The sequence below is a fragment of the Thalia democratica genome, chromosome 4 (genome assembly GCF_965202585.1).
Source record: "Thalia democratica chromosome 4, ktThaDemo2.hap1.1, whole genome shotgun sequence".
NCBI lineage: Eukaryota > Metazoa > Chordata > Thaliacea > Salpida > Salpidae > Thalia > Thalia democratica.
The window spans coordinates 35,890,219-35,955,935 of record NC_139168.1 but is presented as its reverse complement, the minus strand read 5'-3'; the positions used below and the strand labels follow the sequence as shown (position 1 = coordinate 35,955,935).

The 65,717-nt window shown below is 24.4% G+C and overlaps 3 protein-coding genes across 4 annotated transcripts; 2 read left to right on the top strand and 1 right to left on the bottom strand.

Annotated features, from left to right (window-relative positions):
- Positions 1 to 6,270: 6,270 nt before the first annotated feature.
- On the bottom strand, positions 6,271 to 17,869 carry LOC145834539 (SPARC-like). Its single transcript, XM_082941986.1, has 8 exons — positions 17,753 to 17,869; positions 15,806 to 15,851; positions 14,845 to 14,962; positions 14,038 to 14,156; positions 11,345 to 11,502; positions 9,316 to 9,428; positions 7,774 to 7,871; positions 6,271 to 6,581 (listed from the first exon to the last, which is right to left on the bottom strand). Exons 1-8 carry the CDS (start codon positions 17,813 to 17,815, stop codon positions 6,550 to 6,552), a joined length of 747 nt encoding a protein of 248 aa, XP_082798112.1. The 5' UTR covers positions 17,816 to 17,869; the 3' UTR covers positions 6,271 to 6,549.
- A 14,090-nt stretch (positions 17,870 to 31,959) lies between these two features.
- Positions 31,960 to 33,875, top strand: LOC145833316 (uncharacterized). Its single transcript, XM_082940501.1, has 3 exons — positions 31,960 to 32,136; positions 33,176 to 33,348; positions 33,734 to 33,875. The coding sequence occupies exons 1-3, from the start codon at positions 31,960 to 31,962 to the stop codon at positions 33,873 to 33,875; spliced, it is 492 nt and encodes a 163-aa protein (XP_082796627.1).
- Positions 33,876 to 53,474: 19,599 nt separating this feature from the next.
- On the top strand, positions 53,475 to 60,237 carry LOC145834297 (phosphatidylinositol N-acetylglucosaminyltransferase subunit Q-like). 2 transcript variants are annotated; one of them, XM_082941694.1, is made up of 4 exons: positions 53,475 to 53,724; positions 57,306 to 57,912; positions 58,870 to 59,169; positions 59,441 to 60,237. In XM_082941694.1, the coding sequence occupies exons 2-4, from the start codon at positions 57,685 to 57,687 to the stop codon at positions 59,957 to 59,959; spliced, it is 1,047 nt and encodes a 348-aa protein (XP_082797820.1). In that variant the 5' UTR covers positions 53,475 to 53,724; positions 57,306 to 57,684; the 3' UTR covers positions 59,960 to 60,237. The 2 variants fall into 2 exon arrangements, with proteins under 2 accessions (XP_082797820.1, XP_082797819.1); XM_082941693.1 differs by lacking the exon at positions 53,475 to 53,724 and having other exon boundaries at positions 56,525 to 57,912.
- Positions 60,238 to 65,717: the final 5,480 nt, after the last annotated feature.

The window sequence follows — 65,717 nt, the reverse complement described above, 5'->3', positions numbered from 1 at the left end:
TGGTGAAATCAGGCTTGTATAGCTTTATTTTTTGAGTATGTTTTTTCACATACTCCATTGCACAATTTTTCAATTTCTATAATAAATTGTTACACAATTACTCGAGCAAGACGGTTTAGCTCAAACAATAAAAAGTTTATTCAGTCTTAAAGATTTTTTTTTCTGAAGTGTTGGCAACCGTGCAACAGTTAAAACTTTAGAGGGGAAATTTTTTTAAATACTAAATACAGTTAGGCGAAAGTTACTTATGCATTTAAAAAACTAAAACTTTTGACGAAAAACTAACTGTTTCGTATAATTGGCGATATCGATGCTCTAACCGTCAACTAGTTTTGTAACTACTACTTCTAAAATTAAGTTTTAGGTTTGTCATCTAAATTTGCTTTAAAACTTTACAATTTCTGATAAAAAAACGTCTTTGATGCCTTAAAGCAGATAAACTTACTTTTTATTTTTTTAAATTACAATACAATAGTGATCTACTGGATCCACTATTTAGAATCCGACCGTATCTGAATCTAGATCTTTTTTTTTTATTTAAGATCCGGATCTTAAGTTTTTTAAGTTTTATGTAGTTTCAATAGAGAACAAACTTATAAAATTTAATTTTTATAATATTGTTAATTAGTTAAAGTTGTTTGATACAATTATTTTGTTAATAAAATACAATGTTATTGTCTAACTGTTCAAAATTTAGGTTTAATTGTTTGCTAACAAAAGATCCTAGTGAAGTAACTTCACTGGAACATAAATAAAAACAAATTATACAGTAATCTTCCTTTATTCTACCAACATATGTTTCTGTGTGTCAACGAATCAACACACTTCAACTGGGTTCTGTAAAAAAATAATTACTGTAATGAGAGAATAGAAGAAGAATAAGGTAGGTGTATACATGTTTTCATTAAAATAAGATATTTTCTACAGATAATAGTTATTAATAGGTGAAATACTTAATATTAAATCCGACTGTTATAAAACTATATGATATTTGTGATTATTAAGTCTAAAATAAGTAAAGTAAGCTAAATTACACAAGAAAACATAATATAAACAAAAAACTCACGTTAATGGGAAAGATAACTAATTCAAAATTTACTGTTGTTAACTAACGAAAATATACATTCGTTACAACTAATAAGTACGTCACAATGTAAATGAGGTTATTTAAACTATTTAATTTGTATTGTAAAGAACATTAATTTAGTTTTTATGTTATCTATTTTGAAAAAAAATAAAACATTAACCATTAGTTAGTGAATCAATATTTTAATAAAACTTAACGACGCTGAAGGCAATAAAAGTCACAGAAACTCGATGTAACATGTATATTATATATTGAATGTTTGTAATGATTTAATCAAAGTTATATAGAATTAGGAAGCAGATTTAGTTCAAATGTAAAAATCAAAAATGAAAAAACTAATCTTTAAGGAAAAAAATTAAACTTTAAGGAAAAAACATAATTGTTACTGGGCTTACAATGTAGTGACCGATAATTAATTTACAGCGACATACATAAAATAATAAAGACCTAAATTAAATATATATTGTATTTTATAATTAATAAAATAATTAATTGGTAAAGTAGAAGTCGGCTGTTTAATTTAAATATCCCATACAGATATTTTATATATTTAATAAGTAAATTGTGTTATATATGAAAGTTAAAATTTAAAACAACAAGGTAGTCATATGCTAAGTATAAACCTGCAGTAAAAAACCTACTAGCTCTCTTGGGCGTAGTAGGTAAAAAAGCACGGTTTATCTGTGATTTGAATACAGGCTTCCAATTAAACTTGGAACTTAACATATAAAGGTGTGAAGAATTATAGTCGGAGGGTAAAGTGAATATATGAAATTTCAGAGAATAGAAAGTGACTTGTGTGAAATAGATATAAATAATAAATGAATAAAACTATATGTTACTTAGGATATATAATTATCTTAATATATGTTAAGTGAATGTGTGTGTGTATGTGGAAGGTGAATGAAAAGTATGAGAGGTGAGAAGGCGCCAAGGTGTTACTTGAAGAAGAACCGTCGGTTGTGTGCACAGTTGTTTGAAACATCACGTCTTTAATTTAGTAATTGATTACTATCTTCTGCTAAAATTGCCATTCGTTCAAGGTTGCATATTTGGCAGATCTTGCTCGCGCGACTGATGTTATTGTTGGCGTGGTGGAGGATGCTCCATTCCATTTCTGGTTTGGTTCCATACCTATCAAAATACTGCCAAACGAAATCTGACAATCTTGTACTATTCTTTTTATTTACATGCTTAAAAGTATACTTATGCCCGGTGTACCTATCTTTAAAGTGACCTCCTGTCGAACCAATATACACCTTATCCTTATTATTATCATTAACATTATTATTGCTTTTGTTTTTATCTTCACTAAGTTTACATTTAACACGCACCTTATACACAACATTTTTAATTAAGCAGTTACCATGTAACGGACAGTTTATTTTATTCGACTTACGACAGGTACAATTTTTACCTACATTGTTCTTGAATTTGAAACCACATTTAATTACTTCATTGTTATAAGTATAACAAATTTTGGTATTTTTCTGGTTACTACAGTTATTATTATTATTATTATTATTATTATTATTATTAATATTATTATTATTATTATTATTATTATCATAATTATTATTATTACCATATTTATTAATATTATTATTATTATTACTATTATTGGTTATGTCGTTATTATTAATACTATTACCATTGTTATTATTAATATGGTTATTACTACTACTCTTATTACCACTATCATTATTTGTATCATTATAATTATTATTATTATTATTATTATTATTATTATTATTATTATTATTATTATTATTATTATTATTATTATTATTATTATTATTATTATTATTATTATTATTATTGTTTTTTTTATTATTATTACTATTATAATTATTATTATTATCATTATTATTATTATTATTATTATTATTATATTATTATTATTATTATTATTGTTATTATTATAATTATTATAATTATTATAATTATTATTATTATTATTATTGTTATTATTATTACTACTATTATTAGAACATGATTCCTTATGTACAATTGAGTTTATATTTTTAGTTAGGTTTTTACTGATACTTCTAGTTATAGGCCTATTATAATTGTTTTTATTAAATAGATTAATGTTATCATTATTTTTTTTATTAACCTTGTTATTTTTACAATTGTTATCCTTTATGTCTAAACTAATATTAATTACGTTTGTGTTATCTGAATAGTTGCTATTATTTTTAATAGTGTTAGGTTTATTGTTATTATTAATTTGTGCTGTCAACTCATGTTATTGTCTAAATATTATATTTGAACACCAGGAAAAAGAACGTTGTAAAAAAAATAAAAAATCTACCTATACGAAATCTCAGTTAAAATGTTAAATTTTAAGCTAATTATACGACTAAACTTGAATTTTGTACGTTGTATGACACAAAATAAAAAGTAATTAAATATTACAATGCTTAAACTTAATTAAAATAGCAACTTTTTTTTTAATGATAAGCTTTACATTATACTTTTTTTTATAAAAGTTCGATCTTTAAGAACAATAACTTCTTGAAGAACTGTTTACATATATAAAAGTAAGTAATTGAGTAAACAACATTTAATCATATCAACGCCAATAAGCTACAAAGAAACCTATTCTTGTTTTTAAAGTTGTGATATAGAAATAAAAAAATTTTGCTGGTTTTTGGAATCAGTCGATTACGCTTTTGTTCGTACAAGCTACCAGCATCTGAAAATAACCTTTCAGAATAAACAAAACATGGTGGTGCCGAAAGAAACTTTCTTGCAAACTTGGCAAGATTTATGTATTTTTTCTTGTTTGAGTTCAACCAAGACTAGACTTCAGCTTCTTTAACTTCTTCAAAAGATAAATTTTCCTTAAACAAAAACAAGTTAAAAAAGCATCTAGAGTTATACTGAGTGTACTTAGTATACTGAGTTTGTGGCTGCCATTCTTGTTTAATATACAAAGAAAAAAAAACATAGAAATAAAATACTTTATATGTATATATATAGAGTTAAGTATTTAAAATACTAGGGTACTACAACTTTAAGAGGCAGCAGTTGTTCAACAGAATTATAAATTTTTCACTGAGATATCATATACTACTATATGCTATTTTTCGTCTAAACCAAGGCTAAAAAGAAACTTATTTTGTAAATTTAAAATTGAAAAACAAAAAATTAATTTAACGATTTTTGCCTCATAAAGTTATAGTAACCAAATATTACATGAGCTGTATTTGTAGAGTTTTTTACATTATTTAGTATATTTAAATGAGAAAAAAATAGTTAAATTAAAATTGTAAAGACTTTTAACATATTGAAATACATTATTAATTTGAAATATGATTTATATAAAAAATAAAATATTTTATGTTTATACGTAGAATTAAACTATAAATTCAGTAGAAGAATCTAATATTCAAGAAACTTTAAAAAACAGTTCACTATTTTTACTCTAATAGATGTATGTACCTGTATGTTTACAACAAACGATTGAATTAACTAAACTGTAATTAGTCTATTTCGCTTGAATAATTTTATATACATTAAAAGTCCATAACACAATAATCTAAGTATATAAAACTGAAAGAAGCTGATCGCGGAAAATTAGTTTTTCTACACAAACTGGATCCGGTAGATCACTAGTATAGAATTAGTTATATTTACCTAGCATACCTAAATCTAATATTCTATACACTAAGTAAAGATTTGTATTATCATTTATAAACATTAATGTTAGATTTATAACTAACTGAGTATTTTTGATATAAAAAACACGTTTACTTTATATTATCTTTTAAAACAAATTTCCTGGTTATGAAACTAATGATTTTTGTTTCGTTTAACCTATATAGTAAATCTTAAAACTTTAATAACCTGATTGAGAGACAAAAACTCTCATATATATTAAAATGCAAATAACTAGAATACAAAAAAATTTGATAAAGGAGTTTTATTGAAATTAGTTTTTTTTTTTGAATAACTATTTTGTAAATAACACTGAATTGAATTGTTTGGCTACTTGATTAAATAAGTTAAACGAGTTTTTATAAACTTTTTTAAGTTTATAGGCATAACTTTTTATAAACTTATTTGAAACTTACGAAAGTTAAGAGGTTCAAGTATAATAACAAGTTTAAAGAAAACTACATAAAGTTTTGGTAACATAACAAAAAAAAACAATGATTAAATACTTGTTTGTACTTTTTACGGTTTATAATTCAATGATAATATTCGGTAATTGATAATCATTTAAACATTGCTTTTTGTAGCGTTTCTTGAATAACTATAATCAAATTCTACTTGCTAGTCTTTTTTTTCTTAATTTAGTATGTTTTGAGCTATTTCTAACAGAAGCTATTTCGTACCTAAATATGTTAAATAAAAACAATATATTTACAAGTTATAAAACTGTTGCAAGCTAGATAAGTTCCCAGATAATTCATTTGAAAATATTAAAAACTAGCTTAAAACGCTGATTAATTCCTAATTTTTTTATAGTTTTTTTCTCTTTTAACTCAGCCAAATTTCATAAAACTTGTTTTTTATTTAATAAACTAATAGATTGTTTTTATTAAACTTATAGTTCAAATTTAACGTGTAAAGAAAAGCTTTTCTAGTGCAAATGTCAAAGTAAATAAATTATATTATTTTAAAATTTATCTATATTTATTTATCTAATAAAGCAAATTTATTTTTTCAAAAGATTAATAATTACTTACTAAATCAACTATTTATCGATTTAATTTTGGTTGAAACTGTGCAAGATTCGTAATTATGTTAAATCATTTATTTTAAGGTTCTTAAAATACACTTGAAATTAACCAGAGAGTCTTTTAGCGTATAATTTTAAATATAAAATATTTTTGATTTTGCTTCTTAGTACTTAAACAGAACGTATAAAACTAAGTTTTCTAACAAAACTTCTAAAAAAAAACTTTATTTTATAAAACAACTTTATACTTTTCAGTTTTGTGAATTTTCGATAAAAAAAGTTAATGGTATTTTGACTAAAAATCATTGTTTACTAATAAACTATTTTTTTAAATACAACTAAAAAACTTTACGTTCTTATTTTTTGTTTAACTTTAGTTTTTATTTTTCTTAATTATATTTTATTTTGTGTTTTATTTTTGCAACTTATATCTATTTCAACACATCAAAAGTATACGTATTTAGAACTTTTAGTTTATAACTTAATATAAGTATTTAAAAACAAAACTAGTTTTTTTTTGTTTTTTTTTCAGTTAAGAAATAAAACAGAATTAAAAAAGATCAAAGAAACATAAAAAATATTTTACTCTAAAGTAAAGACACCATCGACAGTATTTTAAGTTGAACGTTTTCGTGATAAAAAATGAAAAAAAACTGAGATTTCTAAAATGTTTAGCCATAACTTACAGAAGAAAATCGTCATAAAGCTCAAGAAGTAACAAATGTGTGGTTGTTTAAACTTTAAATGTTCTTTATCTGTCTTTGAAGATGATTTAGTGTAAATCTTTGTAGCCGTCAAATGTACCTGGGAAATGTAGACATGTAGTATTAGTGTTCAGACAAATTAATCGCTGTCACGTTTAACGAATAAAGAATACAATGATCACTATTTTAAGAATCTTTTACTTTTGCTTTAGTTTTTATTACAACAGTTTAAGTTTGCAACTTCAAAACTAAAACAGCTAAAATTAAGTTTTTATAAATTGTTTCAACTGTAATGAAGTTAAAAAAATAAGTCATAAATTTAAAAAAAGTACTGTAATTTAATTAATGTACCATAAATACTATAGTTTTAAAGTTATCAAGATACAAAACTTAAATATGAATTGTGCTATATTTAAATGATAAAGTATTAAAGAACTAAAATTACCTAGCATTTTGTTTTATTTTTATTTGTTCTAGATCTATATGACGACACTTATAAAAAGCAACTTATGATAGTCTATAAAATTAATTTTTCTTAGTTTTTAATTGGGTAGTTTAATATCATTATAAAACTATGTATAAGTTAATTGTAAAAACTAAAAGTAAAATAGGAATTAAAATTATTTATTTAACTTGTTCTGGTTTTTAAAAGCTAAGTTTTAAATATATAGACATATTAAAAACCGGGAAACAAAGTTCATTAAAAATTATCTTCGTAGTAAAACCACAGTAGGTAAAACTTCGCGTTTCAACCATAATTTCTAAATTAGGTTAAGTATATATGAGGTTATTAAAGCATGATCACGTTAAAAACACGTTATGTCATTTAAAAATAAACTGAAGCGGTAAAATAACCAAAGTTATTTGTAGTCATCCGGTTAGCAGAACGCAATTAGTATAGAAAAAGTCTATTTAGCAGCGTTTTTGTCTAAAATACTTGAACTACATCCTATTGCTATTTTTCCAATTTAGAAAAAAAAAGTTATAAGAAATAAATTCTATTCAACAAAATAGAAAAAAAATTATAAAGTGCTCATTTCTAATATTTTTAAAACAACTTAATTGCTGATTGTTTTGTCTAAAGTATAAAAGTTTTTCTAGTAATGATTTTTAATATTTTACAAATTTAATAGTATATTTTATTAAAGACCAAACTTTTTTTAATCCTACTAAGTGTAAAACTAATACAATAGTTACTAGCATAATATTTTACAGGTGTCATTCTGTTTTATTACTGAATACTGCAACAAATTTTACTAAAAAAATTTATGTTTGTTAACTACCAGACTTACTTTGATATTTGTTATCATACCATTGTATCGCTCTATCGACAAAGCAATTATTCCATTCAACCTTTTGAATTTTTCCATCTGAATTTTCATCGCATTTTCTGTTTATTTTATTATAAATAAATTAATATATACAAGTTCTAGTTATTAAGAGCTTTTAGTATTACACATTGAAATCCAGTATTTAATTAGTTTATGTTTAGATAAAAAGTTTGATAAAAAATATTATTTTAATTAATTTGGTGCAAATAAATTATAAGTGTCTTTTTTTTTCAAAGTTTGTATAAACTTTAAATTCAGTTCAATGTTTTTATTTTTATTTTAATAAATATAAACCTTTGTTTTTACAAATATATAAATCAAAAATCAATGTCTAGAAAATAATTATATATCTAATAAGGTTTTCTGGAGTTTTTTAGAACTTTTTTAAATCTTGAAATTAAATTATTTTTTTCTACTAATTATTAAATTTGAAAACCTTTTAATTATAACTGAATATATTATTATAATCTATTGAACAAATAATTTTTTTTGAAATAAGTAGTTTTGTTGACAAGTTTTTTAATAAGTTTTTTTTACCTTTGTTTTAGATTAATGAGATTTTTTACTTTAAAATTTTTTGTATATTTTTTTAATACACTAAGTTTAACTAGTTTTTTTTAATTATTGAAAGGTATAAAAATAAAGTACTTTTAAAGTAATTAAAGATAAAGTTCAAGCTTGAGGTATTTGGAATTTTTTATAACTGCTTATTTGTTTGTACTTTCGTACATTCATCGACAAAAACAGTTAGTTTTTCATTTACTTAAGTTGTTATAGCAAACATGTATGCTTATAATTCGTAAATGTCTACAAAAGAAACTTTTTTTATTCCTACTTAAGTATCAAAAACAAACTTTCAAAGTGCTAATAAACAGTAAGTTGAAAATATTTTGTTATCGTATTTAATAACATATTTAACTTCTTAAGTTTATTTTTTAAAGTTAAGTGGTATAAACATAAAATATTTTTTATAGCTATATATCATTTTAAACATAATCAAAAGTAAAGTTTTAAAACTTAGTTATAATCTTTAAACTTTATAAACATTTTGAATGTATTAATTGTATGTTAAACAAGTCAATAAGCTAATCAAAGTTTTCGGGATAATAAATATTATTTTAATGTATAAAAAGCTTTTTATCATCACTATAAAAAATAATGAAGCTCAGTTTGAAACAATTAAATAACATTTTGTGGTCATAATCTAACCAGTATTTGGTTTTTTTAGGTGCCATAAAGTATTTATGGTTAAAAATATTTCTAATTAGTAGATTGATTGTTATTATAAAAAGTATGTGTAGTAAGTACTGCAAATGCTAACTATGACGCAATAAATATTATTTTTTAACTGTTATCCTATATATTTTAATGAACGTATAGTTGTGTGTTACCTAATCATCTTATAAAGTTTTCTGGAGTTTTTTAGAAATTTTTTTTAATCTTAAAATTAAATTGTTTTTTCTACTAGTTATTAAATTTGAATACAATACCTAAAAAAATAACCTAAAAAAATCTTTAGAACAGTGCTCCAAAGGCATTAGCGCATATCTGAACCTTTTCAGTTCTCTTGCCGACAACTCGGAATTCTTGTTCTTGTCTAATTTCTCAAACTTCCACTAAAAAACAAGAATTTCATAAATAATTTTTAAAAACACAGTTTTAAACATATATAACAGTTATAAGTTAAAAATACTGTTTTTATGTATTTAAACTGTATGACAAACAAAATAGCAAAATAGTTCGACACTTTACAACTTATTAAGGCCTTTGCCCTAGTTCAAATTAGTGTTGGGAGTTTCTAATGATAAAAGTTTGTAATAAAACAAAAATTTAGTTAAAACTAAAATGTCTTTTTTGCCGTTAAAATGGTGGTTAATTAACTATATTTAGAATGAACTATAAAATAAACTAATAAAAAATAACAAGTTTGTTATTACGTAGCTAGTTAACAAAATTTTTTTTTTTTTAATTATTTCAAATTACTAATAATTAACTTGCTGTCAGAAACATTTCTTGCATACTTTAATAGAAAATATTTAAAAACTTGCGTGTCACTAGCGTCTGTTTACCTATACATAAAAAGTTAAGAGTACATGTGAATACAATTATAATTAATAACAATATTTTTTTAGAAGCTTTCCGTCAGTTAAATTAGTTTTAAAGAAAGCTTTGCAATACTAAATAAGTTCAAAACTGTATCAGTTATTGTGCACAAAGTATTGTCAAAACAAAAATTAACAATTTCTAGTTATTGTTTAAAATTACTTAAAAATATTTAAATATTCTAAATCAATAATTAAGAGTTTTTATTTAATTAGAAAAAAGTTATGGACTTATAAAGAAAAATCTAAATATCAAAAATCAATTTTTGATAAAATTACTTCTAAAGTATTGTTTCTCATTTATTAATGCTTATTTTAAATAAAATTTTAACTGCATTTAGATCTTACTTTTATTAATAAAAAGAAAATGAAACTAACTTTTTCAATATTAGTTTTTAGTTTATCTTAGTTAACTGTAAATACATTTTAACATAAAACAAAAATTAACAAATAATAAAACTAGTTATTTTTCCTTCTAAAAAAGATATAAATTTATCATGTTAATAGAAAATTTAACATTTCCTGTTTTATTATTTTTCTCATCGTCTAAGATTATAGTTTGTATTATTCTATTGTTACTGATTTAAACAATACTATTTGTTTTATTCCTTTTTTGGTAAAAAATATTACTTAGTTTGTTTAATTTATATTTTCGTTTTAGTGAAGCTTTAAAATTGCAGGTGTAACTTAATTGTTTTACGTAGCTTTAGCTATGATTTCTGTTTTCCGTAACAACTAAAACTTTTTAGAAAACCTGTAAAATTAGAGGTAATAAGAAATAAAAATTATTCAAATTTTATCGTTTACGTGGTTTTTGGAAAAGCATATTACGTCTGAAGTAACTTCTTTAAAGTAAAAAAAAATTAGACCTGGTCTAATATCTTTCTAAACATGCTTACAAGCTCTTCTTTTTTCAATAGCCTAACGAGCTTTTCAAGAAGTTTTTACGCGTGTTAAATAGTGTACTTTGCTTTTTCTTGGAACAAAAACTGTTATGAGCAATATTTAAAACACATATTCCAATCAGATAAAAAAAAATTACGTAAAATGATTTTCTGCCAAAACACAACAGAACTTTCTTTGATAAATTACGTTTAAAATTTATTAAATTTTTCAGCTGTTTATGTTTTTATAAGTTATAGCTCTACATAATTTATCTTAAGAATTTAAAAATAAATTGTAGTTCCAATTTTTTTTTACTGATCGTTGAAAGTAAAAATAGTTTAAATTAAACTACTGTAAGGAAGCAAATTGTCTTACAATAAACACCTTAACTATAAAATAAATTCAAATAACAATATTGATAATGGTACGGTACTATACTTAAATCTACGTCAAATTTTAAGAAACTTATTGTAAATTCAACTGTTTCTTAAATTATAATTTTCAGATTATGTGTTATTATATAATACAACAACTGTTTAACAAACATTAGATATGCTTTCCAATTCATTGTCATTCATTTTTCGTAAAGTCACAGTTGGATCTATAGTGCCGAACTCGTCGTTTTGCTTCAAGTGCACGAACCAAGCCAGAAGTCTGAACGGAAATTGTTTCAGTTCGTCAGCTGCACATCTTTCTTGGGACGCTAAAAATTTTCAAACTAACATCAAAACTTATAGAAAAATGCTTATCGCGACTAGGGTAAACAGTAGCTAATAGATGTACAAAAGTATAAAAATTAACAACAGAGTAAACGTTATGATCTGAGTTAATAGAAAAAAATTCTTAATACATTGAACGTTTAAATCTCATAACTTATAGTAAACAAAAACTTTTGTTAAAAACCTAAATTTCTTCAAAACTTTTTATTATTATCGTACTAAGGCAATATTCTTTTTTAACAGTTAACTTCTGGTTTGATATAATTTTATTCTTTAATAATATAATTTGAAGAACAAGAACATTACTAAACTTATTTATCTTCACATGTTTTCTAAAATTAAAAATATACTTTTAATTGTTTTAATTAAGTTTTGATAAAAAAAACTTTTACTATAAAATTTGAAAATTTTAGTAAATCATACAGCGGACCCCCAACTCCTAGTAAGAAATAAATTTTTAACTATTTTATTCGAAACTTAACCTTTAAAGAAATTCTTACATTTAAATATGTTTTATAACACTTCATAGATTAAAGTACTTTGCGGATAGGCGTGGGATATACATGTTTATATGTTTTTTTTTAAACCATAGATATATTAAATCGTTTTAAAGTTATGAAACCTTTCTGCACAATCCGCAAAATGTATGTTGTTTCTGTAATTAAAAAAAATATTTTGTCGTAACTGACATCATTAGTAAAACACACGGTGGACCCACAACTTGTATTAGAAAAAATATATATTTAACTATTCCAAGAGCAATTTTGGTGCATTTAGAGCTTCAAAACAAGTTCAAAAATTTCGCTAACAACAGAAGTTATACTAGTTGGCGCAAAGAGATTTAAAGGGCTTATGCAGAAATCAAACTTTGATTTATTTTATAATAAAAATATAACCGTCAAAATAAGTTCCTTAAAAAGTACTTTCACATAAAAGTGTTTTTAGTCAAAGATTAAGGTACATTGCGGATAGCAAATATACATATTTTTGTAAAACCATAGATCAAAAATTAAATTAAGTTAAAGAGTGAAAAACACTCTGCAATATCCGCAAAAAAATTTTTAGACAGTTACAGTATTTATTCTTTTAAAGTACCACACAGAACTTATTTCTTTAATTCATTGTTTTTTTTCGATAGAATTTTTTTTTTATTATTAAAAGTTATATTCATCATCTGCTAAAAATTAACAAACTGTTAGAACATAAAATTAAAAAAATATTAAATATTAAGTTTAACTTTCCTAATTTTTAAATTAAAATTAAAGTTATTTTTATTATAAAAAAATATAAAGCGAAAGCATTTCAGGAAATTACAACTTTATCTTAAATAACTTTTGTACTAAAATTAAATTTCTTTATAAACTCAAAATATTCAACTAATATAATCCTGGACTGCATTAAATTTGGATTTTTTTAAATATTTGCAAATACTTTTTAATATAAAACTTCTTATTACAGTTCAATACGATTTGATCCACTGCTAAACATATGTTTAGTTTAGATTAACTTTTATAAAAACTACAAATACTATAAATAGTTTGGGGCTTAATTGGCTAGTTTTAAATTCAATGCTAAATAAAATAACTATTTTAGCATGAATAAAGCTACTATTATACTTTATCAATAATTTTAATATACAGTTTTTAAAACTCTACTTAACAGTAATACTGTTTTTTAACTTTAGCAAAAGTAGTAATTTTTACGTTATTTAAACGAAATCATGTTTTGAAAAAAAAAAACTTCTGGACAAGTTAGATTAGCGTACACAAAGAACTCATGTAACCGATCATGTTTGTTACACATTACTAAAAAGGTCAGTCTAGAATAAAACTTTTTAAAACAGAATTATACCTAAAACATTGTAAATTCTTAATTGTTGTTTTAAACGTCAATTCATACAATAATTTTTCATATACTTTCATCTGTATAAAACAATTTTTTTTACGTAAGTTTTTGTCTTGTTTAAACACTAAATGTTTTGTGTTATAATAAAGTAAACATTTTTACTTTCAAAATAGACTGTCGACAACAAATTAAAAATGAAGAGCAAGAGATGCAATTAACCACTTAAAAAAAAATATTTTAAACTCAAAATTGCACGTTCGTTTACATAAGCATAAAATTGTTGTTTTAATTTAAACTTTAAAACTATAGTAAAAGATTACATTCAGTTTTTAATTAACTTCAACTGTTTGCAAGAAAAACATTAAAGTTATGATGATTTATGTTTTTTTTTTTTTGCTTTTGCTTTAAGCTTAACTTATTAAAATCAAAATAGTTTTCATTGTTAATTTCTTTTTTGCTTTTATAAGATTTAACATTTTTCTTTGTAAGCCGAAACTACTTCAAAGCTTATTTTATACTGTATCAAATTTTTTTTCTTTAGTTGTCGCTAATTCTGAAATTTGTAGGAAAAATGAGCTAAACAAAAACTTGATACTTTTAATAAAATTTAATCCCATACAAATTTAGAATACATTGTTAGTTTCAAAACAGATCAATTGTAAGATCAAACAAACCAACACATTCCCCTTGGTTAGCTATTCTAATGTATCTCTTTTTTCTACATGCCTCCATGTGTAGTAAACATTCGCTATTGTATGGCTTTCCGTAAATACTACACACTGGAGAGTTTATCCTTCAAAACGTAATTACTTGTTTATTTTTCATAAATTTATCTTGTTTAGTGTAAAGTAAACTAGTTTGAAATCTTCACTTTAAGTAAGAATTGAGTAAGTCACAAAGTTTATAATTATTAGGCATTACTTTAAAATTACAATCGTTTTGTGTAGTTTAGAATAAAAACAGTACAATATCTTCTAATTTAAAAAGTTAAGTCTAATAGCATAAACTTTGCAACTTATGTAAATTTTAGAATTATTGAAAGAAAAATTAGTTTAAAGAGCTTTAAAAAAGAGTTTAATTTTTAATTGTAAACTTTGGTGAACTTTTAAATTCTAAATAGTTCTAATTTGTTTAAGTATGTTTTTAGGTAACTTTTATATAAACTTTTAAAACATATAAAATTTATAAGGTAAAAATTAATTCAAAAAAAAGTTTTGCTGTAAATTGAAAATAAGTACAAAAGCTTTAAGTTACACTAAATATTATTTTATCTAGTTAGATAGTGGTTTTTATACCTATGTCTGTTATTTTAATAAAACAATTTTAATTTTTCATTGAAAATCTTTAAATAAAAAGAGTATTTTAAAGTTTTTATTTCAATTTTGTATACTTTTTGTAAAAGTTTTCGAAACATATTTTTTGTTTGTTTTTTTCAACGATTTGTTTAAAATAAAAAGCTTTCGTTTTAGTTTCAAACTTACTCAGGACAGATTTTAGGGCAAAAACAACTCGCTTCCCTAAATCCATCCTCACTCACAACAACCTTGCACATAGAACCTTTTGGTTTCACTCTACCGCATCTTTTCAAAGAGCATATTTCTAAAGGTTTGATATAAAAAATTATTCTTTGAAGACATCAAAAAAAGCATAAACGGTTTTAAATTATAAATAATGGCACAAAGATTGTTTAAATTTTTTTTTACGAAGCTGTTTTCAGATTTTTTCATCTACTGCAAACAAAGTGTCCCATAAAACAACTTAACAATGATTTTTTACATACATTTTAGTCTTTTTTTCTAAAAAAGTTGAAAACAGATTAACCACAACTTTATCTTACTTAAAAAGACATAATCAAACAAAACCATTTCAAGTTTTCAATAAATGGTTTCGTATGATTTGATACTGTTTTGTACTAATTACAGTATTTATAATACAAAGTCTTGTCTTTTTTATAGTAAATATACAAAAAGTATTAAATTTTAAATTGTTATGTATTCAAGTTTTTAATGTTAATAGTTTGTTTTTAAATAAAGATTTTATTAATGCCTAACACGTACACGAATACTTTCTAGCAGTTTTTCTAATATAAAATAGCAAAATGAAACATTACAAAATAGAAATTTAAAAGACTTCTTTTAAATAAATTGAAACAGTAGTTGGAAAATGAATAAACCGTATGATGATATCTTAAATATCTTAGCACAATAAAAATTGATTTTTTATTTCATTTACTTAAAGAAATGGTTTACAAATCTTATTGAAATATTTTTATTTAATTTACTTGTTAGAGCATGTAACATTTTTTTCTAATGAACATTTTTTTCTTTTCAAAAGCAAGATGTTATTTAAATCTTTAAACTATGTTACAAAATAGTTAGTTTATGTACAAACTTAAAATAAATTTATATCTTAATTATTTGTTTAAGTTAGATGTTTACTAACCATAATCAGACAGCTTATCGAGTATCGAACGTTTGATTTTTCTTGCCTAAAAATAGTTTAGTAGAATTTATTAAACTTAAAAATAGCCTTATACGTCAGATATTTTAAAAGGCTAATTACCTTAAAACTTCAAACTCGATATTTAGTTGTAAAAGAAAAATGTAATAAAGTAGTTAAATAAAAGTTAAAAAATGATATATGTTTTGAAAAATAATCGATAAGTTTTTAAAACAGTGAAAATTTATTTAGAGCTTATAAAAATAGGATTATTGAGGATTGACTATGTTTTTGATATTATTTTTAATACTTAAAAATAAAATACCATGTGCACTTAAGGCTGTTACATATTTTTAGTTTTTTTGTTTTTTTTTTTTTTTTTTTGTTTTCTAAAGGGTAAAATTAAAAACAAATGCACAAAATTTAAGCAAATATGCAAATAATTAATTTATTTTTCAAAAACTAAAGCTAGTCGTTTTTACTAAAATACTCATATAAAGTAGTTTTCATTTTTTCATCATGGTTTGTTATCTATAAATATTAATTTTCGTCATCAAATAAAAAATTATTTTTGAAGTTTTTCCTTCAAAGTGTTCTAATCTTTTAATTTTATTTGTTAATAATAACACTATTTTATGTGTTTTATATTTTTTGGCACGTACTTTTAAAAGGGACAAACAAAGGAAAAACAGTATAAGTTTAGAATCAGGAAAATATATAATTCACTGATATCTAGTAAATTATTTGAAAGTTTGCTTTAAAACTGCAATCACCTTTTTAAACGTTGAAAGATGTGCAACTTTTGTATGAGAAAGTTTTTCAAACGCTTATATATTTTTTTTTTCCAAACTTGAAGTCCTAAATTTAATTTGGTCTGTTTCATATAAATCAAATGCTGTCAATTAAATTTAACTTACTGAACGAAAATTTACGATGGCTTAAAGAACAAAAGCTTACGGTGAAGCAAGTATTAAAAAATTTTCAGTGTGAGTTTGGAAAGCTTATAATTATACTTATTATGTAATGTGTTTATACGTTATTTTAATTTGATAGCTCGTCTTAGTTTTCTGCGTCAAATGGAAGTACAACTTGTTTTGAACCGACGTACAGTTTAAGACACGTTCAAGTTTACATTACAATGAAAGTTACAAGCTTGCTCAAACATTTGTGTTTACTTTGTGTCGGACTAGCAAACAGTTTTTAACACACCCAAACTAAAAAAAAACAAAACAAAAAGTATTTTTGTCACAAAAACATTTTCTGACAGACGTTAAAGAATTGAAACAACAAATTGTAGAAGCAAATTAGTAAAGCTTTTTATAAATACATTTATAAAAACATGTTGTAGTTCAAGTGACAAAAAAAGTATTTTGCTTTTTGATTGCGATATAAATTGTATGTTTATATATTGTTATAAAATATTTTAAAAAAATTATAAATACTTTGAATAGTGGCAAACAATTTTTATTTTGTGTGTTCAAAAAAATTTAAATATTTTATTCAAAGAAATATTTCAAACAGTTTTTATTCGATTGCACTTGTAAGTTAACAGCTTTATATTTATTTAGACAAGTTTTAAATAAATACTGATTTTATTATTAAATTTTAACCAAAGCTAAATAGTTTACTGCAAAAAACATTTAAGTTTGTACAACAATTTTTGAACATTAATTTAAAAAAATGTTTTATAATGGTTCTTAATAATTTTTTTTTATCAAAACAAAAACAAATTAAAACAATACAAGTTCTCTAAATTTATAATCCAAAAACCACTAAAGACGTCATGTCTAAAGTAAAAACAGTTATGATATCACTACTAATTATACAAAACTAAATACACTGTTAGGCTAGATTTTAGGCTTAACGTTATATTACTTCGTACTAACTCATAAAATTTGAAACTTTTAAAGTTTAAGGTTTTTATCAAAAATAAAAACAAGCTCTTATAACCTGTGTATTGTTGATAAACAGAATGATTAGTGTCAAACATAAAAAAGTTCTTTTTGAAATCATCTTGGTGTTTTTTTAAAGTAAATATTTTAAAACTGGTTATGTTACTAAACTCCTGTGTTAAAAATACAAATACAAAAGTTACTTTCTTACATTTTTATACAAATTTATTAGTATCTGAACAAAAAAGTACTTAAAGTACTATCCATTATAGTTTTTGTAAAAATAAAAAAAAAGCGCATTTAACTTAAAATTCTTAGAATTTTATTTTAAATATCCAACTGAACAAATTAAGTGTTTCTGTAAGTCATGTAGACGAGAGCTGACTTTTTCTTATGTGAATGAAGAAAATTCCCGCCTTCTTCGCTCTCTTTTTTACATCTTGTGGATTTTAACATAACTTTGTCATAAAGCAATTAATTTTTGGAATCTTTTTGTTTAAGGCTCATTATAAATGCATTTTCTTCAGATCTGAATATTTTCTTGTGTTATAGTATTTAATCTACTTAAGAAAATCAATTTACTTACTACAATACATTTTTTATCCTTTTTAGTTAACTAACAGAACAGATAAAGAAAATGTTTAAATTAATTTTCTTAATATTGAAAAAAAAAACTACATTACAAACTATTTATTTAAGACAGTAAAATTTCTAAGAGTAGTAAAATAAAAAGTAAAATATTTTTCATTTAAATAAGTAAATTTTAGTTCCGAAATAACATATCTTAAAGGATCATGCATTATATTTCTTTTCTACTAACTAAGCTACACTACGTATTAGTATAGAATTTAGAATTACATAAATTGTACAAAACAAAATGAAAGCGAAAACCATGTAAAACAAAAAGTTTAATTAGCTCTTTAAAATAAAATTTAAAATTTATTTTTCACACATTCATGCTAATTTAATATTAAATTTTACTACTTTTAAAAACTAATAAAAAAATATGTTATTTAATGCTATTATATATTTTTTTTTAAGTTTAGCTTTTGCTAGTACTAAATGTCTTTCCAAATAACTACTTTTAAATTTAGAATTTCGTTAAAGGTTTTTAAAATTTTGTTGTTAAATATAAAAAATTTCTAATTTTGTTTTTGTTTATTTTTTGTTTTTGCTACATAAAAAACTATTTGATACAATATTTTTTTAACATTTATAGATATACAGATTCAATACTGTTGTGTAACTCTGAGTCATAGGAGAAATATTTCCTAAAATTGTTTCAATCTAAAAGATTTGTCTTTTGTTCGATTTAGAGACTTTTTTATATTCAATACTTTGTACGTCAGACTTCTATTTTGAAAAATTTTAAATTACAACAAACTACTACAGTATAACTAAAATAGTTTAAACTGTATAGAAAATCTTTAAAAGTTGTTAAAAGATTAAAAAATTTAAAAAATTCTAAACTGTATCTATCTAGCAATTAACTCAACTTTTATTCTTTAAATTACAATGCAAAGTAACTTATAGTAATAAAAATATTCATAGTAATGTAACTTTAATCATATGTCCAAAAAAAAAAAAGTTTGATTAATCTTTTATCTCTTCAGGCCTTATGAAAAAAGTATGATTCAATATAAAGTTTTCTAGTGTTCAATTTAAACGGATTCGATTTAACGCATATCACAGTTTAAAAAATTATGTCTTCTAGCCTAAATAAACTATTCTCAACTATTTTTAAAGTTTTTACTGTAACAGTTCAGATAATGTACTTATATTCTACTAATAAGTATATACATTATTTTTTGAACAAATTAAACTTATTTTGGTTGATAAATTCGATAAATAAATTTATAAACATTTTGTTTACTTTATTCCAAGAAAAATACATTTTTATAACTTGTCATTTTAACTACTTTAAATTTCGAAATAATTATTAATAATTTGTTTCAGAAAATTAGTAATTTTTTCAGAAATATTTATAAAGCAAAAAATTTATACACTATGTAAAACCTAAGTTAAACAGTGTAGCAAATTACTGTATTTTAATCTTAAACCACAAAAATATTCATTGTAATAGAAGCTGTTGACAAACTTCACCTGAATTTTAATTAGTTTTAAATTAATATCATATTTCCGTTAAATGCAAGGATTAATCTTTGATACAAGTATTTTTTCGTTCGATTTTTTTTTCGATTGAAAGTCTATGGTAGTTTGTGTAAGTCTTTTTTGTTTATTTTGCACGTAAACAATCTGTATTCTATAACGGACACAAACGTCAAACAAGTAATTATTGTTTTTTATATTTGTTTTTACAAATTTGTGACGAGAATTTTGTTGTAATCACAGATGCATAAGAAGGAAATTATATTGTAAATTTAATTGAGATAAACAAATTTAGCTAGTAATTGTTAGCAAAATTATAATAAAAAACATATGCAGTTTAAACAGTTTTTTAAACAGTTTTATTTTTCAAAAACACTTAGGTGCATAAAAAGTAATGATAATTTTTTGTTGCGAACTAATTAACTTTATTAACACATGTTTAAGCAAGATCTACTATAGGTATTATTAACAAAAGATAAAGTATACTAGTCTTAATATTAAAAGCTTTTTTTTTACTACTCTTTGTATCTTTCAGATTAGTTCTTAGATAAAAATAAGAAAAAGTGTTCTATCTGGTGATAATCATCAAGCTTTAATAAAAACGTTCATACTTTTTTTTTTATAACTAGAATTATTAGACAGATAAGTAGCTTTTTCAGTAAAATAACGATTTACAATAAAACTGAAATGTAAAACTATATTTTTACATTATAAAAACAAAGTTTAAATGTCTAGTATCAGTTAATCGAAATTTAAAGATAACTAAAGCTTTTTAATTAACAAATTTTCTGTCCATACAATAAGTTGTTTTTTATTATCAATAAATTCTTACAGTGATTTTTTTTTCTTACATTCAAAACTTCTATTATAGGTAAAAAGTTTTTTCATCTTTCTTGATCATATTTTTATTTTCTAAACTTTTTAGATGTGTGAACGACAAAAAAAACAACAAATAGGTTAATAATTTATTATAGTTAGACAAGTTTTGTAATTTTTTCAAATGGAAGTAGAACTATAAAAAAGATTCTTTTGCATGCTGAATTTTCTAAAGTAGCCCTTAAAGTAAAGTCAGGTGCTTTACAGTTTTTCTTTCTTTAACAAACACTTGCAACTGTTTAGAAGTTACAGTATAGTTAATATTTACAATAAAGTTTTATTTAACTTTGCATACTAATCAAATGTAAAAAAAAAAGCTTTTTATTAAAAATTAGAATATTTTTAGCAAGCCGAAGTGTAGCATTGATGAATATATAAGAACCATTTTAGTACTTAACACCTAATTCAGATGAAAATAGTTTATACAGAGTCGAAGACCTAAAACTAAAAATATATATATTTAACTATTAAAATACATACTTTTTTACAAGCACTAACTTTAAATGTTTGAATCTAACTAAAAGAGGTTTCTGGTTCTTGGTAAGTGTCGAGCCTGTTTGACGAAATAATTCCATCAGTTGTTGTAGACGTTTTAAATCTGGCTTATTTTGATAGCTTTTTCATTGAAAACATATCTTTTTAGCTTAATTTTTAAACACTTAATGTTTTTATCTAAACTGTCAACCAAAGGTTGTTTTGCATTAAGAGCTTCTGATTTAGTTTTGAAATCTTAGGAAACTTCCGGCGATTCGATGATTGCGAGAGCTTTCAAGTTGGCTACAGGAGGTAAAATACTTATTTTAAAACTGAGTCTTATTGGGCAGCAGCAATCCGACCCCTCAATTAAATTGTAGTAGAAATGGTAGCTTTTACTTGTAAGACACAGTTTTGATAATAATTTTATTATGTGACGTATCTATTTGAAAATTACTTAGAAAAGTTCTACTTTTTATTACTAAAACACAATAAGATTTAATTGATTGTCATGTTATTAAGATCGGACAAAATTATTTTTCATTTGACATCGGTTAGCTACTTAAAAGTTTTAACATAGTCATATTTGGATAGTAAAATTTTATTTTGTATAACCTGTTATATTTATATTAAAAGTTAATTTTTTTTTAAACGGCTTGCCGGGTGTACTTATTCAAAAATATATTCAGTAATCAAGAAAATAAAAATAGCTTTGTCAAAATTTCCATATAACAAGCAAAATTACTGAATAACAACTCCAAAAACATCACATTATAAGTTTAATTTGTAGTACAGTCCTTTATTCTTAAGTCGTTTTATAAAGAACAGAAAAAAATAATTTAGTAAGTGCTAGTTATTCCTACAAATGAGGTTTGTTTGAGATTGATAATTGAGGGTGGGGCTAGTTATTAAAATGGTATTTGGTTCAAAAATAAATAAAGCGAAGTGAATGTTTTGACTCGGGTGGATTTTGACTCGAGTTGATTTCGACTCGGGTTGATTTTGACTCGGGAGGATTTTGAACGGATGGATTTTGACTCGGGTAGATTTTTAACGCGGGTGGATTTTGGTAGTATACCTACTGAATTTTTTAAAGAGTGCTAACTATTTAAGACGCAAAAACTATGTTAAAAAGTAAATATTTTTAAAAGTATTAAAAAGTGGTTCGTAATATATAAAATGTTTAATGGTGACCCATAAATATCTTTAAGCTCGGTTTTTAAAGAGAGCTAGGTTGTAAGTATAATGAAAAAGTATTAACTTTAACTTATTAAGTGTTTAATAAAGTAAATAGTTTTTTAAGACTTAAGTATATTAGTTAGTGTATATTTTATTCCTATAAATGCTAATAGTTTAAATAGGCATTCTATGTGTAGCTAAAATTCATTTAAAATAAAAATATGAACATAAATAAAACTTTCTCTAGTGTGACTTAAACTTAAACCAAATGATTACTTACATATTACTAAAACTAAAACTGCGGCCCACGAAGATTTTAAAAACTTGAAATTTGGCCTGCGAGCAATAACTGCCTGTCGACCTCTGTTTTGACATAACTAGTAAATTTCAACTAACTTGTCAAAGAAAAAAAACATAACCAGCGAATTTAAACAATGTTATCGCGACAAAAATTTCAGGTATATATCTTATGAAAAGATGTAGTAGTTGTTTACTAAAATTTGCCAAACTTGACATATTTTATCAAATTGTTTCACACTTGACAAATAAAAGTATAAACAATTTTTTTTTGTATTTATAAACAAAATGTAATACATCTATATTTGAAGTGTTTTTATGTTCCTGACAATATAGTTTAAATTTACTATGTAGTTATATATTTGAAGTTGTTGTCCCTGACAAGACACATTTAATTTATTAGTTACATTAGGGGCTTTAAATAAGGTTAAAAAATGATTTTTTATGGCTCTAAACTAAACCAACTTCATTTGAATTTAGTAGCGTCTAGCAACATTTTTTTAAAGATATGATTAAGAGTTATGTTTTTGTTGTAATACAAAATAACTTAAAGTTACTCAAATAAAAAAGGTTCAATGTAGTTTTAATACATACCCATTCAATATTTTCTGTAGAATTACCTGACTTAATTACTTCATATTCGTCTGATCCACATGAGAAACAATACACCGATTATTTCTTTGAACTATAGTTTATAGGTCCTAAAAGTAAATAAACATTTAGTTATTCTACATAACAACTTTGCTTTTCTTACTTTAATTTATACTTTTTGTCCATGTTTCAATATCTCTTCAGCCATCCAAAATTTGAAATTATTGCAATCTTCCTTCTTACGTTTATTGAGTTCGTCTATATCTTTTGTGAAGTAATCCCTTGCATACTTCAAAAAAAATTACATATGATAAATATCTATGTTTAATTAAATGTCTTTAGTCTTAAATAACTTAAATACTTATTTTTATTACAATTACTGATGACTCTTTATCATTACCAAAGCAGTTGTACTTATACTGTTACAGTTAGATTCTTCTTTTGTTAGAAAACTTGTTGATTTTCATTCCTATTATCTTATTTTAATCTCCACTCCACGTCATCTTCGTTGTCAATTAACATCTACTCTTTTTTTAACTTATTTATAACCTGTACAATTTGTTTTTGAAAATCTTGAAATATTACATATATTATATAAATGATAATTACAAACAACTTAAAATTGCACTTATCGTCTGCAAATATCAAAACAGCCCTTTTTAATCTATTCATCTTCGTGATAACTTTTATTAATCCTATTTAGGTTTTTTTGAATTTACGAAAAATATTGCCTCTGTTAATTCAGAGTCTAACGTTAAAGAAAGAATCTTAAAATACATTATGTAAGCTTGATAATATTCCTAAAAGATAACATTGTTTAAGCAATTAATATGTGGAGGTACATCATAAATTTCCATCTAATACTAGCGAAAAAAAAAAAACAGCAAACGGTGTTATAAATTAAAGCTTAACAAAGTGAAGGTTAACAAAGTAGGCTTGATAAACAAAAATTAATGATCATTTTTTAGTCTTTTGTCTTAATAAAGTACATGACTAGCTTATCAAAAAATATAATTTTAATAAAATATAATTATTTATTAAAGAAGCTGAAACTTTTTCATTATACAATTTAATTAAAACCATAATAACCATATAAAAATAAGTAAAATATGCATGGAAAAATTATAAAAGATCATTTAAAATTTGTACGTAAATAGTTTTTAAATGTAATTTTTTGTATTAAATTTATACCACTAACTAACTTTACCAAATGCTTAACATTTATGCTTTTATAAAAATGTTTTTCAGAGCTTTAAGTTTTAAAAAACAAAATAAGCATCTAAGTTGTTTTATCAGTAAAAGTTTTTGAATTAAAAGTCCACTTTCGTAACTGATGAAAATATATAATTTTTTATAAATACTATTTATATAAAAGTTATTTCACAACATATAACATTTAAGTTTCAGAAATAGTCATAAGATACGTTATTATTCTAATTGCTTGCTGACGAAACATTTAAAATACTTCGTCTAATAATAATGGGTGTTAAGTAAAAGCTTGTTTAATTTTTTGGATGTAAAATACATTTTTGTATATAGCAATTCTAAGGTTATTAAAAAAGTATCATGTATTAGAACTACATCATATCAATAGTTTAAGTTGAAGTAATTGTAATAATTTCTCAAATATAAAATTAAATGTTTCTAAAATTTAAAAAATGAAGTTCCACTAACAAGTTATCTGATAAAGTTGAACTTCAAAATTTTTACTATCTTAGTTTAATTTAGGTAAGTTGAAGTAGATTTCTGCCCATGTTTCACTTCCATAATTTTTGGATACTACTTTTATACTTGTTTTATTTCAAGACTGATCTAGATTTTTAAATTCAGTAAAATTACCTTGATGTATTACTAATTCATGATATAAATAGTTTTTGACTTCTCTTTTGTAATGACTCTTTGTTAATGTAAAAAAAACCTTCAATATGCTTTAAATTGTAATTTTGAAACCTATGGATGTAGGTACCTTAAATAATAAACTTAATCTATACTAAATAATGATACTAATAATAATTAGGGCTACTTTATATAAAACTAGGGATGACAATGAATGAACACGTTGTATTAAAGAACAATCGCGAACACTAACAAATACATAAATAACATCATACGTTAGAAACTGCTTTAAATATATTCAAAACTTGTACACACAAAATATCTAACAGGAATATACTTTAAGAAGGTATAAAACAAACTAAATTTCAACTACTTCGGATTTAAATAAAAATAAATATAAAAATTAACATTAATAAACAAATACTTTAAATTACACAAGAAAACAATATAAGTGTCTATCAACATGAACAACATCTTTGCTGCAGCAGACTTTGACTAGGATCCCTTACTACTTTCTGTGGCTGGTTTATATAGCAACTTTCTTTAGCTTTTTGCAACTTTACATCAGTAACTTCTTGTCTGCATTTTATTTTCTCCTTTTGTTAACTGTATTAAAGTTGCATCAGTATAAAACTTGATCTTGGAGCTTTCTCTTAACCGCTTTAATGAACAATGATTTAAGCTCAAAACTTTCCACCAAATCTAAACAGTAATCAAGTGCAACTTGATATCCTGTTACAATTTTGATTACTTTCATATAACTTTATATTGTTATGGTTTAGCCAAATGTAAAACTAGTAAGTGTTTCAAAAAGATCCCCTTCTAATGACAATAATTTTTACTATTTTTTACCTATTTGAGCAAATATCAGATTAAAAATATCTTTAAAATAATATACAGTCTATGAAGACCTTGAGAGTGATTAAAAAAATTGAGATTGATTTGAGCTTTCTTTTTTTTGCTAAAATAAAGGTAAACCTAGGAATTCCAAAGATTATATAGTCATTCAATGATGTTTCTCTTTAATTAAAGATGAGTAAGCATGCACATTTTTCAAGTGCTAAGGCTAGATTGGAAAAAAATCTTAAATATCAGGTTAAATTTTTTGATTTAAATTTTTTTGTTTTATCTTGGAAATTATTTTAATCAATTATTTTGGTGGTTGTTTAAACTGGGTTGCCTCAGACTCAGGATTACTTACGACAGTTTGAACTTTTATAAATCTCAGAATGACTCATGACAAATCCGGCTAGTTTGAAATTTTAAAATTAGAAGGACTCAGGTCAGTTAAGTTTATTTTATAAAAACTTATAGTTTTGAATCTTTCAAAAAACTCCTGATGACTTAGGCCAGTTAGATTTTTTATAAGAAAACTCAGGATAGTCTTAATGTTTATGACAGTTTCAGGCCAGTTTTTATAGATTTTAAATAAAGTTTAATTTATTTAATTTAAATATTTTGTTAATAAATAGTCTTTTTTTTTTTTAATTTTTATTCATTTGTAAAAGTATTTACAAAACTCAGGACAGGGTTGCCAATCAACCTAGAATTTGAGAAATTTTGAAAAAAAAACCTGAAAACCTGGAATTTTTAACAATTTTAACATGTTCACAGGGATGAGGAAATTTTGAAAACCTGGAGAAAATTTGCCAAAAACATTTGGAAACCCTGTGTTCAGTAGTAAAATTTTGATTTGACACAAAATCTATCATATACATAAAGTTTTTTGTCTTCATCAAACATTTTTTTATTAAAATTCACTTCTAAAGTAGCTTTACAGTGTCTTTTCAAAGTTTTTATTCTATTTAACATAGTTTCTTACCTTAAACTTAACTTTAAACTAAAAATAGATCTAAAAATGTGTACTCAGAAAAACCTGGAGGAAATTTTGAAAACCTGGATAAAAATTGTCAAAACATTATGCGACCCTTGGGTCAGTATTTTTGACTTATAGGCCCCTTATTAGTCGTTAAAATATACTTTCAGTCTTTGTTTCAATTTTTTTCTATTTTCCTATAAACTCAGGCTAGTTTGAAGTAGTTCAAGCTTATTTTTATTCCTCAAAAAGTAGCTTTATATTTTTGAATATTCTCACAAACTGTGTGTTGTTAGAATTAAAAGTTTAATTTTTTTTTGAAATAAAGAAAGTTAAAATAAATTTAGGAACATTAATTGTATACTTTTTAAATTAATCTTTAATAAAAAAATTATGAAAAATTGTTAATGTTTTAAACAATATTACTTTAGAGATGTAAGACTGGTTTAAATGTTAATTTTTTTAAATGTAAAATGAATTTTAGATATTGAGTTATCTGTATAAAAATCAATAAAACTTTGAAGCAATTTTTTTGAATTTTATCTAGAATATCAAATACAAGCAAGTTTGCAATTCTTTAGAGTTAGAAAGGGTGGTGTTTTGAAATTTGAAAATTCTGACCAAAAAATTTTGAATTTGGTATGTTTTAAGATACCTGGAATTTTGAACAAAATCATGTAAAAACTTTAATCATTGAATAATTTTTACATGTAGAACATTTGAGTTTAGTTTAGGTAAGATGTATCTATTTTATAAAAATATATCTATAATTCAAGTTATATCTGTTGTAAACACATGAAAAGAAGCATTACAATATTTTTTTCCATCAGCAGCATTTTTTTCCTTAATTTTATTTTTTTACTAAAAATGATTAAAAAAGTTGAAGTATTAAAAACATAAATAAAAATCAAAATGTATGAAAGAAGTTTCTCAAAAAGAAGTGGCTATTCTATAAGTATTTAGGCTGTATTAATATTTTTTTAAATTTTTGCCTTAAGTTAGTCTTGTGATACTTAATTTATTTAGTTTTTTCTCACTTAAGCTGATATGTAAGTCTCAAAAAGTAGCAGCCCTGAATATTACCATGCAGTAACAAGTTGATACAGGTTTTCACACACTCAGAATATGTTCAAGGTTAGCCTTAATTTTCAGAAAACTTCTGGCCAACTCATAGCTTTACTGCCTTGAGCTAGTTGATATATTTTTCCTAAATATCCTGCTAGTTTTTTTTGCTTATAAATTGTTTTAATAAATCTGTTTTTAATATCCAATTATTCATAGGTATTTTGCTTGATTAGCAGTATTTTTTCAGTTTTTGGCTCTATTTTTTTTAATTTACTTAGTTATCCTATAAGCTTTGGCTAGTTTGATGTTATTCAGGATAGTTTTGGTAACTTATCCAAGATTTATTGCCTCTAAGACTGGCAACCTGTTTATATTTTAAATATATATAAATTACTATTATAATAACTTTTTATAATAGTATATTATTAAGAATTTAGTTTACCTTTAATTAAGTGTTTTACTAAATAGAAAATAAAAGTTGAACTTAAAAACCAGAAACTGGGTTGCCAAATAGTTCTGAAAAATAGATTTTACTTATTCCTAATTCAATAATTATCCCACTTATTCTTAATTACCCCATTTAATAAGTACTATAAATGAAAAATATTTACCATCACAATCTTATCAACTACATGAGCATCTTTATTTTCTAGAAATTTCAGGGTTGCTTGGTACTCTAGATGTTTTGAATATTTTTAAAGTCTTAGGACAGCTCAGGATAACTCATAATATTTTGATTTTTTACTAAACTCAGACTAACTCATGATATTTTAAATTTTTTATAAAAAACCTCAGGAAGGTTTATTTTAAGTTATATGATATTTAGTTGATTTAACTTCAACATTTTGTTCTTTTAAAGTTAATTTTGTTGAAGAACTGGGTTTTGTTAATTTTGAAAAATTAAAAACTTGTTTAAGGATTTGTAAAAATTCAGTATGGCCCAGAAAAGTTTTTGATCATTCTGAACACTTTATGACTAAACTATTAGCAACGCTAAAATTTAAACTCTTTTTTGAGATAGGGCTAAAATAGTTTTCAAAATCTACTAAGATAAGATAAATTTTTACCAATTAATTTTTTGTTTTTATAAACATTTTTTCAAAATATTTTTAACCATCATTATCTTATTATTTAGATCTACAAAAACATTTTTATGTTTTTTAAATATTATTAGTTGTGGACCTTTAAATATTTTTATAAGAATTTGAATTTTTAGAACTTGAATTAATATGTAACCAGGGTTGCCATACACTCAGGCATACTTAGGATAACTCAACTTCTTAACACTTTATTTGAAAATCTCAGGCTTGTTTTTTTTTTGCAAAACAATATACTTGAGATGTTTTTCCTAATTTTCATGCAAGTATTTATATTAGTTGTTTTATTTTTTACTTTTTTGTACTTAAGCTTAATTGATAAAACTTTTGTTTAAATTTTGGGTCATTATATTTTTAATGTTCTATGTTTAGTCTGCTAAGGCCAGATTGTTTTAATTTAGGCTAGTTTTTAGTCACTTAAGCTGACTCTTTTGTCTAAAAAATAGAAGTAACACTAGTTTTTTCTTGATAAAATTAAAAGAAAAAATACTGATTTTATTTTATTTTGCCTAATGCTGGACAGGGTTTTAATAATAAATACATTTGTTTATGACTATTCAAAATATAAATTTAAGTGTTTGTTAACAATAGATCCTAGAGATATAAGTTAACTAGAATATATAATAATCACAAATTATATAGTATCCTTCTTAATAATTACAAATATTACATAGTTTTATAACATTTGGGTTTAACATTAAGTATTTTACCTATTATCCATTAACCTCTAAAAAATCTATAGCAATTGTTTATGTTTTAATGAACACATGTATACACCTACTTTAGCTTCTATTCATTCCTTACAGTATTTATTTTTTACTGAGCCCAGTTGAAGTGTGTTAATCCGTTTTATAACACACAGAAACATATGTCGGTATAATAAAAGAAGGATACACTATAATTTGTTATTATTACATTTGTTTACAATAATTTTTGCTAGCTTTTTAAGGGCTTTTTTAATTAAGCCTTAAACAATTAGAAAGTCTATGATTTCTTATCGTTTTATAGAGATCTGGTAGAGTACTGCGCCTGCCTTTAGTTTAAGAGTGTTTACAGTGAATTAATTTAATTTTGTTATTATAAATCAGAGGTAGGCAAACTACAGTTAAGTCAAAGCAGTTCACAAAACTAAAATTTGTGTCCAGCAATGCAATTTCAGGTAAAACTCTTATAAAAAATCTGTACAAGTTTAAAATTAGGCTTTTAACTTAAATTAATTAGTAATTGATAGTGCTTAATTATTGCATATACTGCATTTCTTATTGACCTCTAGAATTGTTTTAATAATTGCAGCTTGTTAAAAACTGTTCATTGTAACCCATTAGCATTTTTCTGAAAAAAAAATTCACTTAAATGTAAAAGGCAGTTGACTCCTGTCATAGATATTTTAAACTAGAGGTGACCAAGTTACAGCCCACCACAGTAATTGTTTTATATGCAATGTGTTTTAGCTTGAAAGCATCATGCGTAAATCAAATAAAATTGAGCTCTTACACAAATTTTTAAAAAAGATATTTTAGCTTGATTATTAGAACCACAGTAGTGCTTAAAAGATTATTTAATTACAAATTTACTTATGAATATTTATTTCAATTTTTTTTTACTGTATTTCAAAATTATTTTGCTTGTTAAGAATTGTTATAACAAATCTGACCAACAAGAGTTTTTTCTGTTAAAAATAGCCATCTTGAATAAATTTTTTGACTCATTGCTGCAATAAAATATATACAGGTTTGTTACTTTACCTGGAAAAACTTAAAAACCTTGAATTTGACAATTTTGGCAAAAAAAACCTGGAGTTTGGGAAATTTTGAAAGAAACCTGGAAAAACTTAAAGTTTTGAACAAAAATCACTAAAAAAACCTGGAATTTTAACATTTTTTACATGTTCAGTAGTAAAATTTTAATTTGACTCGAAAAATCTATCATATAAATAAAAAAAAATTGTGATCATCAAAAATTTTTTTAGTAAAAAACATATTTAAAGTAGCTTTACAGTATCTTTTCAATGTTTTTATATTATTTAAGACAGTTTCTTACCTTAAACTTAACTTTAAACTAAAAATAGACCCAATAATATGTACTTTTAAAAACCCGGAAGAAATTTGAAAAACCTAGAAAATTTTTTGAAAAAACGAGTGGCAACCCTGCATATAAAATGTTCAGAAAAACTTTTAAAAGCAATTTTTATTGTATATGAGTCAACTTAAAATCTTGAAGAAATTAAAGTAACTACTAAAAAACTGCTATCAAAAATAAGTGAAGCATAATTGTGAACAGTACTAGGTTAAGTCAGTAGAATTCTCAATCTTCAAATTTATGCACAGTAAAAAGTAAAGAAAATGTATACATCACTTAATTAAGTAAAAACATTTCTTATATGTATGTTTAGTTTTAGTAGCAAATCACTAAACATGTTAACAGAAAAAATTTAAAATTAATTCAGATAGAAAGTATTTTGGAAAAAAATCATGGTCTTTTAGTTTGTTTCAAAAAAATCTGTTTACAATCCTGGATTTTCAAATCTTCAAATATCATAACCTTCAATTCGTCAATTTTTATTTTAGAATTTTTATACTAAATAAAAAAAAACTAATAAAAAAGTTGAGTTATTAATATTTTAATTCCTATCTGTAGTGTTTTTACAATGGTTGTTTACTGCTTATAACTTTTTTTATACACCAATTAATATACATACTCTTTTCTTAATTTAACTATATTAAGCTAACAATTGGCATTAAACTCTGAATTATTTATACTGAACAAGAAAAATTAGTTTTCAAAACTTTTGTAACTAAATAAATATTTCAAAAGTTGAAAGAAAATATAAAATAACTAAGCTAAAAACTATAGTATAGTATACATAGTAAATGTAGCATCACTGTAATCTTCAAATTAAATTAGTTTTTAGTTTTTTTACCAACCATGAATAATTTACCCAACAACCACTACAAGTTACCAAAGTACACATCTCTCCGTAATCCCCCTTCCTGGTACAATCCACAAAATAAAAGCAGAAATGGAGTAAACGTTTTTCCTCAGCAAGCAGCTCCCAACCTGTTGATGCAGCCTCAAAGGAGCTTGTTTGATTTGAGGCAACAAGTACAGCAGCAAAGTTTAGGACAAAACTTTGATTATCAAAACAGCTTGAAATATCAAAACGATTTGATACTTCAAAAGAAGTTAGAAAATTTAATTTCACTGTTTAAACTAAATTTTTGTTTTAAGTAATATATATAAATATATGAGAAGTTTTTGTTAATCTCCTTAAACATTAAAGTAATTTTAGTTTTATTTAGATATAACATTCTTTAATATCTTCTAATCGACAAAATGTTTTATATAATTTTTAATTTAGGATTAACAGGACATTTCCATTGCCTTTACATGATAACAATCTGAGAAATGTTGATCATTTAAGCTTTCCTAGAGTTAGGCAGGTAAAAAATATTTTTATAGTAATCTAATTCAAATAATTAGTAAACTTTGATGAATTTTATAAATTTTTACCTTGTAATATCCTTTTTTGAAATTAGCCGTATTAATAAAAAACTTATAGGTATTTTAAATTGTTTATTTTTTTTTCTATCAAAATGTTTTTGATTTAACAATACTCTTTTAAAAAGTTCTGTTATCAAAAAATAAATTGTGAAGTATAATTTCGTATAGATTTGATACATTGGCCAAGTATTTTAATTGAAAAATGAAATCTAATTTTTGTAAGCAATTAAAAGCCATAAAACTCTTTATAAACTTTAACAAAATTTATGACCATTTGCAATGGTTTGTCTTTAACACTTATGTATTAAAATTAAAGTTATCTTGCATCATTAATTACGTTTCAATAGTATAGATATAAGTTGTATAGTGTTTTGTAATTTAAATTAGAAATTATTAGACAGACTAAATTGCAGTTATTTAGTTTCTTAATCAAAGTTTTACCTAACTGTTATATTGTCTGTCTAATCACCATTTAATAAAGTTTTCAAACTTTTCAATTGTATTTACTTGATTTTTTATAACATTAGAAGTTTTCTTCATTATAAAATATTTGTTGTTTTATACCTTTTATTTTTGTGAAAGTTAAGGTTGTATTATATTTGATATGTAGACAGTCCAATAACTAGTAATTTTTTCAAAGGCCCAGTCAACTTCCGCACTCATGCAGCAAAGGAACTACGTTCCCAACTCTTCAGGTCAATTGAAGAAAAAATGGTGTTCTTTCTGCAAGTCAAACAAGGAAGCTGAACATGTTTACACCAACCACCAGTTGCGCGATGCAAAAGGTTTCGTCACCTGCCCAATTTTGTTTAAGTTAGTTTTATATTAAAAAAATAATATAATAAGGTTTTAAGAAACATTGACTCAGAAAATTTGTTTGGTAATTAGGTCTGCTTTTATCAAAAGTTTATGAATATAAAATAAGTTTATTAAACAAATATGAACACACTTTACATATATTTACTGCTCCAAAAGTAATTTAGTTTTAGTGCTAACATTTTTTATAAAGGTCAATGTACGTTTTAGGGCTTTTTATCAATTAAAATGTTAAGATATAAGAAAACAAACTAAGTTTTAACAATACATTTATATCTCCATGCTAATTACTATATTTGTTTGCATACTTAAAATGGAACCCATTTACCTATTTCTAGGTATTAAAGCTGTGATTTAGTTTAGTTCTTTTAATATTTCGCAGGCACAAATGTGAATTGTGTGGGGCCACAGGCAAGTTCGCGCACACCCGAAGTTACTGCTCCCTAAATTTGCAAAAACGTCCGTCCATGAAGAGCCTACTCAACACTCCTACCATGTCCAGTGGGAAGCCAAGAAAGCGTTAAGCATTTTAAGGCACAGCGCAGCTTTTTAAGATAGTTCCAGTAAAAAGTTTATATTTAAATGGTTTAGTTCGTAAAGCCAGTTTTTTATGTATTTTTTTCGCTTTTTCGTTCGAAATAGATTTGTACATTTATATAATCAGGTGTACCATAAATATGCAATTGTTCAAAGCATTAGTATCATGTTCGTTTTTTCTTTATTTTTTTGAAAGTTCTTTTCACACAAAGTTCGTTGTTATCATGTTTACGATGGTAAATTTCAGTTCATTTTTTCTCTGTTTACATATGGTATGCTTATGAAATTTCAAGTTCTAGAGCAGTATTGAATTCCATTTTTAGCTTATTTTAAAGTAACGACAAAATGAAATTAAGTACAAGCCTAGTGAGAGATTTAAAATAATGAAATGAGCCATCTTTATTCTATTACCTAGATACGTGAACTCTTAGTATTTGATTTTATAAGTAATAAACATGTATGAAACAATAAACCAGTTGTTTTTTTTTTAATCGTTGTGAGCTTAATTACTAGTTCAAAAACATTATTTCCTATATAGTTATATTGATGTTTTTTTATATCAAGTATACTGATTACCTAGAAGCTAAATAATCAGGCGCATATATGTTAAACATGATTTTTCTCCAAGCAAGGTTTTAGAAGCATCGTTTGTACTTGGAGGTAGCTTAGTTTCCTAAAAGCAATTATTTGTTGTGAGTTTTTACAAAAATTTAGGTAGATAGTATGTAGGGGTTATGTTTAAGTTCAAAGTAAAAGAATTAATTATTAGATATTCATCAAATTTATTGTATGTTTTATTCAAATCCTTTATAACAACAAACCAAAATGTTGAGAACTCTAATTGTTAGGCTTATAAATCAAAAACGTAGACATTGATAAACTGTTGTTGATTAGAATTTTACTATAAAATAGTATTCATATAAAACACTTATTTATTAATTTTTAAATTGTTATTTTATAAGCTTAATTCTAGTATGTAGATTGTAAGGTGTATAAAAAAATAAAGTTCAAATTAGTCTACAAGTTACTTTTTTCAAACAACAGTTTTAGCACGATTGAAAGGAAAGTAAGTAAAATTTTACAAATAATATTTGCTTTTAAATAAAAGTGAACTTTTTAAGACGTTTTTTTATAAAATAAGGAAAAGTAGGTTTTTTTTGATATGAATTATACCTTACAATTGATTTTATTTTGAAAAACTTGAAATATTTCAATTATAATTTCTAATAAAATTGAATTTGTTTGTATAAGATAGGCTGTGCAGATAGCTGTTTTTAAATTTTAGCTCAATTATTAATTAATCGTCTTTATATTAGTTTTCCAAATGATTTTTTTATTGGTGGTAATAATGGTCATAGTATTTTAGTTCGATAGTAAAAAGTATTTTCAAGGAACCACTTATAATCAGTTCAATTTTTAAAATATTTTTCTCGTAAGTTATTTTTACGAAAATATCATACAAATATTATAATAAAGTTCACACAAGTCTAAACTAAAAAGCTATTGGCTTAATAAAAGCAAAGTTTACTTTAACTTCACAGGTTATAGGTAAACTATTTTAACATTAGTACAATGTAAAGACTATATCTATAAAGAATAAAAGTTTTTCAAACCTTTTGTCACTTGATGTTTAGTATACTTAAAATTTATAACAATTTCTATTTTAATACCTGTAGAATAGAATGCTAATTGGTTAAGCTCAAAGGGGGGCAGCCTTTAAAGAGGAATGCGCCAGTTTTACTGAAAAAGTATTTTGCAGGTCACGGTATTTGGAAAAAGTGTATTTCATACTTTATTAGACTATATTTTTATTTTACTACATAATTGAATATACTTCATATTAGAAAACATATAACAAATCAAACGTTATCAGATAGCTCAGTTTATCTATAAGATCTTTTTTCGAAGCCTAAATTTCATTCTTTTGCATCGTTTTTTTTTAAGCTGAAAAAACGTGTCGGGGTTCAGAAATATTTTAGCTTAATAATCGGAATTTAACAACCTTTGTTTTTAGCTAATGGTCAAAAACTTTGATATGATAAAATAATGTGTATCAGTATTGTACTAATAAAACTCGTTAAATCAAAATCAAACTAAAATAAACCAGCGATAAAAATTAAAATAAAGCTACACTTAAAAAAAAAATCTAACGAGAAACTAATTACTTCAAAATTACTTAATATAAGGATCTAAAAAGTCTAGTTTGGTAAACGAACTTTTTCTGCTTTAAGGCCCAGTTTATGTAAGCAAAAAAAAATTGGTTTACCAAACTAGACTTTTAAAATCGATATATTAATTAGTTTTAAAGTATTGTATGTTTTGGTTTTAAGAAATCAAATAAAGAGATCTCAACTACTGGAGGAGAAATAATGAATTTATTCTTTTAAGAATTTATAAAAAAAAATTAGTAGTTTTAAAGTAATTAGTTCCTCGTTAAATTTTCTTTTTTAAATGTAGTTTTATATTCATTTTTATCGCTGGTTTATGTTAGTTTGAATTCAATATAACAAGTTTTATTAGTATAGCAAAGTTCTATAATATAAGCTTGTAGTTAGTTCTAACATTCGTTTATTACGTCATTTTATATTTTAAAAATTTATTCTACAGTATAATTTATTTCAATTCAGTTTAACTTAGTAAGATACAATTTTTGATAAGCCTTACTACGAAAGTATTCAAATAAATTTAAAAAATGAAATGTGTTTTGTTATATTATTTAAACAAAAAATTTTAAAAGTTTGATAGACCTAAAAATGTTCGACTTAAAATGCTTAATAAAACAGTTTTAGCCGGAATCGATGAAAGCATTACTTTAAATGACAATTTTATTACTAAAGTACATAATTGAAGGACTTAAAAATCACCCACAAACTAACTTTTTTGATTAAAAAACATTGTTTTAAACCAATACAAAAATAAACATTAATTTTAAACAAACTTTGTTGAGTTGGAAAAATATTCTGTACCATTCAAGCAGTGTTTTTTTAATTTTGAAATATTTGAAACTAAATGAAAAACTTCTTTGTATGAAAATATTTGAAACAAACTGTCCACATCTAAAAATGCAGTATCGCATTTAATTTCAGTTTTAAGTTCAATATTAAGAAAAAAAAGTATGCTAGACTAAATAAATATATATAAGTACTAATATTAGTTTATCAGCAACATTTTTGTACCATAGCTTTAAATGTTTTTAGGGCTAATACTTTTTTAACATGGTGTAATGTTTTGTTTACTTATTTAGTATAAATATTTTTGCTTTGGGTTTTATAAAAGCTAATTTTTATACTACTTTATACATATATGGTGACGCTTTAACTTTCAAAAAAGGTAAAAACATATCTACATTTTACACTTCTATAAATATAACCTTGAAGAAGTCTCATATGTTGTTAAGTTCAGCGTTATTAAAAATTTTAAATAAAATTGTGCTATAAAATAAAACGTGTTTAAGTAAACTTGTAATCATTTCATTATGTTTTTTAACACTATATCTACTTATACTTTAAATATTTTATATTTCTTGTGCTGTTACTACTAAATTTATTTGAAATTAAAACTTAATGTCCTGGACAATACGTTAAAAGGTATCCGTGGTGTGCGATTCGATAACCAAAAAGTTTTTTCGTGCACCAGGTCTTAGGACCAAACATTTTGAGCGTTTTTATTTGTCGTTCAATAAACAATAGAATGCAAGTATTCTATAAAAGTGTTAAAATTCTGATGCACTAAAATGTCTAGTTATTTCGACATAATTTTTCTACTTGGATAATTAAAATATGCTTTATATATCAAAAATCATAAAACATTAAGCTATCTTAGTTTAAACCAACCAAAACATTTAACTAATTTATTTATTTGTTTGAAAATAAATAAGACAAGTTAAAAAAGTTTAGTGTATTAAAATAAGTTACATTTTTACCAAATCTATAAAATTCTTTTTCAGTAGTTCTTTTATCAAACAAAATATTTGTTGTAAAATAATCTTAACATAGTGGAGACAAACTCTAATCACGTTATTAAAGTAAAAAAATCATATGTTATAAGCTTTCATAGTTCAATAAACAATACATATATATATATATATATATGTGTATATATGATAAAAGAGACACTTTGATAGAAGAGTTAGTATAAAGAAAACAAAAACTCTTCTTTTAAAACTATAGTTTTTCAGATTACTATTTTTGTAGCATATTAGTTTTTAAATTAAAAGAAAGCTATTTTACTTTTTATAACAATTTAGTTGTAAATTAAAAAAAAATACTAAAATAGAAAATCGTAATTAAAAATTCATAAAAAACTGTTTTACTTACGTAAAACTTAAAAAAAAAATTTCGTAAGATAAAATTTTTCAGAAAACTTAGTATTTTGTGTAAAATATAACAAAAATATAATTAAAGATAACTTAAAGAACTTTACTTGGTAATGAAAAAACAGTAGGTAATTGATAAAGTGTGCACTTTGAACAGTCCAGGCAAAAAAACGTACCTTTAAGATTTGAAAGAAATTAATGCTTTTGCATCAAAAAATATCTAAAGATACTTATTCCTAACAAAATAACTATTTCAATAGACTTTTCATAGTTGAAAAAAACTATTGTGTTATACTTGCATTAATCGCATACAGTCTTTTTTTATTTATTTTACTTTTACTCGTTGAAAATATCATAGAAACTTTAATTTTCAAAACAATTTTGATTGTACTTATTCTCGAGAATTAGTGCATACGTTTTACATTGGTAAGGTAGGTAACATGTTTTTTATTAATGCCTTTTCTGTATTGACAAGCTTTCAAGGTTTATTCATGAGTTAAAAAACATTTGACAAATAATGATTCGTTAAAAACTTATTAAAAAAAAAACTTTTAACACCAGCACTACAAAAACTCAAATAATCCTTTAGTTTGTTTAGTGGACAAGATAATTATTAAACTCCAATTCCTTAAAAATACTAGTTAAAATATAAGTATTCGAAATATAAAGTTTTTCGTTTGCTAATAAAGATCCTAAAGAATCAAGTTTACTGGAATATATGATAACAAATTTTCGCAGTACTCTTCCTTCATTAAACTAACAAATGTTTTTGTGTGCTTACAAGTTAACACACTTCAACGGAGCTCTGTAAAACTAAATACTATAACAAAAGAATAGAAGCTAAAATAGGTCTAAATGTGTGATTACTAAAGACAAGCATTTCATTTTTAGTAAACACACATACACACTTACTTTAGCTTCTATTCTTTTCTTATAGTATTTATACTTAAAGTATAGATTTTTTATATACGTTTACACTTGCCTAATAACTATAATATGAAGTTATTATTCACATACGCATTTTGAACTGTACTGTTCTGTCAAGTGCTTAATCGTTGCTTTGGTTATAAAGTACTAATGTTATTTATTGTAAATGATTGTGTTATTTAAAATATATATTACTCTTATAAGTATTTTTTAATCAAAAAAAGTACGCAAAAATATTTTGTTGCTGTTTCTATAATAATTCTTTAAAACATCAGACTTTAAGTTCTAAAAACTACTTTATTACAGCTAGTAAGAAAGTATTTTGCTTATAAACAGCAACATTGAAAAAGTTAACTAAATTCAAAACAGTTTCGGGATTCTAACTAAGCAGTAACTTATAAAAATAAAACATACTAAGTGTATAACTTTTAAAACACAAGTAATTATTAAAGATATAAAATTTAAGTTAATTTCGTATTAAAGTTAAGTCTTTGGTTCTAAAAATTGACAACGAACACAAAAATTTACTAAACAATAAGATGTATAAATAAATTTTACATAAAAATAAAGAATAAAATTAGTATTTCTTAAATCTTTTATGTATCTAAAACAAAATTAAAACTTTACATTTTGAATTTATCTGTAGGCATAGATATAAAACTCTTTACAATACTAAACAAGAAAAGAGTTTAAAACTTAATTTAATATATCTGAAGAAAATCATACTTGTAAATATTAGTTATTTTACTACAAACTTTATCAATAAACTTTTGATTAAATAATTATACTTATTAAACGGAAATATTTTAGGTAAATTTTATTAAATCTGAAAATTAAATTTATTTAGTTGAAAATGTTCAAACTAAGCCTAAAAACTGATTAAAGTTGAGTCAAAAAATAAACACAAAATACTGGCAAAAACACATTTCACTAACTATTTTAGCTATTAACCTTCGATGAAACTATTTTCAATAAATTTTTAAATCTATTAATTAAAAAAAAAGTTTTTGTTTTACAATCTACTTGATTTCATTATTATTTAATAAGTACCAAAAAGTTGCTGTTTACCAGAACCATTCAAGAAAAAATACGGTGATATTCTACAAGTAAGTGATGCTAATGATACTTTTGAAAATTATTCTTTTGACAACGACGATTATGGTGGTTATGACAACGACAACAGCAACACTAATAAAAATAACGAAGCTAATAAGAAAAACAAACATTTATAAAACGGAAAAACAATACACTTATATTTATAATAATTATTCCTTTGTTACCATTACAACCACGTTTATTAAAAATTTTTAATTTATCTAATTTAAATAAGTATTGCTCTCGATTCTTTTTTGACCTCTTAAGAAATTGTATTTTATCAAAAAAATGTATAAGTTTTTAACTTGGTAGAAAATACTTTAACCATAAAAAGTATTGTATAGTTGTTTTAAAACTTTAAAAGTCTGCGCACATATGTGTGTGCAGTGTGCACAAGGGGCGTAGCGTGGGGAGAGACACTGGCGCATGAATGCCTCCTAATTAAATAAAGATTAAAAAAAAAGTATAGAGTGTATTTTTATCTTTATCTTTCAAGCATTAAATTTCCCTGCTTAATTTGTTTTTTTCCAACTATGCATATTTAGTATTCGAAAAGTTAAATGATTTTTTGAATACAAAATATATATAGCCGGTGCGCAGAAACCATTAAGTACCGGCTTTGATGCAAGACTCCATAAGGAAATATTTTTAAATTCATAAACTTCATATAAACTAAGATTCAAAAAAAGCGCAGTGATGTTCGTGCACCGTGGTAGTATACGAGTTATAATTGATTTTTTTACAAGGAAAAATACTAACATTTTGTTAACAAACCATCAAGCTAAACCTATCCTATGATAATAATTCAAGAATAAACTAATTTCCATAACAAAAGTAATAAACAACTTTTAGTAACAAAAAACAAACTAATAAAAAAATATACATTTATAATTATAAAAAAAAAAAAAACTAATAACAGCAATAAATTAAAATTTTAGTAATAACTAACTAAAATAAATAATAAATAAACAGTGCAAACAGTTAAAACAGTGTAAACCTCACTGTACAATAAGACTAAGTTAAACTTCAGTAAACTTAAATTTTTTAGTAAAAGTAGTTTCTTATTTACTTAAAAAGTGAGAAAATCAGTGATTGTACCAACCAGTGGAGTTGAAAAATTCATCAATTTTTGTAGCAAATTAGTCTACTAGTTTTTTTTCACTTGTTTTTTTTTTAGTATTACCTAAGACTCCTAATTTCTATCAGGTAGTTTGTTTTTATTTTATGTAGTTACATATTAAAAAAAAAGTTTAAACAATTTAATTTTTTCTAAAGGATCAAAATTTTAGTAAGTTTGAATAAAAATTAAAAAAGTATGTTTTCCGTAATTAAATAAGTGTTTGGTTATCAAAATCTACTTTTACAAAACAACGGTCTCTGAATTCTGTTTGAATAAATATATTTAAAATAAGACAATTTAAGTTGAATACAAATAAACTCTTAAAAAGTTGTAGGAATCATATTTTTAATTTTTTAAACAAGTAAGAATTTATCTAAAACAATATATTGAACTATTTAAATTTTGGTCATAAACTTTCAAAATGTTATCTTTTTAAGTTTTCTAAAAACTATCTCAGGATTGCAACACACTCAAAGTTCTCAGGACGTTCAGGATAACTCAGGATATATTGAAGTTTTTGAAATTGTCAGTATGACTCAGTACAGCTCAGGATATTTAAGATTTTTTTAACTCAGGCTAATTCAGGATAGTTTTGCTTTATATGATAAATTAAGACAGTTTTTATATATTTTAAAAAGTTCTGGAATTTTTTTTTATAGACTTTGTATGAGATTGAGTTGCGTTTTTTGTGCTATAACATATTTTGTTGAAGAACTAATTTATATTTTACTTCAGAAAAACAAAAAAAAAAATTTAAGAACTTGTAAAACCTCATAATGACTCAGGACAGTTTAAGGTTACTTAGGACAGTTTTTAATTATCTCAGGACACTTTCTTTGACTTAAAAAGGGGCAATTATGATTTATTTGAATTTGTTTTTGTTATATAAAGAGTATGTTATAGTATATATAGTATTAAATAAAAAATTATCTTAATTGTCAATTATATTTTTAGTAAAACAAACATGGAAAGCAATACCAACGATGTTACATAGAACGTTGCAAAATTTAAACAAATGTGTTAAATAAACGATTTGTCGAAGGTTAAAAAGATCAAGTTCTAAAACAGCAGACCAACACCAGATGTTTCTATTACTAAGTAATGCAGTTCAAGTGGTATGAAAATTGTTCTATAATTTTTAGTAAAATTTTGTTTGTATTATAATGTTCTATTTACAAATTTTTACATATCTATAGTGTAACTAAGCTAAAAGAAACTACATAATAAAATAGAAAAGCTTATTAATTCTAGCTTTTCATAATTTCTTCTAATAAACAATTTAGATTTTATAATTTATTTTTATTTTTTAGTTTAAAAAAGTTATTAGATATATTTTTAAAAAGTTTCCTACAATAGGTCCTAATTTTTATAGTTTTTTGACAAATTTTAGTTTTGTTAGTTTACAAATAATGAACTACTATATAATTTTTGATTTACTTGTTTATTCTGTTTATTAAAAGCTAAGTACTACTTATTTTTGTTTTCTATTCTATTATTAGTTTCAAAGAAGTTATGTATATTTGAAATTAAAATTTATACGCAGTTGTTTTTTAATCATTGTGATTGTGAAGAAATGTATATTGAATATCAAAAGCATCTAAACATTTTTTATAGGTCACTTTACACCTTTATTTTCTTAGTTAGCAAGTAGTGAACTATTAAAAAGATTTTGATTACTTCTTAATTCTGTCTATTCAAAGAAAAGTCTTACTGTATCTTATTTTTTATTTGTGTTCAGAATTGTTTTGATAATTTAGAAAACAGTACATATTTTAAATTAATATTACGTTTCTATAGTTGGCTCTATATTCAGAAGCGAAGCTCCATACTCAACATAATTTAGTTTATTTTAATTTTTAATAATAATATCCTTCTAATATTTCGTACAGCTAATCTAATAAACCTCTTCATTTTTTAATAAAAGTTTCAAAAAATATAAATTACTATTGACATCATAATCGGCTGTTTAAGACGAAATACTTGTAATAACCACTATTATCGTACACAATTGAGTTTATTTCAATTTTTACTTATAATATTTTTATTTTACTACTTTTATTATAATAATTACTAATAGTTTTTTGTTGATAGTATTAAAACGAGCGTACCAGATGTCTTGCCTAGTGGACAATGTTTTAAACGTTGCACGGCAAAGACAATGCTGACGTCACTAATCATTGCCAGCAAATGGTTGCTTCATGTGAAAGCAAAATATTCATGTGAAAGCATAATTCACGACTACTAGTTTTTCGGTTGTGACTAACTGATCAGTCCTAATAAGGACGAAACAGGTATCAGTCTACCGAAACTTGTGGTCTGAAGATCGAACTGGCATGATCAAATCTTTTGTTAAAATTGAGCTTGCCTCACGGCAAACGAAGGTCCGGACTTCTGTTCTGCAGACTTTCGCCGATGTTTTTTGTTTTTAATAGTAATATTCTAGTAAAATTTCGTACAGCTAATCTAATAATTTCTTAATTTTGGAATAAAAGTTTCAAAATATAAAAACAGCTATTGATGTCATACAGGAACAAACTTAATATAACAACATGTTTTTTATTTAATATTTCTAACGAAAGTATAACTCAATGCTCATATAATTTATTTATATTTATTCTTTTCAAAAATTTATTTTGCAAACTAAGTTTCGGTCAAAGACCTCGTCAGTGCTTAAATAAATCTAAAAAAAAGATATGTGACAGTCATGGAAAATAGCATTTAGACAATTAAATTAAGATAAAAACAAATTATTACTAAAAATTTTTACTTAAGAAACTAAACAAATCAAATTTTAATTTTAAGACTGAGTTTTAGTAGAAGTTTAAATTTTTAGCTAAGTTTTAAAATCAATACAACAACAATAATAATAATAATCAAAGCTGTATGTAGATTTCTTTTTTCTTCCAGATAATTTACAGACTAAACATTGCTTAAGCAAAAGTGTAATTAATGAAAAGAGCTTAAAATTTAATTGAATTTGGTGTATCTTATTTTAATGGTGAACTAATTATTGAAAATTTGAACAATCTTGTGTTTTTAATCGTTATTAAAATTTAAATTTTCGCTCAAATGCTTTATATGAAAGCTTACAGTTAAAACAAATTTTTACCTTAAAACAAAACAAGTTAAATTATGGTACTAAGTTTGAATTTTTGGCAAAGTTTAAATTCTAGTTAAATTTAAAAATCAAAGAACATCACAAATAAATAAGAATAAGGTTAATAATAATAAGTGGGCTTAAGTTAAGATGCATTTTAATTAAGCTAAATTTTATTGTGACTTGAATATTGTAAATTTAAGTAATTTTGTGCTTGTAATAGTTACCAAAATTTGAAAATTTTGCTTGAATAATTTAGAAAAAAAACTTTTAACTTTAAGAAAATTATAGTTACAAAAATTAAAAAGCATACATAAAACCTGTATTACGAGTAATTTAAGTTTTGAAGTGGAGTTTTCGGAAGTGCGGGCAGGAATAAAAGAGTTCGTACCGTTTGTTTAGATTATCCCTTCTGTCTACTTTAGCGATCGCGACCTTTTCTAATATGCAAGTACTGCAAATGCTTTGTGGGTTTTTTGCTTTGCCAATGTGGTGGATAATTTCCCAATCTATTTTGTATTCAATGTTCTTATTTTTAAGCTTCCATATATACTTCGATAATTCTGTTCCGTTCTCTTTATAGTTTTTAAAGTCACTAATATGGTTGTACCATCTTTTTTTAAAAGTTCCACCCGTTGAGCCCAAATAGTTTTTTGTTTCGTTTTCCGATTTGATTGTCGCTTTATATACCACATTTTCAACTAAGCATTTATTCTTAAGGGGACATTTGTTTTTTGTTCGGCAGTTGCAAAGTGTTTCGTTTGGATCATCGTTTCTTGTTTTTAAGTATTTTCGATTGTGTTTTTGGATTAGTTTCTTAATATTGCTCATGCAGCTATATGAAATTTTACAATTATTTCTGTTTATTATTTTGTTTAACTTGTGGTCTTCTTTGAAATGTTTATCTATTAGTTGCAGAAAAGCTTTACCTATATTGGTTCTTACTGATTGAAAATTTATTTATAATAAATAAACTGCTACATCTTTGAATATTTTAACTTGTAAAATAATGAAAGTACACAATAAAGTTTATTTAAATTTAATGCGATATAAACATCAGTTTGTAAACATAAAAAAAAAAAGTATTTAGTCAAAAAAATAATCTTCTTCGTGTAAAGAATTTTCTGCAGAACTTGTTGAGTAACCGCATAGTTTACAATACCATTTTATATTATCAAAACACTTATAATTTTTGTATTTGAGGCAACTGAAATGAAACCACTTTTTTTACAATTTTCACATCCTAACTTAAAGTACAAACAAGTATTTTACACGGACAATTGAAAGCTTTTTGATGTTTAGCTTGATTGTATGTTAGCTTGTGAAGGAGAGTTAAACAAAACTTAAAAGAGCTTACTTACTCAATGAGTTACTCCTTCATTCTTTTTAGTTTTATATTTCACAGGGTCTTCTCTTTTGCAAATCTTGCAAAAGTTTTGATTTACAACTGAAAAAACGTAAAACTTGATCAAACTATTTAAAAAGTATATACAACTAAGTTTTTAATAGCTATTTTTTTGATTAGTAGTACTTCATATCTACCTAAACTTAGTTTTACCTCCTTCTTTTATAAGGCTTGCCAAACGTCTTGACTGAAGGTGTTGGCAGTTAATCTTGATATGTATTTTTTTAGCAATTGAGGAAAGCGAGATATAAATTGTTCTGCAGTCTAGTATAATTAGCATTACTAAAATGATAACAAAATGTCAAAAAACAGAGATTATTTGTTAGTTCTTCAAAAGGTCTTATAAGCTACTAATATATATCTCAATTACATGTACCCCACACCTAACACCGTCCTTTTGTGTGTCATGATTAAAACTAATAGTTTGAAATTGTTCTGCGGCTTGTAACAAACTGTTGTCGTCTTTTTATTGTTTTCTATTTAAAATAAATGTTAATAAAAAATTTTTAAAGTTTAAAACTACAACATCCTTTTATAACTTGAAGATCAAATATAGTTTGATAAGTACCTCTAAAAACTTTTAAACGCAGCAAAAAAATTTGGTTATGTCTGACATTATTTTATTTTAGTAGTTTTCTATCTAAAAAAATTCAAATAAAAAGCTGCAGAAAACTTAAAACTATAACATAAAACTATAACTTGTAAACTACCTAACTCTATAAATTTTAACTCACAACAGAATAAACTTACTTCATGTTTCTTATCAAAACATTGCTTCTATTGCAGCTCAACAAATATGGACCTGTTAGACTAAACAATTCTAGATATAGGTGAATAATTTTTCATTTATATTATTACAAAATATTACTGTAATCTAAAAAAAAGCTTTAAGGAAGTTTAAATGGAATTAATGCATACTTCATATGTCTTAATAAAACTTAAGTTTGGGAAATTTAATAAAAATTAAACTTATTTAAATATAAACTCAATTTATACTTTTGTTTTAACTTAATAAACTTTTCAATTGTATTTTTAAATAAATTTGATTGGTTTATCCAACTATTTAAAGTATCAGTAACTTTAAATTTATCAGGAACAGTAATACTTTTTTTCTGAAACATATTCTTTTTTCTTATACCAAATTTGTAATTGTATTCTTCAATATACTCTACATGGTCTATTTTTATACTTTTTTAATTCAAGCATCAGTTTTCAGTTTATTAAAAACTGGAGAACAATACAATAACTAAAAGTTATATAAAAAAGTCTCAGCTAATCTACATACATCTCTTACTAAAAATTATTCATTACTTTAAAGGCACCACTGAATTTTACTTTCAAAACATCACATCAGTAGTTGCAAAAAACTTATTTGTCCTTATCATAATTAATTAGTTTTAAAATAATTTATTTTAAGTAAAATCAGAAATTTAGGAAATAAATTAAATTTAAGTAAAATGTATTCTAATGGACTTATAATGAGGATTAAAAATATTTGAACATGACGGTTTAAATAAAATTTTGTATATAAAATCAGTTAACATTAGTTGAAGAATGAAAACAATAGTAACTTGACATGCAGTTTTAAGTATATATAAATATATTGTTGTCAATCTAACTATAAATCTTCACTATTATATAAATCTAACTATTGTCGTAGTTATTGTTTTGCTTCTCTGGACTTCAGAGCGGGTACTTCGGGCTGGTAATTTTACAAACTCATTTCAATTTTCTTTGTTTGAGGAAGTTTTTTATTTTTATAACCTCCTTAGACGAATCTGTAACCTAATACAAGTATTCAATAGATTTAACTTCTATGTAGCTCTTAATTTATGATAAACCGGAAATACTAGTAAGTTTATTATGACGTGATAATAAAAAATTTTGAGTATAATAGTTAAGAAAATAACTTTGATACGCATTGTACATAAAATAGCACATTACTTTCAAATAAACTACGAAATTATTTTTACTTTAAAGTCGTAAAAAATATTTTACTTTGATTTATTATGTCTAAATAAAAATTGAGATATATGCAAGGCAATACAGATTGTTTTATAAGATTTTTGTTCGATAATAAAAACTAAAAGTTACTACTTAGAACCGGATCTATTTTAAATCGTATTTTTTTTACTTTGACATAAAATCCGTCCCTAAAACTAAGCTCGTATCTAAAATATCCAAAAAGCCGTCTAATATAAATTGGTCTAATAGGGGTGGGCAACGTACGGCCCGCGGGCCGGATCCGGCCCCCGGAGTCAAAATGACTGGCCCCCAAACGTTTTTTGAATTTAAATGGAATCCGGCCCGCGGACAAAATCTATCCGGCCCGCGAGTGGATGATCCGGCCCGCTTGGCATTTTCAAAATTTATATGAAATCCTAAAAGCCCATGTAAATATTACAAAATTTGTACAAAACCTTTTTTAAATTATTTTCACAAAGTAAACTGTAAGACTTTAACCTGAAAACGTTTTTAAAAATGGCTTTAAATCTTTGTAGTAATAAAAAAAACTTATTTGTTATAGTACCTTGTTCTGTTTTAAGTCAGTTGAATTAATTTTTTCTCAAATTATCCAAAAAATTGTTTGCTGAACTAACTTTGATGATCTTACCTATCATAATAATTTTCATATAAAATGATGTGTAAAAAATTTTAACTAAAAAAAATTAATTAAAAAATTTAATGTATTTAACTTAGTAAAAAAGTAGACTTTAATAACATTGACACCTACTTTAAGTAAAACTGCTCAACTTTACATTTTGTAGAATATTCCAAGTTGAGACTACTGTTTGCACTCTTTTCTGCTATTGATTTCAAATTAAGGAATTTTTGATTAATTAAATGGTTAAGTTTAAAGATGACCAATTGAGGACAATATTTCATTATCTTTAAGTATGATTAGTTTATAAAATTTATTTGTGCACGTTTGTAATAACAGTTTACAATCTAACAAAACTTTGAATGAATTTTTGCAAGTTTTTTTAAATTAAAAGATAGTAGTTTAATATTGTAATGTTAGTTAACTTCTGAAAAATATTATTAATTTAGCCTCGAGCCAAGGATTACCAAAATTATATAATTTCGAATGGTTAAAAATTTTTAATGTTTAAGTTTGAAATATTAGGCTCGAGTAACTTTTAGTAAGTAAAGTATTAATTCGGTCCAGAGTTGTAACAAATATAGAATTATGAGTACTTAATAAAAATTAACTTAAAATTTTGTACTTGAGAACCTTGGTAATTAACAATTTGATTTAAAATTTTAAAACACCAGATCAATTAGCATCCATCCGAATCCAAGTCTTTTGAAATTAGTTCTATTCGGATACGAAACCTTGTCTAACATTAGTATTAAACCGGATCCGGATAACATTTTAAAATAAAGATCCGGATCTAAAAAAAGATCCAACTGAATCCGGTAGATCAATTACTCGAAATGCTTCGGCCTGCTGAGGACTATTTTTTTTGGATCCGGCCCGTCAATTATTTACGTTACCCACCCCTACTCTATAACCTAAACTCGTGAGAAAGGTGAGAAACTTTTATATCAATTATTTATATTAAAGAAATAAGTTTAGAAACTTTAAAGCAAAACTATATAAAATAGTGTATTAAAAAAATATTAAGCTAAAAATTAAAGAGGTATATTAAATTGAATAGATTACATAAAAAAAAACTAGATAAACTAAATTGTATACGATAAACAATGGTTATTACCAGTATTTCGTCTTAAGCAGTCGATTTTGACGTCAATAGTTGTTTTTATATATTGAAACTTTTATTCCAAAATGAAAAGGTTTATTAGATTAGTTTTACGAAATACTAGAAGAGTATTTTAACGAAAATCGAAATAAACTAAATAGTGTACGATAAATAATGGTTATCAGTGGCGTCGCGTGGTATTTTTGTTAGGGGGTGCTGAGAATTATAAAAAAAACCTCAAACTTAAAGTTTTTATTGTAAACTAGTCCGGGTCTTTTTTAATACAACTACATTTGTTTGTATATGTAACAAAATACTTGTTTTTAAAAAAAATCAAAGTGACTAAAAAAATATGTAATTACGTAAAGGAAAAAATTACAATTTATTATAGTTTTTAAGTACTTTTATCAATTAAAGCCTACTCTGATCCTGCTGTAGTTGCCCCTTTCGCTGCTGGAGTAGCCCCTGTTCGAGTTGTTCCTACTCGAGTTGCCCCTGCTCGAGTTGTTCCTGCTCGAGTTGTTCCTACTCGAGTTGCCCCTGCTCGAGTTGTCCCTTCTCGAGTTGTTACTGCTCGAGCTGCCTCTGCTTGAGTTTTTTCTCCTTGAGTTTCTTCTGCTCGAGTTTAACTTTTCTTATATATCTCATTTACTCTCGTTGTAGTGAACTTTCGAAAACAATTATGATTTAATTCACATGGTACTGAAAGTTCAAGCAGCTCCAGAATTCAACTTTTCAACTTTTTTTGTATTGAAAACTTGTAATCATTTAAGATGCAGCAGAATAAGCTTGCAGCTCTAATTTTACGAACATTTAGTATATCAAATATAAAATTTTAAAAAATACTAGTTTAGCAGGAAAATTAACGAGGTTCATGTACACATTTGGCTATATTTTTTGTACAAATTCATGATAACATAACCAACTTTTAAAGCTAATATAAAGAAATTTCTTTCATTTTCAAGCTCAATTCCTAAGCTTTAAATTCAAGTTGTTTTGATGTAGTTTGGGGTTGTACAGCTGAAGCAGGGGCCAATTTAAAGCAGCGTGTTTAAATGCTTAAATTTTAAAACTTAAAACTTTTTGTAGCATTATTTTTATTTTAATAGGTGGAGCTACAGCTCCAGTGTTTCACCCCACGCGATACCCCTGATGGTTATTACAAGTATTTCGTGTTAAACAGCTGATTATGACGTCAATAGTAGTTTTTATATTTTGAAACTTTTATTCTAAAATAAAGAGGTTTATTAGATTAGCTGTACGAAATATTAGAAGAATATTATAACGAAAAATCGAAATAAATTAAACATTTTACGATAAACAATGGTTATTACAAGTATTTCGTCTTAAACAGTCGATGATGACGACAATAGTAGTTTTTGTATCTAGAAAATTTTATTCTAACATTAAAAGGTTTATTAGATTAGCTGTAAGAAATATTAGAATAATAATATTAGTAAAAATCAAATTAAATAAATTGCGTTGAATATGAAACTTTGTCTCTGAATATAGAACCAACTATAGAAAAGTATGAGTATTTTTGTTAATATAGATTTTATTACCTTTAATTTGTTACGAGCGTTAACTTAGCTCGATTAGCATTTTTTAACTTTTTAAAAATTTCCATACTTTAGATTCAATTATTTTTCTTATCTTTAAAGCTAACTAAGTTTTTTTGTTCTAGGAACGCTCCTTTGACTTTAATGTTTAAAAAAATCCATTAGATTCGGGTTTGAATTTTTGAGTGCTTTATTTACTCGAGCGTGAAAAAACAAACGAACAAAAGTTTATGCGCTTATGTGCTGAATTACCATAGTAACTATTAGCCTGACACGTTTTACTAAAATTATCACTATTTAAACATGGAATCCCTCATATTTCTTTTAATGGGTATTTTCTTGCATAGGTATTGCATTACATAAAAACAGTTTAGATAAAAAAAGCGTGGACCATTTGAAGTATTCATAATTAAGGGTAAGAAAATGAGTTTTTTTTTTTGCTTCAGTTACCTTTAGAAAATTAAGAGTCTTTGAAGTTTACAATCGGAAATATTTGTATATATTTAAAAATATTAGAAATTCGAAAAAAAAAAAAAAACAACGACCCTTGAAAACACAGCAAAGTAATATATTATATTTAAAAAAACCTGGTTAAAACATCCGTTAGTGTGAAATTTAAGAAAAAATCAATTTTTTCCAAGGGGCCCAACACAAAAATTCAAACCCCGATCCCATGGATTATTTTTTGAATTAAAGGCAAAAGAGCGTTCTCTAAAATAATTAAAAAATTTTAGTTAGCTTTAAAAATATGGAGATTAATTGAATTTAAAGTTTTGACATTTTTAAAAGTTGCAAAAAATGCTAATCAAGCTAAGTTAACGCTTGTTAATTTGTTTAACAAAATTTTTACAAAGCCTTACTTAACTTTAATTTTTATTTTTCTATTTATCTAAAAAATACTTTACTGTTTTATATAACAAAATTTCTTTATAAGATATAGATACTTTAGTAATGTTTACCATGTCACTTGTGAAAGATTTTATTCGAAATTAAAAGTTGTTGTTTATTTTTAATTTGTTAAGTATTAATTTTATGCTAGTAAGTTTGTATTTGTGCAAAAACAGAAGACTATAATCAAATTTTAATTATAAAAAAGTAGCTGTAGTTGTTTAAAAAACGATACGTCTTGAAATAGGTAAGTGTTTTTTTGGACAGTATTTAAAAAATTTATATAAAGTAAAACTATTTCAATTGAAATACTTAAAATTAAAGTTTTATTTAGCTTAAAAGAAAAGTTAAAAACCAGGTACTTTTTTTTTAAATGAGTAAACTTTGCGCATCCCCTAACAAAAATATCACGCTATGCCACTGGTGTGCACCATAATACTTTAAGCGTATTCTTAATTTAACTCCAGCTACTCAAACTTCGATTTAAGACATCTAACCCATGACCCCTGGGCTAGGGAATAGTAAACAGCGGTCCACAAGAGTAAAAGTGCAGCCCCCCCCCCCCCCCCCCCAACATGTTAATGTAGCCCGCGGATTAAAACAAAAAGAAACTTAACCTCTATATTCTGAGGTTAGAAGTGAATAGCAATAATTTTTTTTTTTTTTTTTTCAGGAAGTTAAAACTTACACTAAGTTATCTGAGGTTGGAATTGGAAGAAAAGTCGTAAGTTAGATTAACGGGAAATTCGAAACTTACCCTAGATATTTTGAGTCTGCTATAAAAAGTAAATACTGGAACTGCTTTTGCGGATACTAAATTTTTTTTTTTTAATCTGACGCGTGACAACCAAATGCCTGCCGACTCCTGTGTTAAATAAACAAACTGTTAGAACTTATTGTATGCTTACTAAGATTGGTTTGGTAGTATCCATACTTCGGAAAGTCCCTACGTTGAAATAAGCAAACAACTATTTGTAGAAAAAAATAAATATTTTGTATTTGAATTTAAAACAACAATTAATATAATTTTGTTAAATACCAAAAAAATATGCATAAAGTTATGCTCTAATAAAGACTTCATATATTCAAAAACCTTTTGGTCATTAAGCCGTACACCAAATGCTTGCATTAGTTATTTTTATCTGAATTTTTTTTTGAAAAATTGAACCATAATTTGACTTCTCAACTTGGGTATAAGGAAATAAATACAAATAATATGTCATGAGTTTTTCATTAAAACCACAAGGGATAAAAAAAAAATTAAGAAAAGTATAATTGAGTTTTAAACTCCACATGGGAGTATCTAAGAAAACAAGTTCAAGTGTACTTTACACTATATATAATGTTTTGATAATTTAATTTTAGTTCAATAGCTGTTATTGTAATTTGTTAGTTATTTTGATTATTAAATATATTTTTACATTTTTACAGTTTATATTTGACAATTAACTTTTTTACAGGTAAGAAATAGTAAAAATTAATAAAGATGTTGATTCCTTATTAGAGTAGTTATAATTATTTTTAGTAGTTATAATTAAATAAACTAATAAGCTTTCTATTACACTAAGTTTCCTTGTTCATACATTCAATTGCAAGCTAGAAAAAAATTGTTGATCAAGTTGAAGTTATAAAGAGGGAAACTTTGTTTTTTTCAATTTTGTATTGATTTGCAGATTTTTTTCTTGGCTTTCCGAGTCTTTTTACCACATAACAAAGTTAAAAATTGGTGAGTTCAATAGGTTCTTTTTTTAGAAGGTACAAACTATAAAAAAACTATTTAATTAAAAGTACATTTACTTCTTTAATTTTTAAACCAAACCTTAAGTCAATTTTTTAAGTCAAGTACCTTAAGTCAAGTAAATATCATTAATATTTAAACAGTTGTATTACATTATTTCTAATTAAGTATATTTATAATCAACACATTTTTTTGTTTTGTTTATCTTTTTTTTATATGTTTTAACATAAATTATCTTTTAAACTGTTTAAAGAATTTTTTTTAAACTTAAAATTTCTAGGTAAAAAAAAGAAGTCACTAAGTTAATTTGGTTTATAAATTCAGATTAAATTAGAAGTAGAAAGTTAAAAGTAAGTGTAAATAGATATATACATTTTTGTAGCATTTGTAACTTATTATTATATAGACTATATATCAATATAAAGTTAAAAGTTTTATACGTATTGAAAATTGACTTTCATAATTTTAAAGATTTTATATAAGTTTATTGTTATTTATTGTAAAAAAGTTCTATAACCTCCATGTGCCTTTAATATAAATTTAAAATAGTCCAAAAATTACAACTTAAGTTAATAAAAAGCTGTTAATAATTGTAACATACAGTAATAATGAGACTATTACCATAAATAGGGTTGCCACTTTACCTGGAAACCTGGAATTTGACAATTTAGGCAAAAAACCTGGAATTTTCAACAGTTTTTACATATTAAGTAGAAAAATTTTGATTTGACATAAAAATTCTACCATATAGATAAAAAAATTTTATCATCATCAAATTTTTTTTTATTGAAAACTAAATTTGAAGTAGCTCTACAGTATCTTTTCAGTGTTTTTTATACTATTTAACACAGTTGTTTACCTTGCACTTAAGTTTAAACTAAAAATAGACCCATAAACAAGTACTTTTAACAACCTTGAAGAAGTTTTAAAAACCTGGAGAAAATTTGCTAAAAGTCAGTTGCAACCCTGTCCATTACTAAAGTTTATATAGATCAAATGCAGGATTTTGTTAAAATTTTGAAAAATAATGGTATTAAAAAAAATACTTTTTTTTTGTTTTTTATCTAAATATACAACTTTAAATACTTTTTAAATAGAAACATTTTAAGTCTTTTAAAACATAAATGAAAGGTTTCCTGAAAGTTTAAGGTCTTTGGCTCAAAAAATGACGTAGATAGATTTTTAGTTATTAAAAAAAAATCCCAGAAAATTGACCCTGAAAAATTTGTGGTCTATTTGTTTGTATCAGAGCTTTAAAAAAATTAAATTATCTCAAAAGTCAAATATGATTTTTAAATTCTATACAAATTGATTGTAGTTTGTAGTAAAGCTTTCATATAAAAGCAAATGTCATTTTTGTAAAAACAATGTTCGACTCACTATGCCCTTAACCAGTGTAAACCAGCAATTCTTAACCTTAGGTAAATTCCCTAGTTTTAGTGGGTAAATTTTTGTTTACACAATCTGTGTAAATTTATATTTATTATTTGTCTTTTTTGTTTATAAGTTCATATTTATTAAAAAAAAACTGTTTAATTAACCTAATACTTCAAATTCTTATATTTATATAAGCTTAAGGTTAAATTTTTTTTTTCCTCAAAATTAAATACTAATTCTTATATTGAAGGTAAATTTTGTAATCATTTTTTTCCAAAAAGGTTAAATATGAAAAAAAGGTTAAGAACCACTGGTGTAAATCCAACAAAGAAAAAAAATCTTTTTTTGCCTGTAAAGCTCAGGTTTTACTCTTAAAATGTGATACACTTTTGAAATCTTTAGATAAAATTGTTACATCCTGTTGATTTTATTTATAAGTTATTACTGTTGTCACATTACTGTTGTCAAAGCAATAGGAATTATTGATCATGTGTTGACCAATCACTGAATTATTATAATTCTACAGCCTCAAAACTTTTTTCCCTGTTTGAGACTCTGATAATTATAGTTTAATTTTAAGTTTTTTTAGGTGTTGATAGACTTGAATATTAAATTACAACTTTAATGTAGATAGTTTTAAAATATCATCTAATGGTTAATAATTTTTGTCTGAAGACTTGTGCTAAACACTTGCCATATTGCTTGACAATCGTTTGCTTTAATATAATAATTTGCTCTAATAGTTTTGAGATGAAATAAAATACTAATTATTTTTAAATTTTTAAACATAAATAATATTGTATATTTTGACAAATAATTTACTACTTGATTGCTGATAATACTAAAACTTTTTTTTTTTTTTAATTTTTTAAATGTTTCATTTGATAAGTAAATAACAGTTCAGCATAGAATAAATTGTTCATTTTAAAATTGTTTTTTAAGTTTCCTTTAATTGAAAACAACAATTTTTTTTATCAAAAAATTTGTTTGTGCAATTTAATTCTATCATTTTTTATGCTTTTATAGTTTTTACTTTGAAATAAGAGTTTTTTGTTTTTAACTTTTGAGAAAACTTAGTATATGTTTTATTCAAAACATAAACAATTCAATATATATTGTTAAAATATATGTATATATGTTATTTTCTTGGTTAAAGTATTTTAATTTTGGTTTAATTGGTCATGAAAAAAAAAATATTTATAAAAACAAAAATTGTTTTATTTTAATCAAACTGACTTCTCATAGTTCAATAGTCTGGAATATATAAGTTTACAAAGAATAAACCAGTAAAAAATAAAATTATTTAAATAAATTTATTTATATTGCTTTTAAAACTGGACATACTTCATAGACCTGAAAAAAGTGTGTAAAACAGATAAAATTAAACTTTTTTGTGACAAATATTTTTAAATGTGCTTTTGGATTTTCAATACACAGTAGTTCTTAAGCTTATTAAATGACCATTTTATTAAAATGCATTGCTTTTAAAGAGTTTTAAAATTTTATAGTTTATCATATTTTATTATCCAGCCTAGTCTACCAAAACCTGTTTATCAAGTTTGGCATGCACAAGTCTTTTTCGTAATTATAGCCTGCAAACTCATAAAGTTCCCTACCCCAATGCTTAATCAATGTTTAAATCAAAGCCCCATCTATTTTTGTTTGTTTTTTAAAATAAATATTATTATTCATAATTAAAGTCTTTAGATTTCAAAGTTGGCTTTTGGAAAACTTTTATAACTTTATTGTTAAATATTTTTTTGTACAGTACAGTCCTGTGAATATTTTTTTATTTATTTTAGAAATGTGAAAAAATACATATTCAAGTTTCTAATATTAAAAATGTTAAAAGTTTTTCTACCTCAAAGTTACATTGATTGTGAAATGTCAGGATTTTTGTATGGAACTTATAATGAAAAGCTAGATGTTTACTGTGTTCATTCAATATCGAAATGTATGAAAACTAAAAAACAAATAGATATAATGAATAAAAAAGCAAATACAAATACAAACCTATGTATATTTAATGTCGGTTTCTTAGCTCAAAGAAACAAAGGTTATGCTGGATTTATAATGTCAAAAAATAAGTTTGTAATTAAAAGCAAAAATAAAAATGTGAAGGTTCAAATGAAAAAAATGAATAAAAGATGGTGTATTATATTATACAATGATAACTTTTTGCATTTGAACAGCTATGAAGTTAATTGGCACAGTAACAAAAACAATGACTTATCGCACAGTTTTTATCACACAAAGGATAACAAATGCTGTGGTCTAGATTTCCAAAATTTTCAAAAAGAGTTATCTTGTCTACATAAATGTCTACCAGAAATTAGTTTAGTTTTAAACTCGGAACAACAAAAGAAAAAACTCTTGCCCCATAAAAGCGTTCTTGCACTAAAAAATTATCAGCTAAAGAAAATACTTTATTTAGTGCTAGTTTATATTCTCAATATTTTTGAATATATTTTTTCTGATTTTTTCAAGCTGCTTTGTCTTTTTTTGTTTCCATTACAGTTTCTTCATTCACTTTTCAATAAGCTTTGTCGAGCATCTAGTACATGTAAAAACATGTCAGAAAAGTTTTCCCTTTTATCAAAGATTAAGCCATCTAGAGTAAAAAATTCAAATATGCCAACGTCAGAAGGTGATGTTTTATCTAAAAACATTGTTTTGTCTTTGATTGCTGATACTGCTGTAGGCTTGTTTTTTTGCTATGTTGTTTTCTATTTTAATTTGTATGATTTGAGCTATGCAGGAAAAAAGTTAATACCGCACTTGGAGGAGATTGCTAAACAGGTTAGTATTTGTTGTTTTTAAATTAAAAGTGTAAGAGATTTATTTTATAGACTTTTGTAGTAATTGTTTTAGTAATCTTACTTAACTTTTACCAACATGTTAATGATAGTTGCAGCTTTATGAGAACCTTTTAAATTTAGACCCAAAAATTTCAAACTTAGCTTTAGCAATTTATAAATAGGTAATTTTATTTTAAAATGTTTATGTTTTAATGGAGTTCATTTGTTTATAAAGTAGTTAACAACATTAAAATTGCATACACTTATTTCAAAATCTTTGTTTTTACTTCTAAATTTCCAATACTTAAAAAGTTATGATTTTTTTTTCCTGTTATCGTAAACTTTGAAATTGAAATCTTTTTTTTTAATGTTGAGTATTTATATTTTAAGCTAGTCTTTTTTTTGTTGGTAATTTTTTATGAGAAAACTTCTTCAGTTTATGTTTAAAACCTTAAATTCATTAAACTGAATTTATAATTAAAAAAGGATCATTTTAGTTTATTTCTAAATTTTTCTTTAATAAATGTTTAGACATACTTAAAACTTATCTAGAAATCTAACTAAATGCATAAAATGCAAAATAGTTTATTATTTTATATTTTAGGTGTAAAAATCAAAACTTAATTTAATATTATTTTACAGAGCATTTAAGAAAAGCTACCATAAAATATTAATAAATTTTCTAAAATTAAATTTTTTTATTGTTATTTTTGGAATCTGTTATAATTATTTTTATATTAAAAACGGTTGTTAATAAATATATTTTAATAATTTTGTTATTAAACAACTACTTTTTACTCTTACTCAGTTTGAAGCGCTTACTAATTTTGTTTTGTGTAACTTTTCATTACAATTTCATACTAATGAACCATTTAAAACCGAAATAGCCACATTATAAAAATACCTTTAAAGTTAGATATTATCAAGTCAAATATAAAATTATACATAAAAATTTCAGGTCGAACGCCTCATCCACTGGCTGATGGGGATCCCCATCGGGTTGAAGCTCAACCTGCCCCTCAACCGCTTCCTCGGCAACTTCTTCCTCCACCTGCTGCGCCTGTGGACCGAGTTCCTCCGCCTCACCCTCCACTCCCTCGCCACCTCCCCGCTGCTGCGCTTCGGAGTGAACGCCGTCCTCTCATTGGTCGGTTTCGGGTTCACGTTCGTGGTGGCGGCGGTGGCGGATTTTGTCAGCTGCCTCACGTTTCACGTCCACTGCTTCTACATATACGCCGCTCGCCTCTACCAGTTCCAAGTTAACTTTTGCTTTTTGTTTGAATACTGTTTGTTTTGGTTACTTAAAAAAGCGTGTTTGAACTAAATGGCGTTTGGTTTCCAGTGAAAGAAAAATGATATTATAAATTTTACCCCCCTTTTCTAGATAATTTGATATTTGTATAAAATAATTTTCTTAGATAGTTTTATTGTAAGTAGTAAAACATTAAACGTATGCAAAACGGTTTATTTTATTTGAATTACAATCATATATATGTCTAAATTAAATATGCACAAACTTATTTGAATAGCTTGAAGGAATCATATCACTGAGCAGATTGTTTCGCGGTAAGAAGTATAACCCACTCCGACAGAGAGTCGACTCCATACAAGACGAAAATGGCGAGTGGAGGTTTTTTTCGGGCACAATATTTTTCGCCCTCCTCATATTCCTCTTCCCCACCACTCTTCTGTATTACGCCATTTTTGTTGCAATGCGTCTCATCATTCACCTCATCCAGTCGCTGCTGTCCAAAGTAACCACGGTGATGATTTTCGCGCCATTTTACAGCGTTTTCGCGGCGTTTCTCTTCCCGCTCTTTCACGTGGAAAAAGTGACTTTTTCCTGGCTGGACGCAGACATAGAAAGGTTCAGAGAGAACTGGCAGGGCGAAAAGTTGACTGTGCTGTCGCCCGTGATAAAAATGGATGTGGTGCCGAAAAAGTTGCAGCAAGTTTGGAAGGACAACGAATTTTCAGTGGATTGCGAAAATAAACAGTCGACTGGATTACTGAGCAATGTTGTTTTTGGAAGGATTATAAAATCTTAACATTGTTTTTAAGTTGCTGCTTTTTTTTTGGCTTATTTTAACCATGACACCGGCTATAATAAAATTATTGAAAGATATTTTTTTCTTTAATTTGTTAAAGTTTAGACTTTTCACCTTTTTTTCATTTACACTGTAATTACCATTTTTCATTATAATATTTAGCAAAAAGGAACTAGACGAAAATTCATTAATATAGTTTTAGAATCTTTATCAGTATTTATTCAGGTTTGTTGCTATATTTTGAAAATGACCATTTTTAAATAATATTGTTCACAATTATAAACTAAAAAGCCACAACTAGTTAGGAAAAAGTAATTATTTGATTTTTTTTTAAACAATTAATGTTTATTTGAAATTTAGTATATAAATTTTGTTAAATAGTTTTTTTAAACTAAGTATTGTTATTAAGTACTAAATTTTAACGAAAATTTAAACCAAAGTTTTCAATACTTGAAAAACTAATTCTTAAATTTTATTTGGTAGTTTAGTTAAATATTCTTAACAAAAATATAATCCCTAGTTTTTTCGAAACAATACAATTTTTACTTAATCTATTGTCTTATAGACTACAGCCAATACTTCTAATTTATTTTACCAAATTTAAATATTGAAAATTATGTAAAATATAAAAATATTTTTAAAGTTTTCAAATATAAAACTAAACAAATATGAACAAATAGTATCAAAAAAGTTTATTTTTGTTTTATTCTTAAATTGAAAACTTTAATTAGTCTGTTCTATTAAAATATCTGTTTTGAAAGCAATTAAGTATAATGTACAATTATTAATTTTACTTAATAGTTGATAATTTTACTAAGTGTGTTTATTATAAACAGTTAAACTGTAGATGGGTTTTAATTATGTTATCAGAAATTTTTTTGTAAAAAAATTAGTTTGAAAGATAAAGATATTAAAAATTTAATTGTTGGTATTTTACAGTATGTATAGCAATTGATTTTTTAAATGTTTTACACTACTAGTATTGCTTACTATAAATTAACATATGTTCGTTTGAGATAAATAAAGATATAGATTATAGAATTAAAAAAAAAACTTTAATATAGATATGCAAACAAGTTAAACAGCACTCAAGTGAAGAAAAAATAAAATTCTTGCACACTGCATAAAATTAAAATGTAAAATAAGTTTCTTAATCAAAAATCAATTCGATCAATTGTAATTTACTTTAATATACTTTAAAAGGTACGATTTCGATTTAGTCCAAGATTTTTAAGTTTTAGAAAAAGCTCCATTTTTGAAAAAATAGCTATTTTAGAAGCATTTACTATTTTAAAAAGTAAAATTTTTCTAAGCTGTTTTAAATTCAAAGTATTATGCTCATATTTCACATCTTTCGATGGTCAAAAATTGTAACGGGCACTTTTAAAATATCTAAATAACAAAATATTTCAAGCAGGGTTGCCAAAAAACCTGGAATTTTAAACAAACTATGTTTTAAATGTAATTTAAATAAGTTTAATTAAAATACAAAATCTATCGTGTAATTTTTTTTTGTATTATAAAATCTTTTTAATTTCAAAAACGTTTAAAATAGCTTCAAGTATCTTTTTACTGTTGTTATACTATTTAATTATTTATTTTAGTATTGTTATACTTATTACCTTAAGCTGAATTTTTAAAAATGAACCAAAACACTTCTTATCTAAAAACCTGAAAGTAACTCAGATATCTGAAACAAATTTACAAAAAAACTTTGGCAACCCTATTTAAGTATATTTTTTAAAGTATGTTGAACAAAAACGAAGATGCTCAAAAAAAGTTTGGTCTAAGGATCTGTGTGTACGAAAAGACCTCTAGGTCATCGAGTTTTGTTTTAACAATTAAGTTTTTAAATAAATAACGGTTGTATTTTTTTGTTATCTTGGAACAGTGCAAAAGTCTGCAAAACTTTGATAACAATTTTTTAAATTTGACTGAAATTATTTATAAACTGCCTAACAAAATTTACCATAAAAACAGTTAACATTTTGAATAGTTTTTCAATGGTGAATTTTTTATTGTTGTTTATTAACATAGCAATGTTTTAAACTGAACCTACATTAAGCTTGTATGCAGTAAAATTTTAATACGGTATTTTGAATAGGTGCTCCAGCAAAAAGTCTTCAAATTTTATGAAAATAAATCTAATAATTAAGGATATTTAAAAAATAGTTATGCTAATTTTAGAACTCAGCTAAAACATTTTCAACTTTTGTTTAGTGGATTTTTACATTTCTTCAAGTTTTTCATTTCAACTAAATAATATTAAAGAATTGAATGAAATTAAATTTTGTATTATTTATACAATTCTGTTTTTATAACCTTTTGGTTTTCCACTGATATATGGTTTGTTGTAGAATTACAGAACCAACTTTTTTCCAGCTTTTTGTAACTTACCATAAGAAATCAGACTTTCAAGCTTCTAAAGTAATCGAAGGAGCCAAAAATATTTTTTTTTAATATAGATAAGCATTTAATCAAGTTTTAAGAAGTGAATGAAGTTTTTTTAATTTTTTGAAAACGTAACTTTGAACAATAGTAAGAACTTTAGGTGGTATATTTCTTGTACTTGTATATTTCTTTTGATAGCTTGACTTAGCTTCTCGATTTTTAAGATTTAGTTATTAGGTTTCCACCTTTAATTAAACTAGGTTCAAAGATATAAAATAATTTAACAAGTTTTATTTATATGGATTCATAATGATACTACAGTTTGCTGGTTATATAACCAGTGTAATTTTTTTTTAACACAAACAAAAACAGTTACTAAACTATTTAGTTAAAGTCTTTTGAGTTTATATTACGAGATCATAATGTAAGTTCTATTGTAACAAATTCACAATAACTTGAAAGTTTGCGTTTATTAAACTACCAATCAATTATAATCAGGAACATAGAGAAAGTGCCTAACAGTCAAGAGAAACGATATTACCGACGAGTAGCAAATTAAGGCAACTAATAGTTTGTTGAAGAATTCAGAAAGTTCTCTGGCGTTTTTATCATTCAAACTCTTGAATCTAAAGTTTCGGAAAATTAAATTAATGGATTTGTTTTTGTATAAGTCGTTCGTTTGGCTACTTGAGCTGTTGTCAAGTAAAAAGTCTGATTTTGAAAGTCTTGTTATTGTGCTTGATCTTAAATCTGTCTTTATGCCCTGAATAAAATTTGTTTGAAGTTTGTAAATTAACTTTTATTTAAATATTTTGCTGCAATAACTTTTTAGTGTTTTATTTAAAAAAATACATAACAAAATATCAGCTATAAAAAGTCTTTATTATATTTACCAAAACAATAGGTGTCAAACTAATTCGCTTAAGTTTAGTTAAATTCGTTATACCCTTAATTTCTTTTAAACTCAATAAAAAAATAGTAGTTTTCTGTTTTTTGATCTGTTAGTATGATAAAGTATCATAAAATACAGGTAATAACTCAACAAAATAATTAAATTGTTATTAAGTTTATACTTATCTTATTTCATTAATTTTTAGTTTAAGAATTATTAAATAAACTTAAACTATACTAGTTGAATTGTAAACTAATATCAATAACTTATTGAACGACAAAAAACGCTCAAATAAAAATTTGTTCCAATGGCCTAGTGCACGAAAAAACCTTTCGGTTATTGAGTCGTACACTACTTGGATACAGTTTATCGTCATGTCCAGGACAAAATAATAAACCTGAATATAAGAAAGTTTATTCTAACATTTTGAATGTGTTTTGTTACGAACTGTTAATAGCATCTTAACACACTGATTGACATGAAATAACGAAAAAAGCATAAAATATACTTTTTTATTCAAAATATTAACTAAAAAATTACTATCAGTTTAACAGTTACCAACATTATAGTCTATAAAATTCAGTTGTAAATTGCTTCATTTATTTGAATTTATTTTTTGAAACTTACGTGTTTACTTTTCTTCAGTTTATGATTCTCACAGAATGAATTCGCGTCTAAATCAGCTGGCAAATAACTTTCATACAACTTTTTTTTAATAAATTTCATTGTAAATCTTCGTTAATTAGTTTAAAGCGTATGCATAAAAATATTTATCCAACTTTTAACTAACAAATATTTATGTCATAATAGTATAAGTTCATCAGTTTTTCTTTAAAATATTAACATAGTTTCATTAAAGCCTGCTGGGTCGGCATCCTTTTGTGAGTAATGGGCCAATTTTTATAGAAAAAATTACTTACGGGCCAAACCAAATAGATAAGGTCTTCTGCGGACCGAAAATATTCTAAATAGTTGTTGTAATCAATGTAAAAATACTACATTAAAATAAAAATTGTTTACTGACCGAAAAAAAAGCGCTCAAAATAGTTGATCCTAGGACCTGAAGTATAAAAAAATTCTTCGGTTATCAGGTCGTATACCACTTGAATATAGCAGTAATAAAACAAATATAAACCATGCAACTAAGTCGAACAGCTGGGAAATATTGATAAAGAAGTTTTAAGGTAAATATTATTGATTAACCTTAAAACTCTACTAAAAGATATAATCTAATGTATATCTAAATTAATTACTAAAAAGATAAGTTTTTTACAAAAGTGCGTGGAATATGTATGAATATCAAGTACTCAAATTCAAATGCAACTTAGTTTTGGTTAATATGATCTTAATTTCATAACAATACTGCTCAAAAATTTGCTATCACATAACTATAAACGATTATAATATTTTTAAATATTGACCATCACCTATTCTAATGTCTCACCTTATTAATTTTTGCACTTTTAAAGTTTATGTAGTTAGAATTTCTTAAAAGATTTAAAACCCAAGTTAACAATAATGCAAACCTTAAAACTAACAGATTTTTTTCTGATAAAAAAAGTTATAGCTATATAACTAATTGAAATTAAAATATCGAAAGTTTTGCTGTGAAAAAACAACACAAAGGTATTGAAAAAAAAACTTAAAAAAAACTATATTGTAACAATAACATACATATATAAAGGTAAATAAATAATATAAATTATTCTTTATGGTTTAAAATCTTAAACAACATTTATAAGTTTTTTAAAGAATAGTAATTTAAGCGTCAAACAGAAATCTTTAGTCAGCGAAGTATTTTCAGCTCAAAAAAAAAAACAAGCAAGTTTAAAATTATTATTTTAGTCATTTAACATTTTCTCTTACTTATTTGTGACTATATAAATTCATAAATCTAATTCAAAGACGATTTAACGACAAACTAGCGCCTAACAAATTATTTCAATTGGTTTTAATACATTTTTCCAAGTTATCTTGGCTTGTGAAAAACTTTTTATAGTAAGCATGAGACGTAACTTGTATAAGGTGCCCTGATCTAAATAATAAACATTTAAAGTTTTTGGTTGCAGTAGAAGCTAAGTTCTTAGCACCAACAACACAGTACAAAATATTTCTGCTAAAATCAATGTTTTTACATAAAAACTTAAAACCGTTATAAGTTAAGTTGTTTACGGTGTGATTTGTTTTCGTTAAATTAATTTTAAACTTCATTAATTTTAATTTTTAATTTTTTTCTCGAATAAAAAGCATTAAGTTAACGGAAAGTTTAGTGCGCGATTTATTTTATGCACAGCATAGTATAAAGAAATACATTTATTAAGAAAAATGATTGTTTGTTTTTATCCGGTCAAAAACTATTCCGGCCATAATCACAAAAAAAAGCTTGTCCAACATGACCGGATTAGCGAGGATGCACTTAATCACTTTAAACCAAAAATGTGTAAACTTAAGTTTTGTTGTAAATTGTTTCTAATT

Bases quoted from the DNA above. Each gene is read 5' to 3' on its own strand.
- LOC145834539 (XM_082941986.1), bottom strand. From the start codon at position 17,815: ATGATTTCAAAAAGAACTTTTTTATGTTTGACACTAATCATTCTGTTT. The intron at 14,157-14,844 runs GTAAGTTTGAAA...TACGTTTTGAAG, and splicing joins TGCCCTAAAATCTGTCCTGA to GATAAACTCTCCAGTGTGTA. The intron at 11,503-14,037 runs GTTTGTTTGATC...GAAAATTTTTAG, and splicing joins TAACCAAGGGGAATGTGTTG to CGTCCCAAGAAAGATGTGCA.
- LOC145833316 (XM_082940501.1), top strand. From the start codon at position 31,960: ATGAATAATTTACCCAACAACCACTACAAGTTACCAAAGTACACATCT. The intron at 32,137-33,175 runs GTACAGCAGCAA...ATTTTTTCAAAG, and splicing joins TGTTTGATTTGAGGCAACAA to GCCCAGTCAACTTCCGCACT. The intron at 33,349-33,733 runs GTTAGTTTTATA...AATATTTCGCAG, and splicing joins ACCTGCCCAATTTTGTTTAA to GCACAAATGTGAATTGTGTG.
- LOC145834297 (XM_082941693.1), top strand. From the start codon at position 56,956: ATGTTAAAAGTTTTTCTACCTCAAAGTTACATTGATTGTGAAATGTCA. The intron at 57,913-58,869 runs GTTAGTATTTGT...TAAAAATTTCAG, and splicing joins TGGAGGAGATTGCTAAACAG to GTCGAACGCCTCATCCACTG. The intron at 59,170-59,440 runs GTTAACTTTTGC...TTATTTGAATAG, and splicing joins CTCGCCTCTACCAGTTCCAA to CTTGAAGGAATCATATCACT.